The 63,315-nt window shown below is 41.4% G+C and overlaps 3 protein-coding genes across 4 annotated transcripts; all 3 read right to left on the bottom strand.

Annotated features, from left to right (window-relative positions):
* Positions 1–7,046: 7,046 nt before the first annotated feature.
* Positions 7,047–26,805, bottom strand: LOC120044205 (proline-serine-threonine phosphatase-interacting protein 2-like). The gene is made up of 15 exons (XM_038988804.1): positions 26,662–26,805; positions 25,793–25,893; positions 24,667–24,741; positions 18,737–18,771; positions 18,474–18,580; positions 18,006–18,068; positions 11,927–12,025; positions 11,357–11,402; positions 11,142–11,221; positions 10,831–10,929; positions 10,551–10,647; positions 8,321–8,405; positions 8,099–8,133; positions 7,884–7,951; positions 7,047–7,730 (listed from the first exon to the last, which is right to left on the bottom strand). The coding sequence occupies exons 1-14, from the start codon at positions 26,692–26,694 to the stop codon at positions 7,899–7,901; spliced, it is 1,008 nt and encodes a 335-aa protein (XP_038844732.1). The 5' UTR covers positions 26,695–26,805; the 3' UTR covers positions 7,047–7,730; positions 7,884–7,898.
* A 7,245-nt stretch (positions 26,806–34,050) lies between these two features.
* LOC120044204 (activated RNA polymerase II transcriptional coactivator p15-like) lies at positions 34,051–44,771 on the bottom strand. Of its 2 annotated transcripts, none has more exons than XM_038988801.1 (5): positions 44,615–44,771; positions 37,500–37,581; positions 37,078–37,206; positions 36,863–36,971; positions 34,051–34,440 (listed from the first exon to the last, which is right to left on the bottom strand). In XM_038988801.1, the coding sequence occupies exons 2-5, from the start codon at positions 37,578–37,580 to the stop codon at positions 34,361–34,363; spliced, it is 399 nt and encodes a 132-aa protein (XP_038844729.1). In that variant the 5' UTR covers position 37,581; positions 44,615–44,771; the 3' UTR covers positions 34,051–34,360. The 2 variants fall into 2 exon arrangements, with proteins under 2 accessions (XP_038844729.1, XP_038844730.1); XM_038988802.1 differs by lacking the exon at positions 44,615–44,771 and adding an exon at positions 39,413–39,437.
* Positions 44,772–48,341: 3,570 nt separating this feature from the next.
* Positions 48,342–53,405, bottom strand: LOC120044925 (Golgi phosphoprotein 3-like). The gene is made up of 4 exons (XM_038989665.1): positions 52,987–53,405; positions 52,543–52,674; positions 50,776–50,890; positions 48,342–50,564 (listed from the first exon to the last, which is right to left on the bottom strand). Exons 1-4 carry the CDS (start codon positions 53,188–53,190, stop codon positions 50,140–50,142), a joined length of 876 nt encoding a protein of 291 aa, XP_038845593.1. The 5' UTR covers positions 53,191–53,405; the 3' UTR covers positions 48,342–50,139.
* Positions 53,406–63,315: the final 9,910 nt, after the last annotated feature.

Here is a 63,315-nt window from a genome sequence, read left to right as displayed (position 1 = left end):
CCAGTTTACTGCCCCTTCACTGAGACCAATGTTACTGAGTCTAGCTAGCAACAATTCACGATCAACTGAATCAAATGCCTTTGATAAATCAACAAACAGAGCAGCACAATTTTGCTTTTTATCAAGTGCATTTATGTCATTTGCCACTGCCATAGCTGCAGTTGTGGTGCTGTGCCCCGATCTAAAGCCAGACTGAACCACTCTCAGTATGTTCTTTTCAATTAAGAAGTTTTTTAGCTGTGAGTTCACTAGGGATTCATAGACTTTGGCCAGGATAGGGAGTTCACTAGGGATTCATAGACTTCGGCCAGGATAGGGAGTTCACTAGGGATTCATAGACTTTGGCCAGGATAGGGAGTTCACTAGGGATTCATAGACTTTGGCCAGGATAGGGAGTTCACTAGGGATTCATAGACTTTGGCCAGGATAGGGAGTTCACTAGGGATTCATAGACTTTGGCCAGGATAGGGAGTTCACTAGGGATTCATAGACTTTGGCCAGGATAGGGAGTTCACTAGGGATTCATAGTCTTTGGCCAGGATAGGGAGTTTAGAGATACGACGATAGTTATTAGCATCTGAAGGATCTCCACGCTTCAGCAGTGGGAGGACATGAGCTGATTTCCAAATGCTGGGTATGGAATTGGTCAAGAGACAAGTTGAAAATGTGAGCCACAGGTTAAGTAATAATACAAGCTGCTATCTTTAAGAGGTAGGGATCCAGGTTGTCTGGAAACTGCAGACTTTCTAGTGTCTATTGCCTTTAGTGCTTTACAGACCTCAGTATAAGAAACAGGCTCAAAGTTCAAATAGTTCCCCTGAGGGCCTATATCATAGTTTACTGTAACAGAGCTTACATTAGAGGCCTGGGACCCACCATTATCAAAAACTGAACCAGCAGATATTTGCTTGTTAAAAACTCCTTCATTATGGGCTTTATCCTTCACTTCATTAGAATCCATCATTAAATGGTCAGGAAGGCCAGAGGATACATTAGAACCACAGATGTAAAGACAGATTCAGGTTGGGTATTCAACAAATATTCGCCTGTAGTTTTCCTTACGTCCACCAACTGTCACGCCCTGATCTGTTTCACCTGTCCTTGTGCTTGTCTCTACCCCCCCCCCCCCCCCCCCCCAGGTGTCGCCCACCTTCCTCATTGTCCCCTGGGTACGTATACCTGTGTTTTCTGTCTGTCTGTGCCATTTTGTTTTGTTCGTTCAAACCTACCAGTGGTTTCCCTTGCGCATGTCTTTGCTATAGTCCCTGTTTTCTAGTTTCCCGGTTTTGACCTTTCCTGCCTACCCTGAGCCTGCCTGCCATCCTGTACCTTTGCCTCTACTCTGGATTACCAACCTCTGCCTACCCTGAGCCTGCCTGCCGTCCTATACCTTTGCCCCACTACTCTGGATTATTGACCCCTGCCTGCCTTGACCTGTCGTTTGCCTGCCCCTGTTGCTGTAATAAACATTGTTACTTTTGTAATACTGACCTCAAACAGCGTTCAGAATGTACACTCAGAGAGCCTACACATTGCGCACCCTTTAGTTTGTCCATTTTCATCTCACATGATTTTACATTAACTAAAGGGTGTGCAATATAGAAGGGTAGTCGGTGGACATTCTGAACCTTGTTTGAGTCCAGTAAGTCACATGACCAAAGAGCTATTGAAATTGGAAACATTGAAAATAAATGAATGTAAAATTGTGTGAGGCCTACTGAGTGTGACCAAGGAGCTATTGCAATTCTAAAGATTACATAATTCATGTAAAATCTTGTGAGATGAAAATGGACAATCTAAAAGGTGTGCAATGTGTAGGCCCACTGAGCGTACATTCTGAACCTTGTTTGAGGTCAGTCGGGCACATGACCAAGGAGCTGTTGAAATTCGAATGTAAAACAAAAAAAATGTACTTTGTACTTTGCTAACTAATTCAACTAGGAATACAAAATGCTGCTCTCATTTCCACATGTTTATTAGCTTTGGAAAGCAAATTAATGTCCATATCTTGAAAATAAGAACTGTGCATTTTTGTGCACAATTTTTCCAACATCATGATACTTATTTGGATTATTTTTCTGAAGTGGTTTGAAAGCTATTGAGGTTTGAAAGCGCGAATATCCAACCTGAAACTTTACCTCAGTATTAGAACCTGACACGGATTTTATTAGCTTCCAGAACTTGGTAGGGTTGTTTAGGTTCTCTGTGACTGCATTTAGATAGAAATCTGATTTGGACTTCCTGATCAATCCTGTGCATTTGTTTCTTAGCGCTCTGAAGGAGGCCCAGTCAACAGGAGCATTTGTATGTCTAGCTTGAGCCCAAGAGACATTTCTTTCTAATTAATTCTGCCAAGTTCTGAAAACCAGGGATTGTCCCTTCCACTGTTCCTAATTTCTTCACAGGGACATGCTTATCACAAATGGATGCAAATTTCATATAAAAATTGTCCCAGGCAGTGTCAACATCGGGAATCAGACTATCAATATTATAGTTCAGATCATGTAATGCTTGCTCATCAAAATGTCTAAAACATCTTTTAAAAATCCAACAGGGTTTGGCTTTGGTCATTTTTGTATTTCTAACACAAGCAATAGCACAGTGATCACTGACATCATTACAGAATATCCCAGTCGATGTGTATTTGTGAGGGTATTCGTTAGAAGAATGTCCAATAGAGTTGATTTGTTAGGTGCTCTGGGATTTGGTCTTGTAGGAGCATTAATTAATTGTGCGAGATTGAGTCACACAGTTCTTTAAAAGAGTCCAATACAGATGTAAGCATGTCCCAGTTCAAATCTCCTAAAATAATGAGTTCAGAGTCATTTAACTTGTGCAGGACATCAGAAAGAGTTTAGTGTGTCTCCCGAAGCCGATGGTGGTCTGTAGCAGCCGACTACAGTGATGTGGGAGTCCTTATATACATTCACTTTAACCGCAAGCAATTGAAAATGTTTGGCTTTGGTAATCGAGAGAATTTCAGGGGTGTTAAACTTGGGATCAAGGGATCTGGATCCACAGCCCTAGCTAGCTTAATATATTATGATGTAGGTTGAAGGTTTCATTTATTTGTACCAAAGAAAATAAGTGATAGACAACAAAACAGATTAAAAAAAATAAAACATGGTGTGCAGGTTGGAAGCCCAAGGACGGATATAAAAAACACAAAAATGTAAGTACAATACATACAGTACCAGTCAAAAGTTTGGACACACCTACTCATTCAAGGGTTTTTCTTTATTTTTACTATTTTCTACATTGTAGAATAGTGAAGACATTAAACCTATGAAATAACACATATGGAATCATATAGTAACCAAAAAAAGTGTTTAACAAATCAAAATATATTTTATATTTGAGATTCTTCACCTAAAATGCTTGTCCACCAGTCTTGGAGTTCCCACATATGCTGAGCAATTGTTGGCTGTTTTTCCTTCGTCCAACTCATTCAGAACCATTTCGATTGGGTTGAGGTCAGGTGATTGTGGAAGCCGGGTCATCTGATGCAGCACGCCATCACTCTCCTTCTTGGTCAAATAGCCCTTACACAGCCTGGAGGTGTGTGTTGGGTCATTGTCCTGTTGAAAAACAAATTATATTCCCACTAAGTGCAAACCAGATGTGATGGCGTACCGTTGCAGAATGCTGTGGTAGCCATGCTGGTTAAGCGTGTCTTGAATTCTAAATAAATCACAGTCAGTGTCATCAGAAAAGTCCCCCTCCTCCATACTTCACAGTGGGAACCACATATGCGGAAATAATCCGTTCACCTACTCTGCGTCTCACAAAGACACGGTGGTTGGAAACAAATCTCAAATTTGGACTAATCAGACCAAAGGACAGATTTCCACTGGTATAATGTCCATTAATCCTGTTTCTTGGCCCAAGCAAGTCTCTTTTTTGTATTGGTGTCTGTTACGAATCCCTTTGGCCCGACAGTCTAGGGGTGATGGTAATGGGACCCGTAACATAACTCATGCAAATTATAATAGTGAAAACCTAACAGTGAAAAACGAAATAACCACGACTACTAAGAACTACCGTCAAACACTCAAGGTTTATTTATAAAACACACGGTAATGGGGGGAGCAGGAAAAGGGGCTGAGCTGGACCCAAGGAATGAAACAATAATAATCCAAAAACACCCCTAAGATAGACTAGCCTATTGCAACAACCACTAACTAACTAACCAATAAATACAAGGGGGTGGTCCGCCCAGTTCTAACTAGTGTTTTTAACAACGTTTACCTACGGGTAATGTATGCCCATGGGCGACTTATCTGGTTACCCCCTTTTCCCACCATTAAACAAACACTCAAACACCATAACCAAAACAATACTCACAGGTGGGGACAAAGTGACATGTAGATGCAAAACAAACAAGCGCTCTACAGACATATGACATTGACAGAGAGATTGAGCTGGGGAGAAAACAACTGACAGGGGTTTTAAACCAAGGGAAAGGGACTGTGATTGGGTAAGGGAAAAGGAGCAAGTGTCTTCCGATTAGCGACTGATTGATGACTGATTGGGGAATGATGATTGTCACCTGTGAGTAGGGGAGAAGGAGAGAAAAGAAACACACACAGGATACACACAGAACACTTGTATCCGTAACAGTGTCCTTTAGTAGTGGTTTCTTTGCAACAATCAACCATGAAGGCCTGATTCATGCAGTCTCCTCTGAACAGTTGATGTTGAGATGTGTCTGTTACTTGAATTCTGTGAGGCATTTACTTGGGCAAAATTTTCTGAGGCTGGTAACTCAAATCAAATCAAATCAAGTTTATTTCATATAGCCCTTCGTACATCAGCTAATATCTCGAAGTGCTGTACAGAAACCCAGCCTAAAACCCCAAACAGCAAGCAATGCAGGTGTAGAAGCACGGCGGCTAGGAAAAACTCCCTAGAAAGGCCAAAACCTAGGAAGAAACCTAGAGAGGAACCAGGCTATGAGGGGTGGCCAGTCCTCTTCTGGCTGTGCCGGGTGGAGATTATAACAGAACATGGCCAAGATGTTCAAATGTTCATAAATGACCAGCATGGTCAAATAATAATCAGGAGTAAATGTCAGTTGGCTTTTCATAGCCGATTATTAAGAGTATCTCTACCGCTCCTGCGGTCTCTAGAGAGTTGAAAACAGCAGGTCTGGGAGAGGTAGCACGTCCGGTGGACAGGTCAGGTCATATGATTCCATATGTGTTATTTCATAGTTTTGATGTCTTCACTATTATTCTATAATGTACAATAAAGAAAAACCCTTGAATGAGTAGGTGTGTTCAAACTTTTGATTCATAAATATACAAATCATAAATATACAAATTAACCGATCAGCAATCACAAAACATTATTGAAATAATTGTAATTTACATGACTTGAAATTCAGAAATGACAGAAAAGTTGTGGCCATGCCATTCACCCGGAGAGTTAACTAATCTCTTGTTTTAACTTTGTACACAGTGTGTGTTATCATAGTGTGCGTGTTATCATAGTGTGGTATTGATCTACAGTTTGATTTCCTGAATAGATCAAAAGGCCTTCAGGTTATATAGTCTATCTCTGCTGTCCATAGGTACTTCCGTGACCTCTGTCTGACAAACACACCAATATGAACACTGACTTACCTCACACAGTGACTGGTCTCTCTTGATGAATACGCTATATATACAAAAGTATGTGGACACCCCTTCAAATTAGTGGATTTGGGTATTTCAGACACACCTGTTGCTGTCAACTGTATAAATTTGAGCACACAGCCATGCAATATCCATAAACAAACAGTGGCAGTAGAACAGCCTGACTGATTAACACAGTGAGTTTCAACGTGGCACCGTCATAGGATGCCACCTTTAGTGGAGGAGGAATAATGGTCTGGGGCTGTTTTTCAGTGATGTTCCAGTGAAGGGTAATCTTAATGCTACAGCATACAATGACATTCTAGACTATTCTGTGCTTCCAACTTTGTGGCAACCATTTGGAGAAGGCATTTCCTGTTTCAGCATGACAATGCCCTTGTGCACAAAGCAAGGTCCATACAGAAATGCTTTGTCAAGATCGGTGTGGAAGAACTTGACTGGCCTGCACAGAGCCCTGACCTCAACCCCATCGAACACCTTTGGGATGAATTGGAACGCCGACTGCGAGCCAGGCCTAATCGCCCAACATCAGTGACCAACCTCACTAATGCTCTTGTGGCTGAATGGAAGCAAGTCCCCACAGCAATATTCCAACATCTAGTGGAAAGCCTTCCCAGAAGAGTGGAGGCTGTTATCGCAGCAAAAGGGGGACCAACTCCATATTAAAACCCATGATTTTGGAATGAAATGTTAGATGAGAAGCTGTCCACATACTTTTGGTCATGTAGTGTAGATTTTTTTTTATCTTAATGAGATCACCAAGTTGAATAAAGGAGACATTCAAAAACATGTGGGTGACCCCAGCACGACCTTCTCCCCTGAGTGACAGGGGAGAAGTTAAGAAAGAATCGTTGTGTCGTTTTAACCACCAGTTGACGTTTTGAACAGTAGAGTATTGAGAAACATTATTGTGGGAGTTCCAATTTCCGCTGATTCTATCATTGTTTTGTCAGGCCTCGCAAAACACAAAGGCCCAAATATGGACATACTTGGTATACTGCAATTCACTCTTAGGACTTATTTAATTGAACTATTTAGATATCTTTCTGAGATCTGACTCAATATGAATCTCCACAGCTACGTGTCGTGGGAGGATTTCAATTGCATACTCCTCGTCTCCTTCACAAAAACCCATTGGATGAGAAAGCCAGAGGTTCCGCTCCTTTGACCTTCTTCTCTAATGGGTTTTGAGGAGACTAAAGAGGCGAGAGGAGTGTGCAATTGAGATCTTTCCGCTGCCACACTAAGCAGAAACAGAAAGAGATCTTCACTTTAAAACAATAGAACACTTGGAGTAGGAAGTGAGTTTTTACAAGGAAGTCTGTCAGTGTTTCAAAACATAATTTATGAGTGTGTTTGACCTCTCCATGATGTCAATTGTCACTTACAGAATATTCTCAATCAGGGAATGCTTAATACAACCTTAAACTGCCCTTTATTCAATTTTCTTATCAAGATCTGTGTGCAATCATCAACCAGAAACTAGCCTGAGTAACACAATGTAGTGTTCAAGTACAGACCAATCAGATTATTATCGACCACAACAGGAAACAAATAGGTTCTACAAAGATACAGAATAATGTGTTAATTAAGTGACTGACAAACATATTTATTGTTCAACAACAAATATTTAAATTATTAAAGTTATTTTGCCTTTATCACACAACTTTAAAACGTTTAGATCATGTACCTGTATTGTTGTAAAATTCATGTTATTAATCAACAAATAAAAGTAACCCTCTTATATTGAAAAGTTGCAAAATGCTTTGGAATGTCTGCTGTCCCAAATGTTAATAACTTATAAAGTGATTACTTTTATTTTTGCTTTAATTATATTTCCTGGTTTAGACTGTAGAAAACTAAGTATATTCATACATTCTGGAATCTATTTACATATATTGAGCTATGACACATCATCTTACTGTTTATAACACAGCTATAAAACCACAATGGTGACACAATCAAACATGCTCTACTAACGTCAGCATTGCTGATATTTTGGTAGTTGGTTTGTCAGGTGTCACTGTTGAATGACCACGAAGGCACCGAGTCCACTCTTTATATCCATCAATGAAGGAATCCCCACTCAGCCATCTGTGTAAATCCACCAGGCAGTCAATATCCATGGAAAAGTGGAAACAACGAGTTAAGAAACAAATAAACCCATGGTTTTAGTCAGGCTCAAACTTATTGTGATAACAATGGTCATTTGACTAAAGCTGTAATACTGAAGAATAAAGTACTTACCACTGAATATATGTTCTAGTATTGTAGAGCACTGTAGCCTGGATCTACAGTTGAGTAGATCACATCACCTACAGCAGAGGAATTCAAAGCACAAATAAAACAGACAAACAGTGGCTTGTCATTAAAAACAGTTTATCAATATATTAAATGATGGATCAAATCTGACAACTGTCATAATATCTATCTGTATATCTCTGGAGTTTTTTAACATGTACCTTCGGTATTGTTTGGATTGGGCAATGGTCCTCTCCTGATTTTCACAAAACAGACAAAATAGAAATCGACATGACATGATGAGAATTATGAAAAACATGATTTTTTGTGGCAAGGTGAAGATCCTCATCTGCTGTGTGGGTCGTTCCTCTCTCAGGGTGAAACAATATTCAGCAACTCTTGGTTTGCTTGAAAAATAATTTTATTGATAAAACCTCTCTCACCTGGTGATAGGAGGAGCCGTTCGGGAGAATGGTGGTCCTACGGGGACCCTCTGACCGCTGTAGAAGTTCTCATACAGAACAGGAGCTGAGGAGTGAGGACAGAGCAGACCAGGGGGTGAGGACAGAGCAGGCCATGGGGTGAGGACAGAGCAGACCAGGGGGTGAGGACAGAGCAGGCCAGGGGTTGAGGGTTGAGGACAGAACAGGCCAGGCCAGGGGGTGAGGGTTGAGGACAGAGCAGGGCCAGGAGGTGAGGACAGAGCAGGCCAGGGAGTGAGGGGTGAGGACAGAGCAGGCTAGGGAGTGAGAGGTGAGGGATGAGGACAGAGCAGGGGATGAGGGGTGAGGACAGAGCAGGCCTGGGGTTGAAGGGTGAGGACAGAGCAGGCCAGGGGGTGAGGACAGAGCAGGCCAGGGAGTGAGGGGTGAGGACAAAGCAGGCCAGGGAGCGAGGGGTGAGGACAGAGCAGGCCAGGGAGCGAGGGGTGAGGACAGAGCAGGCCAGGGAGTGAGGACAGAGCAGGCCAGGGAGCGAGGGGTGAGGACAGAGCAGGCCAGGGAGTGAGGACAGAGCAGGCCAGGGAGTGAGGGATGAGGACAGAGCAGGGGATGAGGGTGAGGACAGAGCAGGCCAGGGGGTGAGGACAGAGAAGACCAGGGGTTGAGGACAGAGCAGGCCTCACCTCTCACGTCCTACCCTGCTCTGTCCTCACCCCTCATCCCCTGGCCTGCTCTGTCCTCACCCCTCGCTCCTTGAGGACAGAGCAGGCCTGGGGTTGAGGGGTGAGGACAGAGCAGGCAAGGGGGTGAGAGGTGAGAGGTGAGGGGTGAGGACAAAGCAGGCCAGGGGTTGAAGGGTGAGGACAGAGCAGGGGATGAGGGGTAGGCCAGGAGAGCAGGCCAGGAGGTGAGGACAGAGCAGGCCAGGGAGTGAGGATAGAGCAGGCCAGGGGGTGAGGACAGAGCAGGCCAGGGGGTGAGGACAGAGCAGGCCAGGGAGTGAGAGGTGAGGGGTGAGGTGAGGGGTGAGGACAGAGCAGGGGATGAGGGGTGAGGACAGAGCAGGGCAGGGAGTGAGGACAGAGCAGGCCAGAGAGTGAGGGGTGAGGGACGAGGACAGAGCAGGGGATGAGGGGTGAGGACAGAGCAGGCCTGGGGTTGAAGGGTGAGGACAGAGCAGGCCAGGGGGTGAGGACAGAGCAGGCCAGGGAGTGAGGGGTGAGGACAAAGCAGGCCAGGGAGCGAGGGGTGAGGACAGAGCAGGCCAGGGAGCGAGGGGTGAGGACAGAGCAGGCCAGGGAGTGAGGACAGAGCAGGCCAGGGAGCGAGGGGTGAGGACAGAGCAGGCCAGGGAGTGAGGACAGAGCAGGCCAGGGAGTGAGGGATGAGGACAGAGCAGGGGATGAGGGTGAGGACAGAGCAGGCCAGGGGGTGAGGACAGAGAAGACCAGGGGTTGAGGACAGAGCAGGCCTCACCTCTCACGTCCTACCCTGCTCTGTCCTCACCCCTCATCCCCTGGCCTGCTCTGTCCTCACCCCTCGCTCCTTGAGGACAGAGCAGGCCTGGGGTTGAGGGGTGAGGACAGAGCAGGCAAGGGGGTGAGAGGTGAGAGGTGAGGGGTGAGGACAAAGCAGGCCAGGGGTTGAAGGGTGAGGACAGAGCAGGGGATGAGGGGTAGGCCAGGAGAGCAGGCCAGGAGGTGAGGACAGAGCAGGCCAGGGAGTGAGGATAGAGCAGGCCAGGGGGTGAGGACAGAGCAGGCCAGGGGGTGAGGACAGAGCAGGCCAGGGAGTGAGAGGTGAGGGGTGAGGTGAGGGGTGAGGACAGAGCAGGGCAGGGAGTGAGGACAGAGCAGGCCAGAGAGTGAGGGGTGAGGGACGAGGACAGAGCAGGGAATGAGGGGTGAGGACAGAGCAGGCCAGCGAGTGTGGGGTGAGGATAGAGCAGGCCAGGGGGTGAGGCGTGAGGACAGAGCAGGCCAGTGGGTGAGGACAGAGCAGGCCAAGGAGCGAGGGGTGAGGACAGAGAAGGCCAGGGGGTGAGGACAGTACAACTACAATACACAACTAGACTGTTAGGGAGGGGGACCCGGACACACCAAAATTAGGACAACATTTATGCCATCATGGATGACACTAAAAAGTCAGTCTGTTTGTGGTCCTTAGAGGACCTATAATGTATTGTATGTGTCTGTTGTCAAAGGTGATCTGTGAAGAGTGAGAACTGTACCAGGCGGTTTGTCCCCAGTCCGTCTGAGGTTCACAAAGTGTTCTATATCCTCCTGTATGTCACACTGTTCAAGAGACTTCCTCACTTCCTCATGAAGCTGAACCCATAGACACACACAGAAACAAGAGTTAGAAACACAAAGCAATACGGAAGGTCACTTACAGCCACAATCCTTCATTTGCTATATTCTTAGAAAATCAATGGGAATCATTAATACAAATGCAATATCAGTAAGTAATATTGCAGATTGCACATTGATGAGTCCCTAGAAGCACTTTACCTCATCGCTGGTGACACACTGCTGGGAGAGCTGGTTGAGGTGAGTCCACACCATGTTCCTTAGAGTATTGATCCTCTCCACTTCCTGCTTCTCAAATACCTGGATGTAACAGAGCACTATATTATATATACCAGTAATACAACCTATAGCTGACAAACAAATAACTGGATGTAAATTATATATACCAATACTACAACACATAGCTAACAAACAAATACCTGGATGTAGTCAAACTATTACACATACTACACCAGTAATACAGTATGTAACTAACAAAGAAACTAAATATCATCATGCTTTCTGGCCCTTACCTCACATGCTTTAACGTGTTCTTTCTGCCAGTCCTCCCTGGTTTTTCCCAGCACAGACACGTTGTGCAAGTATAGCCTGTCTGGGATTCAAATCAGAGGATACATCTTGGGAGACCATAGTATACAGGCACATTTTAGATGATATTTAGATTCAATTGTGGTTTTCCTGTTGATGGTTGCTAAGAGACCAAAGGAGAATATGTTGTCATTGTTACCAGCTTCTTCTGCATTCTGCTTTGCTTGCTGTGTTTTTGCCAATAGCTGAAAGATAAAGAAAAGAAAATCACTGATTCTGTACTTTATTCAACTCTTTCTTGTGTTCAGGTATTACTTACTTCAATACAATGCTGCATATAGGAGTGAAAACACATGTCTGATTTGTAAATGTCCTCTTCATTAACAGTGTACAAGCTAGATAGCCTTGTTCTTCCTGTGGCCAGTGTAGGCCTAATTTTTGTGCTCTGATTCCTGTGCTCAAAATAGGTATGCTATTTCCTTTGAAACGATTCCCATGGCTCACTCACATAATTTATTGTCACTAGTGCTTTCTGTTTCTTTTTGATGTATCTTTTTTTAAATCATCAACAAATACAGTGAATAAGTGATTGATGAGATAAAGGAGATGGACATAGAATGGAAAGTGTTGCTGTCTGGTTTTGAACCTATGGCTGCAGGGGCAATGTGTGGTCCGGGGGCAGCAGCACTACCACTAGACCCCCCCCAACCCCCTGCCCAACCCCCCACAACCCCCTGCCCAACCCCCCACAGTCTCTCAGATTACTCACCTTTTCCTGCTGCTTGACATTGCTGGTGCTGGTGTTTCGGTTCATGTTCTGTTCTGCTTCCTCTTTGTCGCGACACTTCTGCTCATATGTCTTCTTTGACTGTGGTTAACGACATGGACAGGGAGGGGGGGTTGGTGGGGGGGTGATGGTAGGAAATAACTGATAATATAGTTTACTGACTCTACTAGACTCTATACTGTCTTCACATAACATTAAAGTCTCTAAATAAAACATGAAGCCCATGCAATTGAATTCAACTACCACAACCTGCATTTTTCAACACTCTGAGGTCATTCCACTGTGTATAAAATGCCTGATGTTTCAGTAGCAGTTGGCATGGCAATGTGGCACAACATGCCCAGCCCTAACAGTACCACTTTGTCTGACCAATGAAAAACGCCAGACGCTTAGAAAGAGACAGAGTTGGAGTGCTGATCTCTTCCGGGACCAGGCCCAAACCCCCGTAATTCGTAAGAAGAGGAGATGCCGCTACAGGGGTCGGCGAGCCAGATGCCTGGCGAGACTGCGTCGGCGAGTGGATAATCCACTTCTACCCTCTGTTCTACTGGTGAACGTGCAACTACTAGTGAATGAACTGGATGAGCTACGTTCGAGAATATCTTATCAACGGGACATTAAAAACTGTAATATTTTATGTTTCACCGAGTCGTGTCTGAACAAGGACATGGATAATTTACAGTTAGCTGGGTTTTCCGTGAATCGGCAAGACAGAACAGCAGCCTCCGGTAAGATCAGGGGGAGGGTCTGTGTCTCTTTATTAACAACAGCTGGTGCACGATCTCTAATATTAAAGAAGTCTCTAAGTTTTGCTCACCTTAGTTAGAGTACCTTGTGATAAGCCGTAGACCACACTATTTACCAAGAGAGTTCTCATCTATATTCTTTGTAGCTGTCTATTTACCACCACAAACCAATGCTGGCACGAAGACTGCACTGTCACGTTCTGACCTTAATTTCCTTTGTTTTGTCTTTATTTAGTATGGTCAGGGCGTGAGTTGGGGTGGGCAGTCTATGTTTATATTTCTATGTTTTCCTATTTCTGTGTTTGGCCTGATATGGTTCTCAGAGGCAGGTGTTTTGTGTTGTCTCTGATTGGGAACCATATTTAGGTAGCCTGTTTTGTGTTGGGTTTTGTGGGTGGTTGTTTTCAGTCTTTGTGTGTCTGCACCAGATAGAACTGTTTCGGTTGTCACTTTTGTTGTTTTTATTTTGAGTTGTTCACTTCCATTAAATAAGATGAACAATTACCACGCTGCGCATTGGTCCTCTCCTTCTTCCACCGACGACAGCCGTTACATGCACTCAACGAGCTGTACAAGGCATAACCAAACAAGAAAATTCTCATTCAGAGATCGCATTCCTCGTGACCGGGGACTTTAACGCAAGAAAACTGAAATCCGTTTTACCTCATTTCTACCAGCATGTCAAATGTGCAACTAGGGGAAAGAAAATTCGAGATCATCTTTACAGCTCTCCATTTGGAAAATCGGACCACAACTCTATCTTCCTGATTCCTGCCTACAAGCAAAAACTCAAACAAGAGGTATCAGTGCCCGCACTCAACCAGTGTTCAATTACAGAAGTGGTCCGATGAAGCGGATGCTAGGCTACAGGACTGTTTTGCTAGCACAGTCTGGAATATGTTCTGGGATTCATCCGATGGCATTTAGCAGTATACCACATCAGTCACCGGCTTCATTAATAAGTGCATCGACGACGTTGTCCCCATAGTGAAGGTACGTTCATATCCCAAGCAGAAGCCATGGATTACAGGCAAGGAGCGGGACACTAATCTGGACGCTTATAAGAAACCCTGCTACGCCCTACGACGAACCATCAAACAGGAAAAGCGTTAGAGGACTAAGATCGAGTTCTACTATGTTCATCGGATGTGGCAGGGCTTGCAAACTATCACAGATTAAAAAGGGAAACCCAGCCGTGAGCTGCCCAGTGACGGGAGCCTACCAGACGAGCTAAATTCCTTCTATGCTCGCTTCAAGGCAAGCAACACTGAACCATGCACGAGAACACCAGCTGTTCCAGAAGACTTTATGGTCACGCTCTTCGTAGCCTTTTTTTGTAAGACCCTTAAACAGGTTCAAATTCACAAGGCCACAGGGTCAGAAAGATTACCAGGACGCGTACTCAAAGCATGTGCAGACCAGCTGGCAAGTGTCTTCACTGATATTTTTAACCTCTCCTTGACCTAGTCTGTAATACCTACATGTTTCAAGCAGACCACCATAGTCCCTGTGCCGAAGAACGCCAAGGTAACCTGTCTAAATGACTATAGCCCCGTAGCACTCACATCTGTAGTGATGAAATGTTTTGAAAAGGCTGGTCATGGCTCACATCAAAACCATCATCCCAGAAATTCTGGACCAACTCCAATTCACATACCACCCCAACAGATCCACACATGATACAATCTCTACTGCACTACACACTGCCCTTTCCCACCTGGTCAAAATGAACACCTACGTGAGAATGCTGTTCATTGACTACAGCTCAGTGTTCAACACAATAGTGCCCTCCAAGCTCATTACTAAGCTAAGGATCATGGGACTGGACACCTCTGCAACTGGATTCTGTACTTCCTGAGGGGCCACCCCCAGGTGGTGAGGGTAGACAATAAAACATCCGCCATGCTGACCCTCAACAAAGGGGTCCTTCAGGGGTGCGTGCTTAGTCCCCTCCTGTCCTCCCTGTTCACCAACGACTGTGTGTCCATGCACAACTCTCACACCATCATTAAGTTTGCCAACGACGGTGGTAGGCCTGATCCCCAACAACAATGAGACAGTCTATAGGGAGGATAGTGTGGTGCCAGGACAACAACATCTCCCTCAACGTGAGCAAGACAAAGGAGCTGACCGTGGACTAAAGGAAAGGTAGGGCCAAGCACGCTCACATTCACATCGACGGGGCTGCAGTGGAGAAGGTCGAGAGCTTCAAGTTCCTTGGTGTCCACATCACTAAGGACCTAAGTTGGTCCAAGCAGAACAACACAGTCGTGACGACAACGCCTATTCCCCCTCAGGAGGCTGAAAAGATTTGGCATGGGTCCTCAGACCCTCCAAAGGTTCTACAGCTGCACCATCAAGAGCATCCTGCTGGTTGCATCACCGCTTGGTATGGCAACTGCTTGGCATCTGACCGCAAGGCGTACATCCCTGGGGTCGAGCTCCCTGCCATCCAGGACCTCTAAACCAGGCGGTGTTAGAGGAAGGCCCTAAAAATGGTCAAACACACCAGTCACCCAAGTCATAGACTGTTCTCTCTGCTATTACATGGCAAGCACTACAGGAACGCCAAGTCATACGTCAAACCAATTGAGATGGTTTGGGATGAGATGAGATGGACCACAAAGTGAAGGAAAGCAGCCAACACGTGCTCAGCATATGTGGGAACTACTTCAACACTTTTGAAAAGCATTCCAGGTGAAGTTGGTTGAGAGAATGCCAAGAGTGTGCAAAGCTGTCATCAAGGCAAAGGGTGGTTACTTTGAAGAATCTGAAATATAAAATATATTTTGATTTGTTTAACACTTTTTTGGTTACTACATGTGTTATTTAATAGTATTGATGTCTTATCTATCATTATACAATGTAGAAAATAGTTTTAAAAAATAAGAAAAACCCTTGAATGAGTACAGTGCTTTGCAAAAGTATTCACCCCCTTGGCGTTTTTCCTATTTTCTTTCATTACAACCTGTATTTTAAATGGCTTTCATGTAATGGACATACAAAACAAAGTCCAAATTGGTGAAGTGAAATGAAAAAAATGACTTGTTTCAAAAAATATTTTTAATATTTTAAAAATTAAAAGTGGTGCGTGCATATGTATTCACCCCCTTTGCTACGAAGCCCCTAAATAAGATCTGGTGCAACCAATTACCTTCAAAAATCACATAATTAGTTAAATAAAGTCCACCTGTGTGCAATCCAAGTGTCACATGATCTGTCACATGATCTCAGTATATATACACACACCTGTTCTGAAAGGCCCCAGAGTCTGCAACACCACTAAGCAAGGGGCACCACCAAGCAAGCGGCACTATGAAGACCAAGGAGCTCTCCAAACAGGTCAGGGACAAAGTTGTGGAGAAGTACAGATCAGGGTTGGGTTATAAAAAAATATCAGAAACTTTGAACATCCCACAGAGCACCATTAAATCCATTATTAAAAATGGAAAGAATATGGCAACACAACAAACCTGCTAAGAGAGGGCCAGCCCACCAAAACTCACAGACCAGGCAAGGAGGACATTAATCAGAGAGGCAACAAAGAGACCAAAGATAACCCTGAAGGAACTGCAAAGCTCCACAGCGGAGATTGGAGTATCTGTCCATAGGACCACTTTAAGCCGTACACTCCACAGAGCTGGGCTTTACGGAAGAGTGGCCAGAAAAAGCCATTGCTTAAAGATGTTTGGTGTTCATCAAAAGACATGTGGGAGACTCCCCAAACACATGGAAGAAGGTACTCTGGTCAGATGAGACTAAAATTGAGCTCTTTGGCCATCAAGGAAAAACGCTATGTCTGGCGCAAACCCAACACTTCTCATCACCCGGAGAACACCATCCCCACAGTGAAGCATGGTGGTGGCAGCATCATGCTGTGGGGATGTGTTTCATTGGCAGGGATTGGGAAACTGGTCAGAATTGAAGGAATGATGGATGGCGCTAAATACAGGGAAATTCTTGAGGGAAACCTGTTTCAGACTTCCAGAGATTTGAGACTGGGACGGAGGTTCACCTTCCAGCAGGACAATGACCCTAAGCATACTGCTAAAGCAACACAAGTGGTTTAAGGGGAAACATTTAAATGTCTTGGAATGGCCTAGTCAAAGCCCAGACCTCAATCCAATTGGGAATCTGTGGTATGACTTAAAGATTGCTGTACACCAGCGGAACCCATCCAACTTGAAGGAGCTGGAGCAGTTTTGCCTTGAAGAACTGACATATACTTGACATATTACCTCAATTACCTCGACCCCAGCACATTGACTCGGTACCGGTACGCCCTGTATATAGCCTCATTACTGTTATTTTTATTATGTTACTATTTTTCCTTTAGATTATTTAGCAAATATTTCTTACTTACTTTTTTATTACTCTGCATTGTTGGTTAAGGGCTCGTAAGTAAGCATTTCCCTGTAAGGTCTACACATATTGTATTCAACATGTGACAAATAAAATCTGATTTGATCTCATTCATCATAATCTAAAATGTGAATATGTGCCCAGGACTGACTCCAGCGTTCTCTGAGTGGAACTGCACAAAGCACAACTTGTGTTTACTAGTAACCTTTGCCCTGTAGCCCTGCAGGATAGAAGGGAATAATAAGGAAAACAGAAGGAACATTTGTTTTTATAGCTATTGTTATTCCCAGAACCCGATACAGTTGTAGGACCTTAATTTGATATCTCTTCTGTTGCTGAGATTTGTCCTGCACCCAAGGAAATGCAGATGACCTTCATGATTTACATAAATTCACTGAAAACCAACACTAACACACGGTTATAATAACAGTATTGCACTTTTCATGAAGACTACTTTTAGCCAGCTGAAAGCCTAACCACTGATCAAGCAACATTATGTGGCTGCAGGATTATTTTGCTGTGACAATAGAGGTCAAATTAAGATCCTTCATCTGAATGGAACAGACTTCATTGTCATAATGTTTTACAAACCACATGTAGTCTAAATAGACCTGACTAGAAAAGGGACCTGCTCAGTGACCTGCTTTTGTAGGCTACATAATATGTATGTAATTTACAGTAACTTCCCATTTAATTGAGGTGCCCCAGTACATATAATGAAACTCTCCATTTATTTGAGAGGTTCCTCCATTCTTCACTCCCCATGGCTGTTGATGAACTTCCCTCTTCTCAGATTAAGTATTACTTAGATTGCAAGACTGCTTCATGTTTTGGTAGCATGATGACTGAAACCAGACATGCCTTTAGAGAACAGATGATCAATTCGGGATTACTTAGTTCAGGGATGATAACTGCTGGTTTGACAAAAAATGTAGGAAAGTTCTCCAGTTTACCTCCATGGTTTTCTTGAACTGCGTGGCCCTCTGTTTGTGTAGGGCATCCATCTGTTGTTCTACCTGTGAAGAAGAGGTGTCAAATATATTATATTAAAGCAAAGAAGATAGAGATGATATATCCATGATTTGCACCCCGATAATTATCACATCTGTGCAGGGCGATTAGGATTAAGATCACAAGGTCCAACTGAAATCTGACTTCCCATCCCATCCCGAAAGACACACAGAGGTTTCAGGTTTTCGTCAGACATGGTATTCGAACTGGCAACCCTCTGGTTGGTGGCTCGCCTCACTACATAAGTTGATATAAGCGGTTGATAAGCAATTGATCACTATAACTGCATTCACTATTAAGCAAAGTGCACAGTATTAGCAATGTATAAGGTCTATTAGTAATTAAAGGTCGTATGAATTCCTACATTTATGTGTCGTTTTTTTAAAGTAATTGGTTGGTTTCTAATGTACCTTTTTTCTTGCTTCTTTCTGTCTCTCCCTGAAGTCCTCCAGTTTTTTTGCCTCGTCCCGCATTGTTTGTGCCAGTTGTAGGTGTGATAAACTCACATGTTCAGTTTCTATGTTGTAAAGGAGGGTTTTGAGGGAGTTAGTATATTACATGAACACACACACACACACACACGAACTCACTCACTCACACATGGAAATAGAAAGATTTGAGCTTAGTCATCAACATTCATCAGAAACATTTGTTGTGACAGCAAAACACTTACGCAGTTTGAACATGTCCAGCGATCTCTTCAGTGTGCTAAATAATGAAACAAACAAACACCAGCTTTATGAAAAGTAATGCATGCAGTACAACCTACGCTGTTAAAATGTAAGCGTTTTGTAACACTACAACTAGCGGCAACTGAGCTGCCACCAACGTTAAGGTGACAAAACCTTGACTTTGCTAGAGTGTTGAAACATATCATTCTGAGATTTTCCGAAACATGACACGGTGTGTTGTAACACCAAATAATCTAGAGTTGTGCAACACCTTGCCAGAGATTGGGAGCGCTACAGGGAAATGATAAAAACACTATTTTGTTGTTTCGAGTCCTGTTTAGTGCAGAAATAGATTCATTCTCTTTTGGTGCCGTTTCCTCCCTCTAAAGCTCCTAAACACTAATGATGGTCTTTCGAATCCTTTCTAGTGCAGAATGCATTCCCTGCTCTTATACGGTGTGTGTTGATAAACTCCTCTTTGGTCATTTCAGAATGTCAAATGTAGAGTATTATTCACAAACAAAGAACACCAGAAAATATAGTTTTGTGAAAATACAAACTAATAAGATTGTCTAGGATTATAATTAATAAAAGCACAATTAATCATATGTACAAGCGTCAAATGCTTTATCTTTTCTTTGCAAATTATCCAATGGCAAAACATTAACAGGTCTTTCACATTTTTATATTGATAAAGTAAGACAGTTACAAGATCTGTAAGGTATTTATAATATTCATATTGTTCAAAAATCAAGGGAATGACATTATATTCAGATATGTTCATATACATTCTATTCAGATAGATGATATGATTGACAATTGACAGTTCAGTTGGCATTAATCTGTGATCCTTGTCTTGATTGGTTGTGATTAGGATTGACCAGCCAGTGGGAAACGTAGTACGTAGTATGTATGTTTGTAGGTACGTACAGTACCAGCCAGTCAAAAGTTTAGACACACCTACTCATTTAAGAGTTTTTCTTTATTTTTACTATTTTCTACATTGTAGAATAGTAGTGAAGACATCAAAACTATGAAATAACACATATGGAATCATGTAGTAACCAAAAAAAGTGTTAAACAAATCAAAATATATTTTATATTTCAGATTCTTCAAAGCAGCCACCCCTTGCCTTGATGACAGCTTTGCACACTCTTGGCATTCTCTCAACCAGCCACATGAGGTAGTCACCTGGAATGCATTTCAATTAACAGATGTGCCTTGTTAAAAGTTTATTTGTGGAATTTCTTTCCTTCTTAATGCATTTGAGCCAATCAGTTGTGTTATGACAAGGTAAGGTTGGTATACAAAAGAAAGCCCTATTTGGTAAAAGACCGAGTCCATATTATGGCAAGGACAGCTCAAATAAGCAAAGAGAAATGGCAGTCCATCATTACTTTAAGACATGAAGGTCAGTCAATCCGGAAAATGTCAAGAACTTTGAAAGTTTCTTCAAGTGCAGTCGCAAAAACCATCAAGCGCTATGATGAAACTGGCTCTTGTGAGGGCCGCCACAGTAAAGGAAGACCCAGAGTTACCTCTGCTGCAGAGGATACGTTCATTAAAGTTACCAGCCTCAGAAATTACAGCCCAAATAAATGTAACAGACACATCTCAACATCGACTATTCAGAGGAGACCGCGTGAATCAGGCCTTCATGGTCAAATTTCTGTAAAGAAACCACTACTAAAGGACACCAATAATAATAAGAAGAGACTTGCTTGGGCCAAGAAACACGAACAATGGACATTAGACCGGTGGAAATCTGTCCTTCGTCTGATTAGTCCAAATTTGAGATTTTTGGTTCCAACCACCATGTCTTTGTGAGACGCAGAGTAGGTGAATGGATGATCTCCGCATGTGTGGTTCCCACCGGGAAGCATGGAGGAAGAGGTGTGATGGTGTGGGGGTGCTTTGCTGGTGACACTGTCGTGATTGATTTAGAATTCAAGGCAAACTTAACCAAAATGTCTACCACAGCATTCTGCAGCGATACGCCATCCCATCTGGCCTCCACGATCACCCGACCTCAACCCAATTGAGATGGTTTGGGATGAGTTGGACCGTAGAGTGAAGGAAAAGCAGCCAACAAGTGCTCAACATACCGTATGTGGGAACTTCTTCAAGACTTTTGGAAAAGCATTCCAGGTGAAGCTGGTTGAGAGAATGCCAAGAGTGTGCAAAGCTGTCATCAAGACAAAGGGTGGTTACTTTGAAGAATCTAAAATAGATTTTGATATGTTTAACACATTTTTGGTTACTACATTATTCCATGTGTGTTATTTCATAGTTTTGAATGAGTGGGTGTGTCCAAACCTTTGACTGGTACTGTATGTATGTATGTATGTATGTAAGTTTGTATGTACACTACTGTTCAAACGTTTGGGGTCACTTAGAAATGTCCTTGTTTTTGAAAGAAAAGCTAATTTTTTGTCCATTAAAACAACATCAAATTGATCAGAAATACAATGTAGATATTGTTAATGTTGTAAATGACTATTGTAGCTGGAAACGGCAGATTTTTTATGGAATATCTACATAGTCCTACAGAGGCCCATTATCAACAACCATCACTCCTGTGTTCCAATGGCACGTTGTGTTAGCTAATCCAAGTTTATCATTTAAAAAGAATTGATCATTAGAAAACCCTTTTGCAATGATGTTAGCACAGCTGAAAATTGTTGTGCTGATTAAAGAAGCAATAAAACTGTTCTTCATAAGACTAGTTGAGTATCTGGAGCATCAGCATTTGTGGGTTCGATTACAGGCTCAAAATGGCCAGAAACAAAGCACTTTTTTCTGAAACTCGTCAGTCTATTCTTTTTCTGAGAAATGAAGGCTATTACATGCGAGAAATTGCCAAGAAACTGAAGATCTCATACAACGCTGTGTACTATTCCCTTCACAGCACAGCGCAATCTGGCTCTAACCAGAATAGAAAGAAGAGTGGGAGGCCCCGGTGCACAACTGAGCAAGAGGACAAGTACATTAGAGTATCTAGTTTGAGAAAGAGACGCCTCACAAGTCCTCAGCTGGCAGCTTCATTAAATAGTACCTGCAAAACACCAGTCTCAACGTCAACAGTGAAGAGGCGACTCCGAGATGCTGGTCTAGGCAGAGTTCCTCTGTCTAGTGTTTGTGTAATTTTGCCCATCTTAATCTTTTCTTTTTATTGGCTGAGATATGGCTTTTTCTTTGCAACTCTGCCTAGAAGGCCAGCATCTCGGAGTTGCCGCTTCACTGTTGACGTTGAGACTGGTGTTTTGCGGGTATAATGAACAAAAAAATTTGCTTTTCTTTCAAAAAAAGGACATTTCTAAGTGACCCCGAACTTTTGAACAGTATGTATGTATGGTTTTCTGCAGGGAGACAGAGAAACCACATAACAAGCAATAATTACATATGAAGTACATGAATGCATAATTAGTTATTAACTGCTATAATATAAATAAATTGCAATATGAATATCCAATAATTAAACATATAAATAGCAATATATGAAATGCATATACAGGAATAAAAGGTATGCAAATATAGCAACAAGATAATATGAATGTCAAAAGTGGGATGCAATAACATGTGGCATGGTAAGCCATAGGCTATAGACAAAGCTCACAAAGGTAATAGACAAACAAGCCAGTGACATGTGTCAATTAACTACATGTAGCACTCAGAAAACCGGGGTTTATTCATTACATCCTGCAGCGGAAACAGTTTACAGTTTAAGAACCAAGCAGAAGCAAACAGAACAGGGAGGGAACTACCTCCAATAGAAACAATTGTTTTCGTAGCTAAATAAATTCAGTTTGGAGTAAACGTAAAATGTATTATCTTTTTATGTGCCATGAACACAACCAGTCATGATGTTTTCATCTTATTGTAAAACAAATCACTTCAAAAAGTAGGCTACCTTTGCATGGTTATCCAAAATAGTTCCAGCATCCGAACAGTGCACTGTGCACCTACCAACTTTTCTTAGTTTCAGCCACTTGCAAATTTATCTCACCGGAGAAAGCATCCGAGCGGTGGAATGAAGGTGGAATTCCACAAAAATATTCTTCAGAGGTCCTACTCAAACTTGATAGAAGTTTAGGTATTCAGAATTATTTTTTAATTAAGTCCACGTCCTATTGACTTAAGTCCATGTTAAGTCTACTCATCTCAAGTATGAATTGGGCCCATGTGCTCAGTGTTACAAGGCTGGTTCAGTTAAACCATTGAGTCCTGAAGACTGTCTGAGTGGACTAAGGCAGTGTCTTGACAAACAGGAGACCCAGGTTCAAATCCACCTTGTCACACAAATACCAGTGATGAAGACCCACTTTATACATGTTACCTCTGCTATAGGTTGCCCTAAACATTTTGATTTGTAACATAATGTATAATATCACAATAGGCCAGGCTCTAGGAAAAGTATTACAATCCCATGTCACACCCTGATCTGTTTCACCTGTCTTGTGCTTGTCTCCACGCCCCTCCAGGTGTCGCCCATTTCCCCTGTGCATTTATACCTGTGTTTTCTGTTTGTCTGTTGCTAGTTTGTCTTCTCTCGTCAAGCCTACCAGCGTGTTTTTCCCGTACTCCTGTTCATAATTAGTCCTTGGTTTCTAGTTCTTCCGGTTCCAACCTTTTCTGCCTGCCCTGACCCCGAGCCTGCCTGCCGCCCTGTACCTATCAGACTCGGGCCTGGTTACGAACCTCTGCCTGTCCCCGACCTGCCCTTTCCCTGCCTCCTGTGGTTTTAATAAACTACTCTGTATATTGAACCTTCCGTCTCCTGTGTCTGCATCTGAGTCATATCCTGAGTCGTATTAGCCCAGTGTCTTCTTAAAAAATGTAAGATATTTCAGAAAATTGTGGAACATTTGACAGCTCTGTCTCTGAATGTGCAAAAGAGCCTACAATAAGTTTTAAAATATTGATTGAAAATTATAATCGATCAATATTTACAGTAACTAGTTGCATTTCTAAACCATTTGATTGTATGAGAGACAGTCCACAAAAAAATATTGTTGTGTTTTTGATGGTGCCTTTTACATGCATTGAGAAGTGCTTTCACGACACTCTCTTGAAAACACCAATCCTCAGATTGAAGAACCACTTTGGGTGTTTCAGAATACTTCAATTCTGTTTTAAAACCCTTTCAGTGTATCTTAGCACCTTCATTGGGTTTACATTAAAACCCCCTCCAAACACCAGACCTCAAAACTAAAACAGGATGGGCACTCAAGCCACTGACAGAATCCTTCTCAAAAAAAAAAAGGCTCAAAAGCAATTCAATCTAATAACATTAACACACTAATAATACTAATGCCTTAATGCATACTTGTATCTCTATGTATAGTGCTGCATGGGCCATTGAGCCACTGCAGATACCATCTTTTTACATGCGAAACAAAACGGTTTTGTCAACGTCAGACAGTGCTATCAGTGGCTAGATTCACAGCCTTCTAGTGTGCCATCTGAAGGCTGTGTACAAGACAATATCAACAACTCTATATACGTTTGTATTTCCTTGTCTTGCTTGAGAGACAGACTGGCACCCAGGCAATCAGAAGGCTATTAAATATGTGATGGCTTTTAACCAAGCCCATCGGGGGTACTGGTCATCTGGTATTTTGGGCAAATGCCAGATGGGCTGGTCAATTTGTTGCCTAGTGGGCCTGTCTACCTTGGGTTTTTGATTTTAAAATTAGGGGGGGGAAAAAATAGGCAGGTGTGAGGGCCTCAAGGAAAACATTTTACAGGTGGGTTAGAAATGCCAAGGCCGATTTTTGGTTCCAGTCCGCACCTGAAGCCCATTACAAGTGTATCTACCTTCAATAGCAGGGCTTTCAAATATTTTTTGTATACATTTCTACAGTCCCTGACTGATGGCAAGCAATGTCTACTCAAGAATCAATAACATCAGCAACAGGAATATTTACTTACTTCATCTCATTGTGCCCACACACCTTTTTGGAGAGACCCAGTAGCTCTTTGGCATACTTCTCCTCTATGGATGCTCTGAAAGAACCAAACACATCTCTTCATATGTGCATTCAACAAGGTATACAGTTAACAAACATTAGCTACAGTATGCGCATGAGAGAACATTAGGCAATCGCATGAGGATCTACACCACAATGCACCACAGAGGGGAAGTCCACAGTGTCCACGAGATTAAAAAAAGATAACTTCAAAATGGCATTCAATTTCTTTATCTTAGAGGAACTAACACATGCAAAATCACACTTTATATCTTTCAATATAACAGTGTTATTATGGAGTTGTTTCCTTGTGCATGACTGATTGCACAGTCTGTATTGTGCTTGGATTAATCATTAAACAGTACAGTCCAGAGAGGAGGGAGCAAACAAAAAATGTAAAACTATTAAACATAATAATGATTCATAATTAGAAGTTTGATCAAGTATGCTGTATCAGTTGGTCAGGAATTTAGATTGGTAGGACAAATCTCCACATTCAAAATCGTGAGGTGAATACACAGTAAATATGTAGGACAAGAGCTAAAGACAAATATGTAAGCTATAGTCTGAATACTGTATTAAATTAACACTAACATCATTCTAGACCATTGGATAATAGTGTCATTTCTGTCCTAAATGAGGAAATAACAGATAAAACAGATGAACCACTCGCTTTTACTGTAAGTGCACACTCAGTGACACCAGAAACAGGAAACACTGCAGCAGTGTTCGTTGAACACCAACAACCATTCACAGTACACTTTGCCTAGATATAGAATGATTAATCCTTCTGCGTCCACATGATCTAAAGCATGGTGGAAAATAAATCATGACTGACTTTGTTACTTCTGTATCGTGGAACGAAGCCCTCATGCCCTTTGAAAAGGTCAGTCCACAACAAAACATTACTGATATTCAGTTAAAATAAACATAGACACAACAACAACAACATGGCAGCAGAACCTGTGGGCGCTGTCACCTAGACAGAATAACAGCATCCATACTGTTGTTTCAGAGCATATTCTCTGTAGTAGTCTGAGGATTCAACTAATGGTTTCTATTGGATGATATCTCACATGGTTTCTCACCTGGCTTTCATGAAGTCTTCTATCTCCTTGCATGTCCTCTTACCATCGTTGAGATGCTGGATGACACAGTCATAACCCCCGGTACTGGTCAGCTCCCCGTTCTGGCAACATTGGGGAAGATGGAATAACAATAAGTAATCAAATCATAGCACACCATGGAGGGTCTCTCACACCCTCCCAGTATTGGTCTATCAAAATCCTATACTCCTCACTGCATTGCCTTTTAACAGTCTATCAAAAAGGAAACAACTCATTACAACATTACTGACAGAGAGAAGACCCCCAAGGGCTAAAACCAAAATAATCCAGAATGTAAAAGCTTCCCAATGGGTTTTAGCACACAATACATCAGACTACGGAAACAATAAAGCTAACAGCAATGAAGCAATATAAGTATTTCGTGAGCATGAATAAACATGTGTTTGGGATGATAAACTGCAGTTGACGTGCCCTGTAATGTATGTCTGCATGAGATAATGACATATAATCATTTTAACCACGTGATTAAAGAGGTATACAGTAGGCCTACACTGCAGGGGTAGGTATACTCCTGAGTCCTGCAAATTTGATTGGCATCTGCACATATTACAAGGTGTTCAAAAGGACCAGAACTACACTCCTGGGTTAGAGACGTGCTAATAAAATAGCCAGTCCATGCAGTGTGTAATATTCTGAATAAATTCAATGACCTAACAAACATCACTAGACTTGTTAAATAGATAATTGTGTATGCTCCTTCAGTTGTGTTTAAAACTTGTTAATACTTCGAAATCTGATTTCGATCTCTAAAAACAAATAGTTCTGAAAGCACAGTTAATGAGGGTTAAGCTCAGATGACACACAACGCAAATACAAACATTTGCACTTACCCAAAAGTAATCCTTAAAGTGAAGTTCTCTCATTGTAGACAAGAATAGCGGCAGTACAACTCTTGTAATTCCGCTGGTTTTTGCGATGTTAATACTGTGTTAGTGACTGATGGACTTCCCATTGGATTGTTGCGTTTATGACTCCGCTCATATCTCAATGGAGCACTAAATATTCTTTGCTGGGTCCTAACGACCATGATCTACAGCAGGAGAGAGAGAGCGCGAGAGCGCAAGGAGCGAGAGAGCGCAAGAGCGAGAGAGAGGGGCCACTTGGTGGTCACAAGCGGAACAGCAGGAGAGAATAAAGGATATCTTTGAATCTATTGGCTCTTGGTTCCTCTTTTATCTGTATTTATGCCCTTCTCTTGTAAATATGCTTTTATTGGTGAAATCAGGTTATATCTGGAGAACAGTTAAAAATCCTCATTGGCAAGCTGACATACAGAAGTGAAGTACTTGTACTTATTATGGATCCCCATTAGCTGCTGCCAAGGCAACAGCTTCTCTTCCTCAAATCAAATCAAATCGTCTTTTTTCACATACACATGGTTAGCAGATGTTATTCCAAGTGTAGCAAAATGCTTGTGCTTCTAGTTCCGACAGTACAGCAATATCTAACAAGTCATCTGTATACCTGTCGCAAGACCCACTAGTTGATGCTTATTTATAAAACCCTCTTAGGCCTCACTCCCCCCTATCTGAGATATCTACTGCAGCCCTCATCCTCCACATACAACACCCGTTCTGCCAGTCACATTCTGTTAAAGGCCCCCAAAGCACACACATCCCTGGCTCGCTCCTCTTTTCAGTTCGCTGCAGCTAGCGACTGGAACGAGCTGCAACAAACACTCAAACTGGACAGTTTTATCTCAATATCTTCATTCCAAGACATGGACACTCTTACTGACAGTTGTGGCTGCTTTGCGTGACGTATTGTTGTCTTTACCTTCTTGCCCTTTGTGCTGTTGTCTGTGCCCAATAATGTTAGTACAATGTTTTGTGCTCCTACTATGTTGTGTTGCTACCATGCTGTGTTGTAATGTGTTGCTGCCTTGCTATGTTGTTGTCTTAGGTCTCTCTTCATGTAGTGTTGTCTCTCTTGTCGTGATGTGTGTTTTTCCTATATTTATATATATATATATTTATTTATTTATTTTAATTTAAATCCCAGCCACCGGAGGCCTTTTGCCTTTTGGTAGGCCGTCATTGGAAATAAGAATTTGTTTTTAACTGACTTGCCTATTTAAATAAAGGTTAAATAAATAAATACATTTCACAACCTCTACCTAATACACACAAATCTAAGTAAAGGAATGGAATAATAATATATACATATAAATATATGGATGAGCAATGACTGAGCGCAATAGATGGTATAAAATACAGTATATACATATGAGATGAGTAATGCAAGATATGTAAACATTATTTAAAGTGGCATTATTAGTCACTAGTGATCCTTTGTTAAAGTGCCCAATGATTTCAAGTCTGTATGTAGGCAGCAGCCTCTCTGTGTTATTGATGGCTGTTTAACAGTCTGATGGCCTTGAGATAGAAGCTATTTTTCAGTCTCTCGGTCCCAGCTTTGATGCACCTGTACTGACCTCGCCTTCTGGGTGGTAGCGAGATGAACAGGTAGTGGCTCAGGGGATTGTTGTCCTTGATGATCTTTTTGGCCTTCGTGTGCTGTAGGTTTCCTGAAGGGAAGGTCATTTGCCCCCGGTGATGCGTTGTGCAGATCGCACCACCCTCTGGAGAGCCCTGTGGTTATGGGCGGTGCAGTTGTCGTACCAGGCGGTGATGCAGCCAGACAGGATGCTCTCAATTGTGCATCTGTAAAAGTTTGTGAGGGTTTTAGTTGACAAGCCAAATTTCTTCAGCCTCCTGAGGTTGAAGAGGCACTGTTGCGCCTTCTTCACCACACTGTCTATGTGGGCGGACCATTTCAGTTTGTCAGTGATATGTACGCCGAGGAACTTAAAACTATTCACCTTCTCCACTGCTGTCTCGTCGATGTGGATAGGTGGTGCTCCCTCTGCTGTTTCCTGAAGTCCACGATCATCTCCTTTGTTTTGTTGACATTGAGTAAGAGGTTGTTTTCCTGAAACCACACTCCGAGTGCCCTCACCTCCTCCCTATAGGCTGTCTCGTCGTTGTTGGTAATCAAGCCTACTAATGTTGTGTCGTCTGCAAACTTGATGACTGAGTTGGAGGCGTGCATGGCCACACACTCATGGGTGAACAGGGAGTACAGGAGGGGGCTGAACACGCACCCCAGTGTTGAGGATCAGCGAAGTGGAGATGTTGCTTCCTACCTTCACCCCTGGGGGCGGCCCGTCAGGAAGTTCAGGACCCAATTGCACAGGATGGGGTTGAAACACAGGGCCTCAAGCTTAATGATGAGCTTGGAGGGTACTATGGTGTTGAATGCTGAGCTGTAGTCAATGAACAGCATTCTTACATAGGTATTCCTCTTGTCCAGATGGGATAAGGCAGTGTGCAGTGTGATGGCGATTGCATCGTCTGTGGACCTATTGGGGCGATGCACAAATTTAAGTGGGTCTAGCGTGACAGGTAAGGTGGAGGTGATATGATCCTTGACAAGTCTCTCAAAGCATTAGTCATTTAGTTCAGTTACCTTTGCCTGCTTGGGTACAGGAACAATGTTGGCCATCTTGAAGCATGTGGGGACAGCTGACTGGGATAGGGACTGATTGAATATGTTGTTGAACACACCAGCCAGCTGATCTGCGCATGCTCTGAAGATGCGGCTAGGGATGCAGTCTGGGCCGGCAGCCTTGCGAGGGTTTTTTATTTTTATTTGACCCCCTTTTCACCCCAATTTCGTGGTATCCAATTGTTAGTAATTACTATCTTGTCTCATCGCTACAACTCCCGTACGGGCTCGGGAGAGACTAAGGTCGAAAGCCATGCGTCCTCCGAAACACAACCCAACCAAGCCGCACTGCTTCTTAACACAGCGCGCCTCCAACCCAGAAGCCAGCCGCACCAATGTGTCGGAGGAAACACCGTGCACCAGGCTACCTTGGTTAGCAGGCACTGCGCCCGGCCCGCCACAGGAGTCGCTGGTGCGCGATGAGACAAGGATATCCCTACCGGAGCCTTGCGAGGGTTAACATGTTTAAATGTCTTACTCACATTGGCCATGGAGAAGGAGAACCCACAGTCCTTGGTAGCGGGCGATGGTACTGTATTATCCTCAAAGCGGGCCAAGAAGGTGTTTAGTTTGTCTGGAAGCAAGACGTCGGTGCCCGTGACGTGGCTGATTTTCCTTTTTTAGTCTGTGATTGTCTGGAGACCCTACCACATATGTCTCGTGTCTGAGACGTTGAATTGTGACTCCACTTTGTCTCTATACTGACATTTCGCTTGTTTGATTACCTTGTGGAGGGAATAACTAAACGGTTTGTATTCGGCCATATTCTCAGTCACCTATCCATGGTTAAATGCGGTTGTTCGCGCTTTCAGTTTTGCACGAATGCCTCCATCTATCCATGGTTTCTGGTTAGGGTAGGTTTTAATAGTCACAGTGGGTACAACATCTCCTATGCACTTCCTTATAAACTCACTCACCGAATCAACATATAAATCAATATTATTCTCTGAGGCTACCCAGGAACATGTCCCAGTCCGCTTGATCAAAACAATCTTGAAGCGTGGATTCCGATTGGTCAGACCAGCGTTGAATAGTCCTCATCACGGGCACATCCTGTTTGAGTTTCTGCCTATAGGAAGGGAGGAGCAAAATGGAGTCGTGGACAGATTTGCTGAAGGAGGGGCGGGGGAGGGCCTTGTAAGCATCGCGGAAGTTAGAGTAGCAGTGATCCAGTGTTTTGCCAGCGCGAGTGCTACAATCAATATGCTGATAGAATTTAGGTAGCCTTGTTCTTATTTAGGGTCCAAAAACATTACTTTTACGGCAGTAGGCTAAATCAGGATCACACAGGGTGTTTCTTGGTAGTCTTAAACAAGTTAACTATGAAACAAAAGTATACACCTCACACACATGGTTATGGGCTTAAAAAAAGAAGACACCTGTACCATGTCAGATATAGTTTAAATGTATTCAATTTTGAGATTGCATCCCAATATTACACTTCATATACATCACAGAAGACTGAAATATAACATAACCGTTTGTCATAGAAACACCAGATTTTCTGCGTTTATAAAAAAAAAAAAAAAAATGAAATTATGAAAAATATGAATAAGATTTGGCTGCAGGAAAGGGCTATGTCACATCACATAAAAAAAAAATACAATAAAACAGTACATCATATAACATCATTACACCTCTGCATATCTACAACACAAAATGTACACAACATAACCAAAAGAATGTCGACAGCTACTCTTCAAACATCTCATTCCAAAATCATGGGCGTTAATATGGAGTTGTTCCAACCTTTGCTGCTATAACAGCCTCCACTCTTCTGGGAAGGCTTTCCACTAGATGTTAGAACATAGACTGTGTGTGCTAGCATGTGAGTACTTGTGTGTCTCTTTACAGTCTGTGTCGTTCCATAACATGTAGTTTTATCCGTTTTTTTATCTGATTTTACTGCTTGCATGAGTTACTTGATGTAGTTATGGCTCTGTGTAGTACTGTGTTTCCCGGAGTCTGTTCTGGACTTCTGACCTTCTGACCTCGTTCTGGACTTCGGAACCATGTAGAGACCCTTGGTGGCATGTCTTGTATGCGTGGGAGTCTAAGCTGTGCGCAAGTCGTTTGAACAGACAGCTCGGTACTTTCTAATCAAATCAAATGTTATTTGTCACGAGCCGAATACTTACTTACAAGCCCTAAACCAACAATGCAGTTCAATAAATAGAGTTAAACTAAAGTTAAAAATTAAATAAAAAGTAACATGCAGTCAATCTCACCTTTACTTTAAGCCAGGAGAGATTGACATGCATGTTACTGATGTACCAAAGGAGGCTGCTGAGGGGAGGATGGATCATAATAATGGCTGGAACGGAGTTAATGGAATGGCATCAAACACCTGGAAATCATGTGTTTGATGTATTTGATACCATTCCACTAATTCTGCTCCAGCCATTACCAGGAACCTGTCCTCCCCAATTAAGGTGCCACCAACCTCCTGTGCGGTGTACATTTAAGGGACCAGCCGTGCTGCTCTGTTCTGGGCCATCTGTAATTTGCCTATGTCCCTCTTTGTGGCACTTGACCATATGATTGACTAGTAGTCCAGGTGCGACAAAACTAGGGCCTGTAGGACTTGTTTTGTTGATAGCAATGTCAAGAAAGCAGAGTAGCACTTTATTACGGACAGACCTCTCCCCAACCTAGCTACCGTTGCATCAATGTGTTTTGACCATGACAGTTTACAATCCAATTTCCACATTATTGATTACAAGATTTAGTTGAGGTTTAGGGTTCAGTGAATGTTTTGTCCCAAATACAATGCTTTTAGTTTTTTTAAATATTTAGTACTATCTTATTACTTGCCACCCATTCTAAAACTGACTTCAGCTCTTCGTTAAATGTTGCAGTGATTTCACTTGCTGTGGTAGCTGACGTGTATAATGTTGAGTTATCAGCATACATATACACACAGGATTTACTCAGTGCCAGTGGCAGGTCATTAGTAAAGATTGAAAAAAGTAAGGGGCCTAGACAACTGCCCTGAGGAATGCCCGACACTACCTGGATTATGTTGGAGAAGCTTCCATTAAAGAACACCTTCTGTGTTCTGTTAGACAGGTAACTCTCGATCGACAATATAGCAGGGCATGTAAAGCCATAATACGTACATATTTCCAGCAGCAGATTATTATCGATAATGTCAAAAGCTGCACTGAAGTCGAACAAAACAGCTCCCACAAGCTTCTTATTATCAATTTCTTTCACCCAATCATCAGTCATTTGTGTAAGTGTTGAACATGTGTGCCACTCCCGATAATCATGCTGAATTAATTTACTGTGAAATAGCATTGTATCTGGTCAAACTCATTTTTTTCCAAAAATGTACTAAGAGTTGGTAGCAGGCTGATTGGGTGGCTGTTTGAGCCAGTAAAGGGTGCTTTGCTCTTCTTGGGTAGCAGAATGAGGGCACTCACTTTCCTGTGAGGGCACACACTATCCTGTAGGCTTTGAAGAGATGATGAATAGGTGTGGCAATATATTACCATATCATTCTCAGTCATGTTCCATCCAAGCTGTCAGACTCAGGTGGCTTGTCATAGTTGATAGACAATATGTTTCATCTCTTCCACACTCACATTACAGAATTAAAAATTACGCTTGTGTTTCATAATTTGGTCAGTTATGAATGGATGTGTAGGTTTGTTGGCATGTCATGCCTTACAGTTGCTAATCTTACCAATGAAAAAAGTTGTTGGCAATATCAGTGGGTTTTGTGATGAATAAGCCATCGGCTTCAATGAAGGATGGACCTGAGTTCGCCTTTTTGTCCAAAATTGAATTTAAGGTGATCCAAAGATTTTTACTACCATTCTTTATATCATTTCGTTTTGTTTCATAGTGTGGTTTCTTCTTTTTGCTTAGTTTAGACACATGATTTCTCAATGTACAGTACGTTTGACGTTCAGCAACTTATTTTCTTAATGGGTGCATGCTTATAAGTAACTGGAATAAGCAACTTCATAAATGTGTCAAGTGCAGCGTCTGGTTGCTCCTCATTACACACAATAGAACAGCAAATATTCTTTACAACATAGGAATCACTACAAAACTTATTGTATGACCTCATACACTATATTAGGCCCAGCCTTTGGAACTTTGGTTTTCCTAGACATGGCTACTATATTATGATCTCTACATCTAATGGATTGGGATACTGCTTTAGTGCAGAATTAGTAAAAATGTGATCGTTTATTTCATTCCTATGCTGTTTGTAAACACCCTGGTAGGTTGACTGATAACCTGAACCATGTTGCAGCTTGAAGCTTCCTTTTGAGTGGACAGCTTGATTAAAATCAGTCAATATTTAGGTGACCCAGAAAATATACCTCTGTTGATGTCACATACATTAAGCATTTTACAGACATAAATGTTCTGTTACTAGCAATTATCGATTTCATTAACCTTGTTTTTAGGTTAAACATCGTTAATTAATAGAAGAACATCAAACCCCTCCTGCTTCTAAACATGTTGACTTTACACTGCAGTGTATGTTAATGTTGGCTATTTTTATTGCTTTACTGGAAGGCTTAGAGGTAGATAGGACAGTGATATTTATGTTTGAGTTGATAGTGTAGGGTGAACTGCACACAGTGGCCTTCCTACTAGGGCAAACCACCTCAGTGCTAGTAATGTAACTCAGGTTCATAGTTTATTAGTAGTTAGTGATACTACTAATAAAAAAATAAGTGTACAATGTTTTGTCCCTTTAAATGGCTTTTATTAATTACTTATTAGAGAAAACCCAATCTCTCACACACCTATCCTTCACTACATCAGAATCACTCAACAAACATAACATACGTTGGGTTTTTCGAAACACAGCACAAGTCAACAGAAACTTAGCTTAAAATATACACAATGTTGTCTTGGTAATTACTTTAAAAATGTTGGTCTCTTCCTTTAAAAACGTTTCACTAACATTATATATATAAAAAAAGGTGGTAAAGATAAGAACAAAAACAGAATGTAAGGTGGTGGATTGTAAATCCCAGGCAGCCAGAGGCCTCCCTCTTATATAGCCTTCACAGCGTCGTCTATCTCAGAGATCTGATCTTTTAGCTGGTTCCACTGTTCTGGGTTCAGTGAGATACCTGGGGACAGAGCAGAGACCAGTCAGACAGATGGGTTAGTAAACTGATCTAGTATCAGTGAAATACAGACCAGAGAATAGTTAGACAGAGGCAAGTCCACTGATCTAGGTTCCGTTATAGAATCCGGAGTGTAGCATTACTGGGCTTGATGTCAAACATGAAATCTGGGTAACCACTGTACAGTCGTGGCCAAAAGTTTTGAGAATGACACAAATGTTAATTTTCAAAGTCTGCTACCTCAGTTTGTATTATGGCAATTTGCATATACTCCAGAATGTTATGGAGAGTGATCAGATGAATTGCAAAGTCCCTCTTTGCAATGCAAATGAACTGAATCCCCCAAAAACATTTCCACTGCATTTCAGCCCTGCCACAAACGGACCAGCTGACATCATGTCAGGGATTCTCTCGTTAACACAGGTGTGAGTGTTGACGAGGACAAGTTCGAATTGAGTTCGAATAACAGACTGGAAGCTTCAAAAGGAGGGTGGTGCTTGGAATCATTGTTCTTCCTCTGTCAACCATGGTTACCTGCAAGGAAACACGTGTCGTCATCATTGCTTTGCACAAAAAGGGCTTCACAGGCAAGGATATTGCTGCCAGTAAGATTGCACCTAAATCAACCATTTATCGGATCATCAAGAACTTGCAATTCATCTGATCACTCTTCATAACATTCTGGAGTATATGCAAATTGCCATCATACAAACTGAGGCAGCAGACTTTGTGAAAATTAATATTTGTGTCATTCTCAAAACTTTTGGCAACGACTGTACAGCTCGGTCTATGAATTTGAGAGCTGTTACATTTCTCCAGCCCCATCACCAAGCTTTTTACCAAAACAGGGTCGGGGTGTCTTTGTTATGGTTTCAACTGCTGATTGTCCCTTTAGAAATGAAAGTATAAAATACCCATACTGAAATGTGACTTCACTTAATGAGTTTATAATAGACAGTTAATTAGTTCATACCTAGCAGTTTACAAATCATGAATAAACAAATATATATCCTTGTTGGATGAAGCACCAAAATGACAATAAAACTATTTTAAGCAATGATTCATCAATCCATATGTCTGTATAGCAACAGCATGTCTGTTGGTTCAGGGGCCAGGTGACTCATTTATAAAACACTACGTAAACACAAAAGATGCCCCAAAACATGTGTGTACCAGTTCATGCAAAAGTTGGCATTTATAAAAACGGAACTTGACGTGAGAATATGCTTATCCTCCCGTAAACTTTAGACCACGCGTACAGACAGTTTCTAGTGGTTGAAATATTTCATTGCAAGAAGGCAAAAGTAGCTTTGGGGAATAATTTTAGCAAGCTAAATATAATAACAAGATGAAATAATTTGCCATTAGTGAGAAGAACGAAAATCTATGTATTTTATCTTTGCCTTCTAAAATAGAAATAGGCATCTACTTCCTATTATCTATTTAATTTCCACAATCGTTGCATTATAAATTCCTCACCTTTTCATACTTGCAAAATAGCCTATAGGCCTACAACAAGTTAGGATAGGCTAGCATTCGTCACATCTCTCATTTAATTGGACCTACTTCACAGTAGTAAATAGATATGCTATTTCAAGTATTTTGCTCTATGAGATCTGATCCGAAGAGCAGTTTAACGGTATAACAGATGGTTCATTTTTTCCATTGATGATTTGCAGGCTACATCTGAATACTTTAATGTCAAATTTCTCAAATAGACCATATTTAATTTATAAACATAATACTGTATATCATAACCATTGCAGAATACATTCCTCATATTTTCTGGACATGATAAGTTAACATTCCTGAAGTAGCCATACAACAAATTACCATGCACCCCTCATTTAATTATCCCTATTAGATATGCGATTATAATTTTAAGTTTATGCTCTATGGAGCTGCATGGTAGTGCAGTTTATAACATACAATAGAATTCAACATGTGAACAGACAGTTGATATTTTGTATTGAAGTGTAGGCTACCAAAATAACCAGCAAAATGAACAGTCCCTTGTTTACATAGTCATGATATCGAATCAAAATAATTTATTTTCACTGCAAAAGAAAACATTCTGCCAACACCTCCAAAGACATTCGATTAAGTTCACCATTGCTATTTTCTTTAGATACTCTCTTGGCCTGATTCCAATACTTCCAAAGTATACAGCAAATAAGGGCGTTATTGTCACCATAAAAGATGAATGATGGGTGTTTTTCAGGCAGAGTTAGAATTCTCAAGTCTGAATTATAACAGGAAACATGCGTGTATGGTGTGAGCAAAGTTAATAAATCTCAATATTTTTGAGCGTGCTCAGCCTTTTCAGAAATGGCGCAGATATTTGGTGTTCAATTTACGCAACGGTTATAAATAAGGCCCCAGGGGCCCTGCTGTAGGATTCACACCCCAATGACAGGTTTCTTACCTTTCCTGCCAGGCTTCATCTCCCCCTCCTGATCCATCCAGTACTCACGGATGTCGATCAGACATTTACCTTTGAATTCACGAACGCTCACATACCGCATCTTCCCAATCTAAAATAAAAAAGTAACGCAGAGACATAAAACCATATGGACATGCAGCTAATGTTGCATCGTTTCTACTGGGGGTGGAATAACACTGTTCTTCTTCAATGCTTACCTGGAACTTGTTGTCATCCTTGTCCTGGTTGCGACTTCCCTTGGAGGTTCCACCAGGCTTGGAACTCTCTCCCCCTTTCGGTTTCTTAGCTGCTGGTTTCTCTGGTGCTGCCTGCTTTCTCTTCTTGGACTACAACAGGGGTTCATTTCAAAACGTCCCATCAAAATGTATAAACATTTGTTTTGAAAGTGCAAAATGAACTTTCTGATTACAATATGGACATCAGCATCAAAAATACTATATAAAAACACAGCTTCCATATTGAACCTGTCTGAGCATTTTGAAATATGTGTCCTTTTTTACTTTATTGACTGAACTACAAAACAGTCACAAGAGTACTGTGGCTGTCTTTACTCTGTGGCTTTGGATACAACACAGGAGTCTGTCTGTCTGTGTGAAAGGGGGGGGTCAGTCACGTTTACCTTGGTCTCAGCTTCACTGTTGGAGTCACTGCCACTGCCACTGCCAGAGCTTGAGGACAGAACTTCCTTTGATTTGGGCATCCTGGAAAAGGAGGGATGCAATAGCTGAGTAAATGCTATCCTTCCATAGGACTTCATACAATGTTTTCAAATAAATATACATTACAATCTGCATGATTTTGTTCAATCATAGTGTTTTGTCTCCCAATTGGAGCAGGAATCTAAGGCACTGCATCTCAGTGCGAGAGGCGTCACTACAGACCCTGGCTCGATTCCAGGCTGTATCACAACCAGCCGTGATTGGGAGTCGCATAGGACGGTGCACAATTGGCCCAGAGTCGTCCAGGTTAGGGTTTGGCCGTCATTGTAAATAAGAATTTGTTCTTAACTGACGTGCCTAGATAAAGGTACAAAATAAATCTTTAAGTGTGAAATTGGCCATCATATGGCGCTATTATTCATTTTATGTCCTTTGTCATCTGTGTCCAACTGGAAAGTATGCAGCCAGCTATACACTCGTGTTCCCTGGTGACCGGCTCGTACAAAAACATCCTCCATTCATGTTGCAAGGTGCGTCAGTTTCCTTCTTAATAACTAGCTTTAACGGCGAGCCGCCGGGAGAAAAAAAAAACCTGGGAAAATATACTTAAGTTGAGGACTACGGTCCAAACACTTAAAAGACACACCCTCGCGTTATGCACTTTGGGGAAATGATTTGCAAACGCCCCTTGCTTGGGTACGTATGCCCCTCAGCCCTCGTTTTTAGTCGGCTTTGCGAGTGTATAATTATGTTCACTCCTGGCCTGAAACTCCCCATAATTCAATTCGCGACGACTGTACATCCGCTAAAAGTCCGCGAAAATAAACGTCAATGGAGATGTCAACATACAAGTGTAAGTAAAAACGAATGCAAATAAGTTAGAAATTTTGCTATTACGTAAAGAGTAAATGTATTTTTGTTTGGTTATCTTTTGGAAATTGTAGAAATAAAACATTTTCATTCTTCAGAAGTTCCAGCTAGGTAGGCTAACGTTAGTTCGGTAAATAATTAGTTTGTGAGCTATTATATAGTAGGCGTATATTAATAATGATATATTTAATATAATTAGACATTCACTCATAATTGACTGTAGCGCATATAAAGCACCCACAAATTAAAACACAATCATCGCGGGATGAACGAGTGACGAATTTCCGGCCAAGGGTGGTCCATTTGAAAATCATTCTTTCCTTTTTTTCTCTTTTTATTTTATTTATTAACAACAAATCAATACAGGAAGTACATGTGGGAACACAAGTATATATAAATAATATACAAAGGACAATTGGGCTAGGGGGTACAATATCACATTACACAAGGACCTTAAGGGACATACATACACTTATTATTCTGACAGCTTTTATGTTAGTAGAGTATTTAATTGTCTTAATATACAGTTCAATTTATTTTTGTAAGGTAAGAAAATGTGGTGTTTTGTTTGTAAATTTACATTTGTGAATGACATTTGGCCAAAAGAATAATGAAATGAATTACATAAAAATGTTTCAGCTTATTTTTATCGTATGTAAAGAATCCAAGCAGTACATCTCTCCACAATAGTGTAAAATCTTCATAAATGTGTTCAATTATAAATCCACTGATGTCTTGCCACAGTTTTCTTACATGAATACAATGCCAAAAAAGATGCAACACTGTTGCTGGGTGGTCATTACAAAAGGAGCAATTTGAGTTTATGTTTTCCTTAAACTTCTTCATATAGTGGTTGGCAGGATAATATTTATGAATAATGTTAAAGGAAACTTCCTTAATTTTGTTAAGTAGGTATGTGTGTGGCAACATCCAAACTTTTTTCCAACAGATATTATCAATAAATCCATTCCAATAAGGCATGACATAAGGTATAGATTCAAACCTCGTTTCAGCAGGATGTTGTATCACTCTGTTGTTGAATGGACCAAAAGAGAAACAAATCTTTCCTACTGATGAGTCAACAGGGTCAATGGAAGGTAGGCTCTGAGGGTCAGGTCTTGACACGTTCCTGAATAATAGAGCAACACCTGAGGGAATGGCATCTAAAACAATTTCAAAATCTTTAGGTGTTACAGGGACCTTGTAAAGTGATAAGCATTCCTTATAATTGAGAAAAAGACCCTCTGTGTTTACCAGTTGACTCACCAATAGGATATTATTTCGGAACCAATATTCTAAAAACAAAGAAGTATTTTTATACAATATATCCCGATTATTCCATATATAATATCTGTGTGGAAAAAAGTTATGCTTATAAATTAAGGACCATGACAAGAAAACTTTCTGCTGTTCATCAGCAGGTTTCACTGGAACTTTGTCAATATTATAATTGCAAACCAACATGAAGTTAAGGCCACCAAAAGTAGAGAAGACATGATGAGGAATAAAATTCCACATAGAAGTGGGTCTTCTTAGGAATTGTTTTATCCAATTGATCTTAAAAGTATTATTTAACGTAGTAAAGTCCAGAAAATTCAGCCCACCATTCTCATAAGTGTTCATTACAACAGTTTTCCTGGTGTAATGGGTACGGTTTCTCCACAGAAAGTTGAAAAGCATCTGGTCTATCTCCTTGCTTATTTTACCGTCATGATATAAAATAGAGCGCCATATGTTGGTCTAGAGATACCTTCAGCCTTGGTTATTAGGACTCTTCCTTTTAAAGATAAGTCCCTCTGTAGCCTTTGATTTAGCTTCTTATGTTTTTATAAGAGGGTTAAAATGTAGTAAGCCTCTAGACTTCTGATCCTTTGTAATGGTTATGCCTAAATATGTACGTTCTTCTTTTACTGGAATACCATAATATAAAGGTGTCACACAGTCTTTGACAGCCATGAGTTCACATTTATTAATGTTAAGATATAGACCAGACGCTTTGGAACAGGATTGTATCACATTGATCGATATGGGAATTTGGTTAGGGTCTTTCAGAAAAAGTGTAGTATCATCAGCCAGCTGGCTTATAATAATTTCTTTACCAGCTATGGAAATACCTTGTACAGGACTATTATTTAAAGAATTTGTAAGAAGTTGGGTGATTAATAAAAACAGGTACGGAGAGATAGGACAACTTTGCCTAATTCCTCTCTTTAACTCAAATCTAGGTTAGGTGCCATATTTCAATTTGATAGAGCTGTTGCCATTTGTATAGAGAGTCTTAATAGACTTACAGAAAAAAATCCCCAAAGCCAAGTCTCTCAAGGGAGTGGAAGAGGAACTGATGCTCTACTGTGTCAAATGCTTTATAAAAATCTAAAAATAATATGAAGCTATCCTCAGTTATTAGGTCTGAGTAGTCAAGTATGTCTAATACTAGTCTGATATTCTTAGAAATGTCTGTTCCTCATGGAGCCAGACTGTGTTTCATCAATGATTGCATCCAGGACTTCTTTAATTATTTTTGCAAGTAGTAAGGCTAATATCTTATAGTCATTATTAAGAAGACAAATTGGACGCCAGTTATCGATGAGCAGCACTTCTTTTTTAGGCTTAGGTATCAGTGTTATTAACCCCTGACTCGTTGTAGGAGGGAGAACATTGTTTTTAATACTCTCTAAAAAGACTTCAAATAGGAAGGGAGCTACTTGTTCAGAAAATAATTTGTAAAATTCTGATGTAATTCCATCAACACCTGGTGATTTATTGTTCTTTAGATGTTTGATAGATTCCATAATCTCTTCAACTTTGATGGGTTCATCACACTGTTTAGATTCTATGTCACTGATAGAATGAACATTATTCAGTGAGTCAAAAAACATCTGTGGATTCCTGACAGTACGTAGAGCTATACAATTTTCGGTAAAAACTGCTACAGTATTTAGCGATTAATTTTTGGTCATCTGTAATAACACCATCAATGTTTAAGTTATGGATAGTGTTATTTGTAGAGTGAAATTTCTCAAGTCTAAAGAAATAGGATGAATTCTGTTCTCCCTCCTCAATCCATTTTTCCTAGATCTAATAAAAGCTCCTTCTGCTTTTAATCTGTATATATATTACCCAGTTTATTTTGTAACTCAATCAGTTCCATCTTCTCCTCCCCCGAGAGGCTGGCTGGGGACCTCTGAGAAAGGGAAGTTATCTTAATGATCACCTTTTCCTCCTCAGCTCTTCTGGTCTTAGCAAGATTCCTACCATATTTTCTAAGGTATTTGGACACCTCAAATTTAAAGAGCTCCCAGTTCTTGCAATAAGATTTTTCTTCACAAGCCCTTTCCCAGAAGTGTGAAAGCAGATCTTTAACCTCAAACTTAACTATATCATTATTTAATAACGAGCTATTTAGCTTCCAGTAGGATGCTCTACCAAGGTTAGTATCAGGGGTAAATATTTCGATATCAATGTAAAATGGCCCTGTGGTCTGTGAGGGGAGTAGTACAAATATTTGTAGTAACACACTCACCATCAATACATTTGGATATAAGCCAAAAATCTATTCTGGATTGTCTGGAACCTGTTTTGTTACTCCAAGTGAATGATCTGTCGGCCAGAAACCTCTCTCCATATATCAGTAAGATCAAACTTTTCCATAAAAAGTATTAAACCCAAATTCTGATTGGTTGGCCTACCTGGGGGCCATCTATCAGTTGAATTATCTATAGTAATGTTAAAGTCCCCTCCTATCAATAATAACGAATTCGGAAATTTAGATAACCAATGAAGTATATGTTTCTCTATAGATTCAAGCAACTCATCATTCTAATGTTTGGTGTTGTACCTGTAGAAGTTTACAGTAATGAGCGTAATGTCATTGTAACTGATCACAAGACCAATAAAGTGACCAAAGGGGTCACATTCCGAGTGTAGAATATTACCAAAGGTATTTTTCATTGTAGTGACACCAGCGGAGCGTTCAGATCCATGGGAAAGCCAAATATCGTTGCCCCACTGTGATCTCCAGAAGTTGGCATCAGCCGAAATTGAGTGAGACTCTTGAAAAAAGCGGAAATCTGTTCGAAATTGTTTAGCAAATAAAAATAAGGCCTTGTGCTTCACACTGTTTCATAACCCCCTAACATTAAGAGAAACTATAGACAAAGACAAAACAACAAAGATTATATAAAAGTATAAACTGTAGTAGGATGAGTCAAACGCAGGAGCAGTGAACGTAAGTGATAAGGAACCGAGATCTGCACCATTTAAGTCAACTTAAAGTGAAAATAGCTTATTCCATAAACTCTGAGCTAGATTTTATCCGGCTTTTGAAATTCAACTCGACAGAATATTATGTTCAAGACCAAACCAAGGTTTCTTTGTAGTAAGAGAGACTAAAAACCCTCTTTAGTGTAATCAGGAACTATTCTGAGAAATAAAATTCAAAATAATAATTTAAATAAAAGGGTACCTGCTATTTTAAGTGCATATGAAAACTGATCATATTTTTTTTTAAATTCAAAATGTTTTACATATACATGTTCCGAAGACCCTTTTCACTTGGAAATAAGTATTAATAACTAAAGTGTCCACTTAATTTGAGGGCTGAGTGGGTAGGGTGTGTCTTTTAAGTGTTTGGACTGCAACAACTGTCTTAATAAAACACATTTTCCCACCAAAAATGCTACTTCCTGATGTTCAGCCAATCAGGTTGTAGCAGTCTGGCTGAAGGTCGTCACTAGTTACCGCAGCCAAAAAGTCCTAAACCAGGTATATTTCTACAATTGTTCTTCTTAAAAATGTGATTCTAACCTTAACCACATTGCTAACCTTATGTCTAACCTTAAATTAAAAAGCTACTTTGTTTTCATTCATCTTTATGTGCAGCATCAGGAAGTAGCATTAGCCACTCTACTAGCATGGTGGTGGAAAGTTGTTTTATTAAGACAGTACGCATATTTGTCGTGTTTTTCATGCCGCTCGCCATTAAAGCTAGTTAAGGCGGAAACCGACGCCCTTGCAGCCTGAATGGAGGATGTTTTATGTACGAGCCGGTCGCCGGGGGTCATGAGTGTATAGCAGGCTGCGTACATTCCAGTTGGAAGCAGATGGCAAACGACGTATAAGGAATAATAATGCCATCTGCCGGCCGGTTGGGATACCTCATACTGTAGACATCTTGGGTTGATAATATGCAGATATCTATAACATTTCCACTGAACATTTTCCAGCCTAGAAAAATAGCTACAATATAAAACGTTTTACAGACAGTTTATGCGAGTAAAGTCAACTGTATAAAAATATATCACGACAGCTGTCATGTAAACAGGAAGTTTCGGTACTATTTTAAAAATGCCGACGGATCATTTGTTGGTTCAAAATGGTGGGATCTTTAGGTGTTGGTCAAATTAATTATGCCAGAAACGGCGCTGGAAACGCCTTTATGAGCAAATATTGACAACAACCATAATTTCAAAGTAAACTTGGAGTCACGTGTTTATATGGTGTGTTCATCCCACTACGACTTGGGAAACCATGCAGTTTATTAGGCTACAGATGAAATAAGTTATGAGCTGACTTGGTGGAAATCCACGGTGATCTTGACGCTACTTTTCCAAAAATATCGAGTGTCCTATTCTGGTGACATGATGATCGATGCTTGACTGCCATTTGACAAATAAAAATATTCTCGCTCTTATCCATAATAATCAGGGGTTCCCAAATGTTTTCACTCGGACCCCCTTCCAGCGCGCGTACGCACAAGCACTGTTCATGACAAATTGTTCTCACCCCTCTTGTTGGTGGGGAGAATATTGCAGGTTTATAGCTTAGGTCTTGCATTCTACAAATTGTCATGTGGTGCGAAGAAAATTTTGCCTAGCTACCGTTTCCCCTCACGCTGGACCCAGAAGCTGTCCACGTGATCATCGAATATGCAAATGAGTCATTGTTCTGTTCACTATTTTCATTCGCAATATAGGACTGTTTCGCTCGAATTATTGCACAGCTCGTTTAGTTATTATAGTACACATCTTCTAGATAGGTAGGCCTGAATTAACCAAAAATGCTAAAATGTATCACGATCAAATCAATCAAGCATGCAACAGCAGCGTCATTGCAGCACGTTACAATGTTGCATATAACGATAGCTTTGCACAGGGGTTCGCTCTAGGTATGAAATCTACATAGCAACATTAGCTACAGTACTTACGTGCAATGTTTCACTGTATGAGCTCGAGTGTAGTGTTCGCGGATGCTGTGTGTGAAGGCGGTAGATACAGGCCTGCAAAATGTCTACCCTAGTGGTTCGAGGTTTACCAGATCTTGATTCCAAATGAACTGGATGAAGTACTTTCACCACAAGGCTGTCCTACTGTTCCGGTGATCTAGAAGTCAGTCGCGCGAGTTTGCTTCAGGTTCGTTGCACCCGGACGTACCGTTTATATTGAATTGTGGGAAATTATGTTCTCTTTCTGTGCTTCTGGTCACAGTTAGGCTGTGTTCCTAATTTTAAAGCGGCAATCTGCGGTTTGAAGCAACAACAAAGCAACACCGCGCCGCTGTTTAGGTAAATAGCTGAGGGATGTTTCTAGAGAAATGTAACCAGTAACCACTAAAATTCATTGACAGCTATGGATGCAAGGACTTACTTACCATACACAATATACAAATTATAGTATATACCATGTTATGAGGCTATACAGTGTTTGTTTACAATTGCATTGTTTGCAAACATTGGAGTAAAACACGATAATATCTTGGTTTCTGACAGGGTACGACTGTTCATGAGGCATTTATAAGTTCAATTCTTCAAAAAATCTATGGGTTATATTGTAGCGATGCTCGATATACAATTCCCACAACTGGGGTAACCCTATTCGTGCGATGCGTAGGGTGTTTGCCTTTCACACCAGTGATCCGGGTTTGCTTCCCTGCCGTTTGCCCGTTTCCTACAATATCATGAATTTAAAAGTCCAAAACGGGAAGTTGCAAATGCATATTGCCCCCTTTAAAAGCCACATTTACAGTCTTTATGCTATTAAATAAAATACATGCATACAGAAAGCATCTGTATTGATAGTAAATTTGACAACAGTTCTGTAGAAAAAAATGCATACATTTTAGCAATCACTAAAATATCAAAATAATAATGTATTATATCAATGCTTGTAAGAGTTGTTTTAGGTTCTGTGAACTAGGCCTAGACACAGTGCACTATCTGATAGGTCTATATCCAATTAATTTCCTTTGCATCAGGTCAACATTAAGGGTTAATTTATCTCTTGGTTCATTATACAGCTGAAGGTTCCATTTTTGGAAGAAAGGATGTTATTGTTGAGAGTAGGTTAAAGGTGACAAGATATTTGTAAACAGAAGCAAACAATTGCTCCACATTGTGATGCCCTGATATGAAAATCTTCCTTGGCACAGTGTTAAGGACGGGTCAAAGTACATTGGTAACCTTAGGGGAAGAGAACATAACATTTGTGTTTTATAATTCGGTTTACAAGTTCCCTTTAACGTGTCATCCTGAGCCTCTGGGTTCAACCAAGGGTCATATTCACCAGGCACCAAATGGAAAGTAAAATGGAATGAAACAGGGACTACCTGAACTTGTCCAATAAGAAACCATTGTTTTCATTTTCCTTTCCAAAACGTTTTGCTATAGGGTGCACTCACAGCAGAACTGTCCAGTACTGGCCCACATCTGTTAGGCACACCCAGGACAAGCCACAACATGTTAGTCACCACTGGTGTAGCTATTATGGCCAGGGTTATAAGGACACTCAGGAAATTATCTTCAAATCAGTTTTGAATCTGATGCAGATGCAGGACTTTGACACATAGTAGACATTGTTTGTTAACCCATGAAAGTTAGCACAAAGTACCCTAAAATTAACCTCCAGAAAGGTCAAACTCAATATAGTAAGGTCAACTGATGCTCTGTAATGTTCATTATAGGGACAACAATTATTCCTCAAATGCACCTGCATTTCTTAGAAACACTAGCCAATGTTGCACAATCAATCTAGCTTTATAAATTGTCGTTTGTCACTTCATCAATTGACGTATGTTTCAATCACAGGTGAACTGTTGACAGATGTTCCTGTCCTGTGTTCTAATTCTAATTATGAACTCCGATTATACTTTGAGCAAACCAATACATTTTTATGACTGGTTTATGTAAGTGTGCAAGCTCTCTCCCAATCCAAAAAAGATCAATCAAATAACATGTTGTGTCCTAAGCCAGCATAGTATTGATTGCAGGTGTGGTGTACACTTAACATAACTGTACACATAGTGTCACCTATCACACACTTTATGGACTGTTGCTTGCTGCTGTGCAAAGTGCACTGGGCCAATGAACTTTCAAATGGAGGCCAAGAGAATATCCCTAATTGATATGTTCCATTATTATAAGGATATAACTGTCTAGTATTTTATGCATCAATACTTCAGATATTTATGAGGATCTTTTTATTCCACAAAATAGTATAGTGTTAGTATCTCTGGTCCTTATGAACCTTAACTTGGGTCTTTGGGCACCCATTGTCAGTGAGGGCCAAGGGAATCTCAAAAATTCATTTTTGGATGCATGCTTTTTTTCTAGGCCCACCCCACAAATGACCAATTATATAATATGTATTTCTAAAAATAGAATATACTGTATGTATGTAGCCTAAGCAATAGCTTTAGGATGTGGTGAGTCAGTGGTCTGCTCTATTCACAAACAACAATATTTTGCTATGGTAACCGTTGACTGAAGTTCACTGTACAAATGGAATAACAATAGCACAATCTGATTACATGCAAATAAGGACATATCACTGTGTTCCTTCCAAGGGAATTAGCCTACAATGATAAACAGCTGCCTATCTGATTTCAGTTCAATCTGTAAGGACGTATCTAACATAGGTTTGAAAATGACTGTAAAAACAGCAGGTGATTGGGAGGCGGGACTAGCACAGGGGGTATCCACAACTTACATCACCATCATTAAGGCTATATAATGGAGTGAACTTCTAACATTAGCAGAAGACTCACTGACTGACAAGACATACACAGCTGAACACATTTGGATACTGTCTACTCTGTACCACAAGTACAAACAGAACTCTTGAAGAACACAACAAAGAAACAGAAAGCAAGCGCAAATCAATATGACTGGACAAGGTAATTACGCAACAGCTAATTTGATAGTTTTGTTTAAAATTGCCATTGAATTTAAGATTTTACCACAAATGAGACATTGTCTTATGTTTAATTGCTTGACTAAACTATGACTTTCTCTTCTCTCCAGATCTAACTGCCATTCTGGACTGTGCGCATCAGCTGCGTAAAGTTGGAGACGTCCTTGCTAGTGACACCCTGGACTGGAGATCCAAATTATTGGAAATATTGACAAAACATTACAAGAATATAATCAAAGTCAAGTGAGGGAGTTCAACCCACTCAGTGAAGATCACATTCTATCTCAGTCCGCGGTTTTGGTAGCTGTGCAGCAGTCCCGCCTGGTCGTTCAGAGGTGCATTTGTGGCCACCTGAGATGAAATCAAGAGGACAGTCTGCCTGGACCTGCCCCACAATCCAATGGCAAAGTGTCCAGTGCTCACCTCCCCACCATGTCAATGGAGAGTGAAAAGGATCAGTAACATTGTGTAATGGCAAAACCAGTGGACCTCTGCTGGTTTGTCGTTGGGACATTTGGTAGCCCGATGGGCAGCCATTCACATGGACGTCAAACGCGAACATGGGAACCAGAGCTGACAGGACCGATCCTACAAGAAAGTACGATGACAAAGGAGGATTATCAGTTGTTGGGGAAATGTTTTGGATCATGGAAACATGACTTTGAAGTGCTCTGATGCCTTATGTGAGGCTTACATTCATTTTGTTTTAATGAATCGTGCCAAGAGCGATTAAACGTTTTCAAAATCTGCAATATTTAGAAATTATCTTTATTTGTTGATCAATAATGTCACAGTCAGATAGGCCGTTTCAGCCAAGTGGTGTGTATGATATAGAAATAATAATCAAATTCATTTTCATCAGGGAATTGTGATACAAAAAGGGCAGATAAGAATGACAGGAGAGCTACACAGTGCTATATTCAGGCACTTAAAATATCTATCCTTTATTGTGTAATATTAAAAAAAACCTACAGAAGTCTAGAGAACACCCTTTCATTTATTACGCTGTACATTCATTTATCAAATTCTACATAATCAGTTCCTCCATACCATATAATCATCATCCCCATCCGATCCCTACACCATACTTAGTCTTTACAGCCTCCAGATGAGTCAAATGCTCAAGGTAGAAGTTACCCCTAACCACAGATCTAGGATCAGATAACCCTACCGCCTGTCCTAACGTTAACCATTATGGGGATCAAATAGTATCTGACCCCGTGTCAGTGGTTGGGGGCAACCAACAGACAGGCATAGAAGAGGAAAGAAAAAGCCCAAACCATTGATGACGACCAACTAAATCTGAATGAAATGTGAATTATATTAAAGCAATAAAAATGTATCAATGGAAAATAAAATACATATGGCATAAAATCAAAAGCGTTAAGATTATACTGCCAGATAGGGACACTTTAAGCCATATAAAATACAATTAGCCTGATTTAGGAGAAGCTTCCCCTCCTATCCAGTCATATGCCAATATCATTTTTCAATACACTAACTAAAGGACAAAGATATTTGTCCGATTTGAGAGAATTTCTTTCTTGAGACTATACCTCTTCAAAATATGACTTTGCACACATGAACACCCGAAACCAGTTTGCCTGTTAAGAGGAGACATGCAATGTCTGGATATCTGCTATAGGATGATAAGAGTTGCAGAGAATAGTCTGAAACTGATGGCATTCACAAGCTACAACACTTTCGTACATGGAGAGGGACAGGAAGGAAAACCGAACAGGAATAAAGCATGTATTGTTTGATGCCCTGAACAAAATAATTGATGCTTGGAATAAAACGTTCCAAAAAAAATTCAGTTTTTTTTTTTTAAATATATATATATTTTTTTACAAATAGTAAACTCTTCCAGATCCCTTGTTGAATGTGCAAAATGGTTTGGAGATGGTTAACATTTATTAGCAAGATAAAATGACACGATGTCTATAGGTCATGTCTAAGAACTTGTGTAGAATGCACCCTCCTCAAAGTGACTAACGCAAAAGACAAATAATGTTCTGTACGATCATATCAGGTCCTCTGGTAGGTCATAGGTCATCATATCAGGTCAGATGATCATGGTGGTAGGTCTGGGCCATGGTGGTAGGTCTGGGCCATGGTGGTCAAGCAAGGCCTAGCAGTTTTAAAGTCCCTTCTAAATGGAAGAACAGAGACCTGTGTGGGTGCCAGCTACTGACGCAAGTGCTCAAGGTTACACAAGGTCTCACAGTGAACAGAAAGGCCACGTGCCAAATGGCACCCGATTCGCTATGTAGTGCACTACTTTTGACCAGAGCCATATAGGGAATAGGGTGCCATTTGGGAGACACCCACAGGGTATTGGATGTCAACCAACTGGCCAGGTAGAGGACAGAACAGTGACTCAGAGGTCAGGGGTAACTGCCCTGTCTCAATACAGAGGGAGAGCCGCCCTCTGTGATCTTAATCATCTCTGCCATCTCCATCATCATATCAGAACATGGGAGTTCTGAGCCCCATAGGTCTGTAGTGTTTTTTAAAGTTCCGTCTGTTTGTTTCCGGTAGGGCTTCATTTGGTGAAGGCGGCCACCACGGCCCACAGCAGCTCGTTGGCGCTGGCCTTGGTGCTCTCTGCCTCTGGCTCCAGGTCCAGCAGCAGACGTACCCTCTTCATGGCCAGGTCATACTGTTCGTCCAGCAACGGGGCGAAGGCGTTCTCCAGCACGTCTGAAGAGTGAGCCAGGAAGATCAGGGCCAGCACACGCTTGTCGAAGCGCCCCGGGTCGTTCACCCACTTGTCCAAGACGGACTCCTGGACTTTCTTGACCAGCCGCTGTTTAATGGTGTCGTTGGTCAGCGGGTGTGTGGTCATGTCGAAGAGGAGGAAGTTCTGTTTCTCCGTGGTCAGAACGCCCTTTTCCACAAGATTCTTGGCCAGGCGCTCGCGGACATTCCTCAGCTGGTAGTGCAGCTTCAATGGGTTCCACGTCTCACCTGAACATCAAGTCAAAATCGTAAATGGCCTATATTATATATAAAACAAAGATATTTTGTTTAAAATGGACTGGGAAGGGAAGAGGGAAAGGAGGGGGCACAGTGAGTGCACCTGTCAAATGTATTGAATCAAATCTACATGAGAATGAAGAAAGCCAGTAAAATAAACAGAGAGATTTAAGAGAACGGGAGGTAATCCATTTCTGCTCACCGCTCAGCAGCTCTATCCAGCTCTGAACTGTCTCTGGGGGCTGGGTCTCTTTGATATGCTTCAGGGCCTCGTCCAGCAACACGTCTCCTGTAGGAGCGTCCGACTTACAGATCACCTGACCAAAAATAAACCCGTTTTAAAAAGGTCACAAACACACATAGGTTTACACCGCTAGTGTTGGCATACACTGCTAGTCCTCCAAACATTGCAACACATGTCAGACAACCTCGTCAGCATTAACACACAGAAGGCCAAGGCCGCGTTGCCCTGCTCAGATGCCTCATGTATCAACCAATGGGTGCGTGCCACGTCATCGACTGTGCCGTCGGGCACCAGACTGCTATAACATATCATGTGATTAGCTGATACCTAAAATACCCATCCAGGCATTGTATGATTTTACATGCATCAGCAACGACTCACAGCTGCCAATCAAAGCTCTGACATTCCATCAATTGGCATGCCCGAATTGACATTTTGGACTCTGACCCCTCCCACTCCAGATCAGAGTTGTTATTGTCTAGGGGTGTGCCGAGTATTCTAACAAAACGAGTATCAATACGGATATGAGGAATTTGCCGGAAACAATGTAATTTTCCGTAATCGGAGAAAGTTGCTAAAAGCCAGAATTTCTCATGTCACTCAAACCATGCCGAATACTGCCTCAACAGGCTGATTCTGCTGTCAGTAAAGACACGGACGGGTGTTGGCCATGATTGGATTAGAAAAAGCCTCTCGTTTTCCCAGACAGATACGTCTCTCGCACACATGCTACGGCTCCCACTTTCACTCACTCGTTGTCAGGCACAACTCTCTCCAAACATTGTGAATCAAAATCCATAGATTGATAGCTAGAAGAAAAGCGGCTAGCTATCTAGTTAGATTTTCTGTCAACTTTTCTGAGGCCATATCATGGAAGTTTTTGCCATTGGTTATTACTTTATCCGTCAACTCAATTACATTGGTGAAGATGCTCTCCCGCCCCTTAATTCCCCAGACACACACACAAGGCTCCCTTACACTCACTCACCAGTCCAAACTGTTTGGGCTGGAGAATCACAATCCATAGATAGTCATTGTTGTTCTAGCTATCAATTTAGTTTTAATTTATACCGCCATATGGTTGTTTTTCTCTGTCTACTTGGTGTTGTTTAGTGGGCTTCTTTGTCTGTCCGCATAGGCTATTCCATTGCTTAAGAAGACTTTTGTCGTTTGTCGTTATGCTGTGAGCTATGCCAGTGCATGCTTGCTATTATTATTTCTCCCAGACATGTTTTTTGAGAAACAGATCATTAGAAGATAAAATTACAAATGTAAATAGTTGGGATAAGTTTTGCTCCTCTCGAAAGTGAAATGTAGCCTAGGCTTCTAGGACGAGCCAACTAAATCGTAAGAAATAAATGTAGGCAGCAGTAGCCAGCCATGCATTATTTATTAACCTATTTTGTTGATAATTAGGACTATGAAAGTAAGTAATGTGCCTTTCAGATGTCGGGATCGTGAACGATGTGTGAATGAGTGAAGGAACATCAGAAGCGCTCTGAGCGACAGCGCGTTACCGCACTTATAGGTTTTCCGATCGCGAGTAAATCCAATTACCAGTATCCTATCAAGTGTGGTAAACGGATAGGATTACAAATACAAGTATGACGAGTTTCGGACAGCCCTATTATCATCGTCGGGTGAAGACGGAAGTCCGGCTGTTTGGCAGGCGACCAAGTTTATCAGTGTGTTTTAATAGAAGGGTTGAAACTTGTGAGTGCTCACCTTTCTGGCCAACAGACTTTTCCTCCTCATGCCACAAGCCTCTAGCTGCAGTCGTCCTCTCAAAGCCAGTTCAATGACCATACACCCTCGAAGACCAGAAGAAATGCAGTCATTCCAGAAGGAAGTGTATCCCTGTTGGAAAAAAATTGTAATGAGTCCGTATTGCTTCGTATTGTTAGCGACACTTCCTGGACAAATAAAACATACAGACAAGTGACACGCCACAAAGTGACACGTTTGATAACCTTCAGTTTGTAATGTTGAATATTACATGACAATATAGCTAGTAATGTGAGTTAACTACCTAAATGTAGGAACAACACATTATTATGTTAGCTAACTAGTGAACGTTAGCTGGTTAGAACGTAAACAAACCAGCTAACTTTAGCAAGCTAACTCAGCTCGCTAGCACAACAGGCTAACGACAATAGCTAGCTGACATACCTCTCGATCTTTCAATCCCAACAGCAACACTTCTTCCATCAACGTCAGTCGAGTTTCTTTGGAGTCTCCCTTCTCGTCTTCTTCCTCTTGGCGTGGCTCGTAGTCCTCATCCTCGGACCCCCTCTCCTTGTCGGCGGCTGCATTACGAGAGGCCTCGGTCCTCCTCTGCACCAGGCCCGAACTTCGCTGTGTTAGGGAAGTCATCTGGATGCACGTCCAAACAACAGATAAATACAAATTATTTCGGTACCTCAAGATGGTTTTAGGGTTTCCGATGCATAAATGAACACGGCTGATCGTAAACTGTGGTGTAGATCAAGTGAATATTCGAATGAATACAGCAGCAAACCTGCAACAAGATTCCTACTTAGATACTTTCAACTTCCTGAACCAATATGGCGACAATTGATGACGTCCGATGAGGATTGGCCCTCTTCTCTCCTCTTTCTCTCCTCTTTCTCTCTTCTCTCCTCTTTCTCTCCTCTTTCTCTCCTCTTTCTCTCTGCTCTCTCTCTCAATTCAATTCAAGGGGCTTTATTGGCATGGGAAACACATGTTAACATTGCCAAAGCAAGTGAGGTAGATAATATACAAAAGTGAGAGAAAAAACAACAAAGAAACAGTAAACATTACACATACAGAAGTTTCAAAAGAATAAAGACATTACAAATGTCATATTATGTATATATACAGTGTTGTGATAATGAACGAATGGTTAAAGTACAAAAGATATCTCTATATCTACACAATCTTTCTCTCTGCCTGGCTGCCTCCCTCTCTCCCTCTCTCCCTCTCTCTCTTTCCTTCTCTCTCTCTCTCTCTCTCTCTCTCTCTCTTTCCTTCTCTCTCTCTCTCTCTCTCTCTCTCTCTCAATTCAATTCAATCCAAGTGGCTTTATTGGCATGGGAAACACATGTTAACATTGCCAAAGCAAGTGAGGTAGATAATATACAAAAGTGAAAAAAAAACACACAAAAATAACAGTAAACATTACACATACAGAAGTTTCAAAATAATAAAGACATTACAAATGTCATATTATGTATATATACAGTGTTGTAACAATGAACAAATGGTTAAAGTACAAAAGATATCTCTATATCTACACAATCTTTCTCTCTGTCTAGCTGCCCCCCCCCCCCCCCCCCCCCTCTCTCTCTCTCAATTTCAATTTAAGGGGCTTTATTGGCTTGGGAAACATATGTTTACATTGCCAAAGCAAGTGAAGTAGATAATTATCAAAAGTGAAATAAACAATACAAAATGAACAGTAAACATTACACTCACAAAAGTTCAAAAATAATAAAGACATTTCAAATGTCATATTATTTCTATATATACTTTTGTAATTATGTGCAAATAGTTAAAGTACAAGGGAAAATAAATAAACATAAATATAGGTTGTATTTACAATGGTGTTTGTTCTTCTCTGGTTGACCTTTTCTTGCGGCAACAGGTCACAAATCTTGCTGCTGTGATTGCACACTGTGGTATATCACCCAATAGATATGGGAGTTTATCAACAATGGATTTGTTTTTGAATTCTTTGTGGATCTGTGTAATATGAGGGAAATATGTGTCTCTAACATGATCATGCATTTGGCAGGAGGTTAGGAAGTGCAGCTCAGTTTCCACCTCATTTTGTGTGCAGTGTACACATAGCCTGTCTTCTCTTGAGAGCCAGGTCTGCCTTTGGCAGCCTTTCTCAATAGCAAGGTTATGCTCACTGAGTCTGTACATAGTAAAAGATTTCCTTAATTTTGCGTCAAATTGTGTTGCTGTCCTGGGGGGGTCTGTTTTTGTTTGTGCACAGAGCCCCAGGACCAGCCTGCTTAGGGGGCTCTTCTCCAGGTTAATTTCTCTGTAGGTGATGGCTTTGTTATGGAAGGTTTGGGAATCGCTTCCTTTTAGGTGGTTGTAGAATTTAACGGCTCTTTTCTGGATTTTGATCATTAGTGGGTATCGGCCTAATTCTGCTCTGCATGCATTATTTGGTGTTTTACATTGTACACAGAGGATATTTGTGCAGAATTCTGCATGCAGAGTCTCAATTTGGTGTTTGTGCCATACTTTGAATTCTTGGTTATTGACCGGACCCCAGACCTCACAACCATAAAGGGCATGTCACGTTCTGACCTTAGTTCCTTTTTTATGTCTTTATTTTGGTTTGGTCAGGACGTGAGTTGGGGTGTGTATTCTATGTTCTATATTATATGTTTTGTTCTATGTGTTGTATTTCTGTGTTTGGCCTAGTATGGTTCCCAATCAGAGGCAGCTGTCAATCGTTGTCTCTGATTGAGAACCATACTTAGGTATCCTGTTCCTACCTGTGTTTGTGGGTAGTTGTTTCCTGTTTTGTTTTCACCATTCAGGACTGTTTTGGGTTGTTTTTATTTTTATTTATTTTTTTATTTTTTATTATTATATATATATTTTTTTGTCATTCACGTTGTTATTTTTGTATTTTTTTTTTTAATGTTATATTAAAGTAACATGGACACTTACCACGCTGCATTTTGGTCCGATCCTTCATATTCCTCATCTGAAGAAGAAAATCGTGACAGGGCAATGGGTTCTATAACCGATTCAAGTATTTTTTGCCAGATCCTAATTGGTATGTTGAATTTTATGTTCCTTGTCTCTCAGATCGTTCACAGCTTTGTGGAACCTACCTGTGGCGCTGATGTTTAGGCTGAGGTATGTATCATTTTTTTGTATGATCTAGGGCAACGGTGTCTAGATGGAATTTGTATTCGTGGTCCTGGCAATTGGATCTTTTTTGGAACACCATCATTTTTGTCTTACTGAGATTTACTGTCAGGGACCAGGTCTGACAGAATATGTGCAGAAGATCTAGGTGCTGCTGTAGGCCCTCCTTGATTGGGGAAAGAAGCACCAGATCATCAGCAAACAGTAGACATTTGACTTCAGATTCTAATAGGGTGAGGCCGGGTGCTGCAGACCATTCTAGTGCCCTCGCCAATGTGTTAATATATGTTGAAGATGGTGGGGCTTAAGCTGCATCTGTCTCACTCATTTGCCAATTTTAACCCCACACATGTTTGTGTACAAGCATTTTATAATGTTGTATGTTTTTCCCCCAACACCACTTTCCATCAATTTGTACAGCAGACCCTCATGCCAAATTGAGCCAAAGGCTTTTTTGAAATCAACAACGTATTTAGGGGCGGCAGGTAGCCTAGTGGTTAGAGCGTTGGACTAGTAACCGAAAGGTAGCAAAATCAAGTCCCCGAGCTGACAAGGTGAAAATCTGTCGTTCTGCCCCTAAACAAGGCAGTTAACCCACTGTTCCTAGGCCGTCATTGAAAATAAGAATTTGTTCTTAACTGACTTGCCTAGTTAAATAAAGGTACAAAAAAAAGACTTTGCCTCTGTTTTGGTTTGTTAATTAGGGTGTGCAGGGTGAATACATGGTCTGTCGTACGATAATTTGGTAAAAAGCCAATTTGACATTTGCTCAGTATATTGTTTTCACTGAGAATGTACAAATCTGCTGTTAATGATACTGCAGAAGATTTTCCCAAAGTTACTGTTGATGCATATCCCACGGTAGTTATTGGGGTCAAGTTTGTCTCCACTTTTGTGGATTAGGGTGATCAGTCCTTGGTTCCAAATATTGGGGAAGATACCAGAGCTGAGGATGATGTTAAAGAGTTTAAGTATAGCCAATTGGAATTTGGTCTGTATATTTCATTTCATTTTGGATACCATCAACCCCACAGGCCTTTTTGGGTTGGAGGGTTTGTATTTTGTCCTGTAGTTCATTCAATGTAATTGGATAATGCAGTGGGTTCTGGTAGTCTTAAATTGTTGATTCTAAGATTTGTATTTGATCATGTATATGTTTTTGCTGTTCTTTGTTATAGGGCCAAAAAGATTGGAGAAGTGGTTAACCCATACATCTCCATTTTGGATAGATAACTCTTCATATTGTTTGTGTAGAGTTTTCACATTTTCCCAGAAGTGGTTAGATTCTATGGATTCTTCAATTACATTGAGCTAATTTCTGACGTGCTGTTCCTTCTTTTTCCCTAGTGTATTTCTGTATTGTTTTAGTGATTCACCATAGTGAAGGCGTAGGCTCAGGTTTTCTGGGTCTCTATGTTTTTGGATAGGTTGGATAGGTTTCTCAATTTCTTTCATTCTTTGCATTCTTCATCAAACCATTTGTCATTGTTGTTAATTTTCTTAGGTTATCTGCTTGACAGTTTTAGATTCGATAGAGAAGATGAGAGGTCAAATTTAATGTTTAGGCTTTCTACTGCCAAGTTTACACCTTCACTATTACAGTGAAATGTTTTGTCCCGGAAGTTATCTAAAACGGATAGTTTTTGTTGTTGCCTAATTGTTTTTTGGTAGGTTTCTACACTACTTTCCTTCCGTCTATAGCATTTCTTAATATTATGCAATTTCTTTGGCTTTGATGCCTCATGGTTGAGTATTGCTCTGTTCAAGTACAGAAGGGCGGCAGGTAGCCTAGTGGTTAGCGCGTTGGACTAGTAAACAAAAGGTTGCAAGATTGAATCCCCGAGCTGACATGTTGTTCTGTTCTGCCCCTGAACAAGGTTCTGTCTCCTAGAGAACACTGTTCCTAGGCTGTCATTGAAAATAAGAGTTTGTTCTTAACTGACTTGCCTAGTTAAATAAAGGTTTAAAAAAAGTAGGCTGTGATCTGATAAGGGTGTCAGTGGGTTGACTGTGAATGCTCTGAGCGATACTGGGTTGAGCTCAATGAATTAGTAATCTACAGTACTACTGCCAAGGGACGAGCTGTAGGTGTACGTACCATAGGAGTTTCCTATGGTACGTAAAGCCTACCATTGACTATGTACAGACCCAGCGTGAAACAGAGCTTTAGGAGTTGTGACTCGTTTTTGGTGGTGGTTTTGTCATAGTTGTGTCTAAGGGGGCATATTTGGGAGGGAATACTGTCAGCTCCAGGTATACTGTCAGCTCCAGGTAGGTGTTTGTCCCCCTGTGTGCTGAGAGTGTCAGGTTCTGGAATTTAGGTCGCCACATGTCCCTGGGCCTGGAAATTGTTGATCTCCCCCTCTAGGATGGAGAAGCTGTCATCGTTAAAGTATGGAGATTCTATTGGGGGGGATATACAGTTGAAGTCGGAAGTATACATACACTTAGGTTGGAGTCATTAAAACCTGTTTTTAAACCACTCCACAAATTTCTTGTTAAACTATAGTTTTGGCAAATCTACTTTGTGCATGACACAAGTAATGTTTCCAACAATTGTTTACAGACAGATTATTTAACTTATAATTCACTGTATCACAATTCCAGTGGGTCAGACGTTTACCTACACTAAGTTGACTGTGCCTTAAACAGCTTAGAAAATTCCAGAAAATTATGTCATGGCTTTAGAAGCTTCTGATAGGCTAATTGACATCATTTGAGTCAATTGGAGGTGTACCTGTGGATGTATTTCAAGGCCTACTTTCAAACTCAGTGCCTCTTTGCTTGACATCATGGGAAAATCAAAAGAAATCAGCCAAAACCTCAGAAAAAAAATTGTAGACCTCCACAAGTCTGGTTCATCCTTGGGAGCAATTTCCAAACGCCTGAAGGTACCACGTTCATCTGTACAAACAATAGTATGCAAGTATAAACACCATGGGACCATGCAGCTGTCATACCGCTCAGGAAGGAGACGCGTTCTGTCTCCTAGAGATGAACGTACTTTGGTGCGAAAAGTGCAAATCAATCCCAGAACAGCAAAGGACCTTGTGAAGATGTTGGAGGAAACAGGTACAAAAGTATCTATTTCCACAGTAAAATGAATCCTATATCGACATAACCTGAAAGGCCGCTCAGCAAGTGAACCAGAGCCAATCTGGGAGAAGATGGAGGAGAGTGAACGGAGAGAGTCAGAGACCGTCAGTGAGTTGATGGAGAAATTGGAGAAGAGAGAAATGAGAGTTGTTGGGTTGGTGTATGATGCACGACATTCACCCTTAGGAGCGTGTCATCAGTTTGATGCCACCTGAGTCAGCTCTCCGTACTCATCCTGAGGAGCGTGCTAGCAGTCTGGTTAAAACTGTGCCGGCTCCACGCACCAGGTCTCCAGTATGCCTCCACAGCCCAGTACGTCCTGTGCCAGCTCTCCACACTCGCCTTGAGGAGCGTGTCATCTGTCCGGTACCATGTGTGCCAACTCTACGCACCAAGTCTCCAGTACGCCTTCACAGCCCAGTACGTTCTGTGCCAGCTCCTCGCACTCGCCGTGCAAAGTGTGTCATCGTCAGTCAGCCCAACCACTCACTAGACCCATATGTTCACTTGGCTGCGCATGCCTCTCTCTAATATCAATATGCCTCGTCCATTATGCATTTCGTCAGTAGATGATGCCTGGCTATTCTTTAAAAGTGCCTTCCTCACCATCTTAAATAAGCATGCCCCATTCAAAAAATGTAGAACTAGGAATAGATATAGTCCTTGATTCACTCCAGACCTGTCTGCCCTTGACCAGCACAAAACATCCTGTGGCGTTCTGCATTAGCATCGAATAGCCCCCGTGATATGCAACTTTTCAGGGAAGTTGGGAACAAATATACACAGGCAGTTAGGAAAGCTAAGGCTAGCTTTTTCAAACAGAAATTTGCATCCTGTAGTACTAACTCCAAAAAGTTCTGGGACACTGTAAAGTCCATGGAGAATAAGAGCACCTCCTCCCACTGCTCTGAGGCTAGGAAACACTGTCACCACTGATAAATCCACTATAATTGAGAATTTCAAAAAGCATTTCTCTACGGCTGGCCATGCTTTCCACCTGGCTACCCCTACCCCGGTCAACTGCCCGGCACCCTCCACAGCAACCCGCCAAAGCCCCCACCATTTCTCCTTCACCCAAATCCAGATAGCTGATGTTCTGAAAGAGCGGCAAAATCTGGACCCCTACAAATCAGCCGGGCTAGACAATCTGGACCCTCTCTCTAAAATGATCTGCCGAAATTGTTGCAACCCCTATTACTAGCCTGCTCAACCTCTCTTTCGTATCGTCTGAGATTCCCAAAGATTGGAAAGCTGCCGCGGTCATCCCCCTCTTCAAAGGGGGTGACACTAGACCCAAACTGCTACAGATCTATATCTATCCTACCCTGTCTTTCTAAGGTCTTCGAAAGCCAAGTAAACAAACAGATTACCGACCATTTCAAATCCCACCGTACCTTCTCCGCTATGCAATCTGGTTTCAGAGCTGGTCATGGGTGCACCTCAGCCATGCTCAAGGTCCTAAATTACATCATAACCGCCATCGATTAGAGACATTACTGCGCAGCCGTATTCATCGACCTGGCCAAGGCTTTCGACTCTGTCAATCACCACATTCTTATTGGCAGACTCGACAGCCTTGATTTCTCAAATGATTGCCTCGCCTGATTTACCAACTACTTATCTGATAGAGTTCAGTGTGTCAAATCGGAGGGCCTGTTGTCCAGACCTCTGGCAGTCTCTATGGGGGTGCCACAGGGTTCAATCCTCGGGCCGACTCTCTTCTCTGTATACAGTCGTGTGAAAAAGTTTGAGCACCCCTCTGAGGCTGCATAATAATTTACTCTGTCGTCACAGAAAATTATCACAGTGGCATGCCATTAATTTTCTAATAAAAGCTGAGTACTGGGGTATTGTCCAGACAAAGATTTTTAGTGTAGCAATATTAAGTTGTATGAAATGAAATCAGATGTAAAAAATAGGCTATGCAAAAATGTGGGCACCCTTGTCATTCTGTTGATTTGAATACCTGTAACTACTTAGCACTGATTAATTGGAACACACAATTGAGTTGGTGAGCTCATTAAGCCTTGAACTTCATAGACAAGTGCATCCAATCATGAGAAAAGGTATTTAAGGTGGCCAGTTGCAAGTTGTTGTTCTCTTTGACTCTCCTCTGAAGAGTGGCAACATGGGGGGCCTCAAAACAACTCTCAAATGACCTGAAAACAAAGATTGTTCAACATTATGGTTTAGAGGAAGGCTACAAAAAGCTATCGCAGAGATTTAAGCTGTCAGTGTCCACTGTGAGGAACATAGTGAGGAAATGGAAGACCACAGGCACAGTTCTTGTTAAGGCCAGAAGTGGCAGGCCAAGTAAAATATCGGAGAGGCAAAGGCGAAGGATGGGGAGAACGGTCAAAAACAGCACACAGACCACCTCCAAAGACCTACAACATCATCTTGCTGAAGAAGCCTCTTGCGGAAGAAGCCTTTTCTGCGCACACGCCACAGAGTCGCTTGAGGTATGCAAACGCACATTTGGACAAGCCAGCTTCATTTTGGAATAAGGTGCTGTGGACTGATGAAACAAAGATTTGAGTTATTTGGTCATAACAAGGGACGTTATGCATGGCGGCAAAAGAACACAGCGTTCCAAGAAAAACACTTGCTACCCACAGTAAAATTTGGTGGGGGTTCCATCATGCTGTGGGGCTGTGGGGCCAGTGCCGGTACTGGGAATCTTGTTAAAGTTGAGGGTCGCATGGATTCCACTCAATATCAGCAGATTCTTGGGAATAATGTTGAAGAATCAGTCACAAAGTTGAAGTTACGCCAGCGCTGGATATTTCAACAAGACAACGACCCAAAACACTGCTCAATCTACCCGGGCATTTATGCAGAGGAACAAGTACAATGTTCTGGAATGGCCATCCCAGTCCCCAGACCTGAATATCATTGAGAATCTGTGGGATGATTTGAAGCGGGCTGTCCATGCTCGGCAACCATCAAACCTAACTGAACTGGAGATGTTTTGTAAGGAGGAATGGTCCAAAATACCTTCATCCAGACACTCATTAGAGGCTATGGGAAGCGTCTAGAGGCTGTTATTTTAGCAAAAGGAGGCTCTACTAAATATTGATGTGATATTTCTATTGGGGTACCCAAATTTATGCACCTGTCTAATTTTGTTTAGATGCATATTGCACATTTTCTGTTAATCCAATAAACCTCATTTCACTACTGAAATATTACCGTGTCCATCAATTATTTGATAGATCAAAATGAAATTGCTGATCCAAACATCCAATTATTTATAAATGGAAATCATGGAAATTGTCAGGGGTGCCCAAACTTTTACATACGACTGTACATCAATGATGTTGCTCTTGCTGCTGGTGAGTCTCTGATACACCTCTACGCAGATGACACCATTCTGTATACATCTGGCCCCTCTTTGGACACTGTGTTAACTAACCTCCAGACCAGCTTCAATGCCATACAACTCTCCTTCCGTGGCCTCCAACTGCTCTTAAACGCAAGTAAAACTAAATGCATGCTATTCAACCGATCACTGCGAGTTGGCCCTCGCTTCATACTCGTCGCCAAACCCACTGGCTACAGGTTATCTACAAGTCTCTGCTAGGTAAAGCCCCGCCTTATCTCAGCTCACTGGTCACCATAGCAGCACCCACTCATAGCACGCGCTCCAGCAGGTATATCTCACTGGTCACCCCCAAAGCCAATTCCTCCTTTGGACATCTTTCCTTCCAGTTCTCTGCTGCCAATGACTGGAACAAAATGCAAAAATCTCTGAAGCTGGAAATACTTAAATAAATAAAAAAATACCTAGTTTAATGCAGGGTCTTGGTGGTAGTTGAAGTGGTTGATCTTCGTGCAGTGGCTGGTTTAGCACAAGCTGAGCAATTTCTGATCAGTCTTTCAACATCTAAGCAAACTTGCCTCCATATAGATCATTTCTGAAGTGTTCTACTGCCCACATGCATCCAAGAGCTTCTCGCTCGATCTGAGACTATCTTCTCTCTGTAGGGGTCAGTGAACAACTTGCATAAGTGGTTGGCTTATTCTGTCAATTTTTCTGTTACTGTTGTCCTACTGGGCTTGCGTCACTAATCACTAATGTTGGTACATCAAGTTTGAAGTATGCGAGACCTGGTTCACTATTCTGGGCTCTTTTAATTTCTCTAACTGTTTTCTCTGTTTCGGATGTCCATTCCCACTCTTGTCCTTTTCTGATCAGTTTCCTTAGTGGTTCTGAGGTTTGCGTAGTTTGGTATGAATTTCATGAGAAGTCCACATTTCCCCAGGAATGTACGTAGTTCTCCTGCATTCTCTGGTCTTGGTGCTTTTCCTACAGCCTCAACTTTCTGTGGGTCTGGTTTTATCCCTTCTGCCGTGATGCATGTCCAACGATTTCAATCTGCTTTAGACTAAAGATGCATTTTCCCTTGTTAAGTGTAAGTACTCTGTCTTGGAATCTTTGAAAGACTTTCCTTAGTCTCTGATCCAGTTCATTTTTGCTTTCAGCAAAGACAACAACATCATCATTGTAGCAAACTACACCTT

This window comes from Salvelinus namaycush, chromosome 3 (genome assembly GCF_016432855.1).
Source record: "Salvelinus namaycush isolate Seneca chromosome 3, SaNama_1.0, whole genome shotgun sequence".
Lineage (NCBI taxonomy): Eukaryota > Metazoa > Chordata > Actinopteri > Salmoniformes > Salmonidae > Salvelinus > Salvelinus namaycush.
This window is presented reverse-complemented; position numbering and strand designations above follow the sequence as displayed.

Excerpts from the sequence above, each read along its gene's own strand:
- LOC120044925 (XM_038989665.1), bottom strand. The coding sequence starts at position 53,190 with ATGACTTCCCTAACACAGCGAAGTTCGGGCCTGGTGCAGAGGAGGACC. Across the intron at positions 52,675-52,986 it reads TGGGATTGAAAGATCGAGAG|GGATACACTTCCTTCTGGAA; the intron begins GTATGTCAGCTA and ends TTTTTCCAACAG. Across the intron at positions 50,565-50,775 it reads CTGGATAGAGCTGCTGAGCG|GTGAGACGTGGAACCCATTG; the intron begins GTGAGCAGAAAT and ends CTTGATGTTCAG.
- LOC120044205 (XM_038988804.1), bottom strand. The coding sequence starts at position 26,694 with ATGAGAGAACTTCACTTTAAGGATTACTTTTGG. Across the intron at positions 18,581-18,736 it reads GCTGGACATGTTCAAACTGC|AAACTGAACATGTGAGTTTA; the intron begins GTAAGTGTTTTG and ends TTTACAACATAG. Across the intron at positions 12,026-18,005 it reads AGTTCAAGAAAACCATGGAG|TCAAAGAAGACATATGAGCA; the intron begins GTAAACTGGAGA and ends CGTTAACCACAG.
- LOC120044204 (XM_038988801.1), bottom strand. The coding sequence starts at position 37,580 with ATGCCCAAATCAAAGGAAGTTCTGTCCTCAAGCTCTGGCAGTGGCAGT. Across the intron at positions 36,972-37,077 it reads AGGATGACAACAAGTTCCAG|ATTGGGAAGATGCGGTATGT; the intron begins GTAAGCATTGAA and ends TTTTTATTTTAG. Across the intron at positions 34,441-36,862 it reads GATGAAGCCTGGCAGGAAAG|GTATCTCACTGAACCCAGAA; the intron begins GTAAGAAACCTG and ends CTCTGTCCCCAG.